At 40.4% G+C, this 60,948-nt stretch overlaps 3 long non-coding RNA genes across 3 annotated transcripts; 1 reads left to right on the forward strand and 2 right to left on the reverse strand.

Moving 5' to 3' along the window:
• Nucleotides 1-8,217: 8,217 nt before the first annotated feature.
• On the reverse strand, nucleotides 8,218-16,073 carry LOC135456376 (uncharacterized). Its single transcript, XR_010442529.1, has 3 exons — nucleotides 15,984-16,073; nucleotides 15,373-15,519; nucleotides 8,218-8,616 (listed from the first exon to the last, which is right to left on the reverse strand). It is a non-coding gene; the product is annotated as an uncharacterized LOC135456376 (long non-coding RNA).
• Nucleotides 16,074-16,139: 66 nt separating this feature from the next.
• On the forward strand, nucleotides 16,140-23,755 carry LOC135456424 (uncharacterized). Its single transcript, XR_010442547.1, has 4 exons — nucleotides 16,140-16,238; nucleotides 19,482-19,560; nucleotides 21,690-21,765; nucleotides 22,940-23,755. It is a non-coding gene; the product is annotated as an uncharacterized LOC135456424 (long non-coding RNA).
• A 17,291-nt stretch (nucleotides 23,756-41,046) lies between these two features.
• Nucleotides 41,047-60,688, reverse strand: LOC135456477 (uncharacterized). Its single transcript, XR_010442562.1, has 3 exons — nucleotides 60,568-60,688; nucleotides 57,257-57,369; nucleotides 41,047-41,328 (listed from the first exon to the last, which is right to left on the reverse strand). It is a non-coding gene; the product is annotated as an uncharacterized LOC135456477 (long non-coding RNA).
• Between the last annotated feature and the right edge of the window lie 260 nt (nucleotides 60,689-60,948).

A 60,948-nucleotide genomic window follows, 5' to 3' on the forward strand; every position in this document is an offset into this window, starting at 1 on the left:
AACAACAATAACAGCAAGGTGTGTGTAGAATCAATCATGGTGGCAAATACAGAAAATTAAGATAATGCTTGGCATTCAGAGCAACCTACAAGAACAGCAAAAGATTAAAAGATTATAGGTCTCTACACACATACAGTCCCAGGTTAATATGTACTGTATGGATAAAAGATAATAACAACAGAACTACCAGCATGAAAAGTGGTAAAAACTACAATTAAAAAATTGCTTTTATTAAAATCAAGCTTTGAAAATGTGTACATGCTAAAAGGATGCCAGAAACCATTTAATTAATTTTGAAAGAAATACCCATAAGTTAGAAAGGTGAAATTCAAAGCTTACAAAACTGAGCTACTCTGCGTTGTGGGAGTATATGAATTAAAGATTTATGTAAATACATTAAAAAAGACAAACCAAAAGGAAAACATCAAGAGGGAATAGCCCTCACTCCCTGAACAAGGTACAAATAGTCCAGTGCTCACTGAACACGGCTACAGGCTGATTGCAAAGAGGATTGTGACCATCAGAGAATGGAAGTCTGAAGCAGTCACTGGGATGGAGAGCTTCGACCAGCATCCTGCTAGGGCTGTCCTGCCAGCAGCCGAGTGGAGGCACAACAACTTTGAGAATTTGCAAGAGCTAAGGAATCTCTGCACTTGACAAACTAACACAGTAGCCTTAAAAACTACTCCAAAACAGACCTAGGTCTTGACCAGTAAAGCCTGGGGATCAGCATATAAAGTTTGACACCTGGAAATGCCAATGCCAGCATTGTTGAATGCTGGATTCGTATAAAGGTATTAAGATACTGGACTGTAGAGAGAATTCCAGCCTATAAATGCGTTATCATCAGCCCTAGCTAACAAAAGGGACTTGATAAACATTTTCCTTTCCTGTGTCTCACAAACATAGAAACCAACTTTCAGCTTACAAATTTATGAAAGAAATAAAAATCTGAAAAATCTACTGATTGTAAACATGGTCCCTTAAGTTCTGGACACAAAGCTCTAGGTAGATTGTGTACCTCCACATGTGATTAAGGAAAACCTGTTTGCAAACAAAACAAGGATTGTGTTTTCCAGAACTACCACTGGGACCATGATAAATTATCAGACAATTTGTGTAGGGCAACCCATAAGGCACTTCCTATCCCATTATGATCTAAGCAAGGAGTTCTGAATATTAGACGTGATATTGTGTACAGGCCACAGGATATCAAATTCTCCAGTACAACAGAAAAGAGTGGTAAACCTTACCCTCACACACAATTATTCAAATATTAGAAAATAACTGATGCTTTATATTGGCCCAAATGAACAGTGACACAGGAAAACCATCGTGTTGCAAATGTCAAAAATATAGCAAAGTCAAAGAAAACAAGCTTAGTGGTTTGCTGGGTACCCTCAAAGCAAATTAAAATGTTAATAGTATGATTATCTACAGTATCTTGTCTTGAATCTAGAAATCAGGTAAAATTAGTTCCCAACACTAGCAAAAAATCCAGATGAATCCACACATCTATGTGGGTTTTTTCTTTGACTTTTTTTCTGCAAAATAAAAAATAGGCAGTGTATTATTCCAGATTATGAAAGTCTGCAGCTCAGTCAAATTAATAATTCTTCTCACAGATAAATAAAAACTCTACTTGTCATCACTCTTTTATTTCCCAGGATGGCTATCATAATGCACTCATATTGCACACTATATAGCATTCTTTATATTCTTTTATATTCTACAATTTTCCTGCTACCTGAAATCCGCTACAGGCTACTGAGAATTGCTCAGAATTGAATGTGAGAGCTGCTTTTTGCAGTCCTTATAGGCAGGAATACTAAGTTCAAACATGTAGCTGCACTAAGAATAGATAGACAGAATTCACACCACAGGTCAATCCAGCCTATTGCTCAGCTCCAGGAACTGATGTAAGGGGAAGAGTATGAAAACAAGGCATAGACTTGAAAATCCTTGGCTGGGAATGTGTCTGTCCCTTTAACAGCTCTTGATAAACCTTTTACTCCAATGCATGTGCTCAGTTGTGTTTGAACCCATGTAAACCTTTAACAGCCATGATATTTTACATCACTACATTCCACAGCTTAACTCTCTTTCTCATTGAAACCTTGTCCTTTTGTTTGCTCTGAAACTGCTCCTACTAGTTTTATTTAATGATTCCTTGTCCTTATATTGTAAAAGAAAGCAAACACTGGCTACTTACCTGTAGAATCTATCTGCTGATACTTTCAACATCGATCAGTAGCTTAGTATCCTCATTATTAAAAGATCCATAAGCAACTGAACAAAATATGTATCTCTGATTAATGCAGGCAAGCTCAATAAGAGAATATTTAGTATCAGGTCAGGACTAAAACAAAATTTGTTTTTACCTGAGGGAGAAGCAGTAACTCTTACCATATCCTTACAGGGCTCAGCTGCTGTTGAACTTGGTGTCTCCCAAGACTAAGCTCTGAGGTGAAAAGTGTCTTCCACTGACATCAAGTTCCTCCAGGCTCAACACCTACTAGGTACAGTTCTGCCTGACCATGGGCACTGGATCCTGGGCCATCAATCAGTAACAGTAAGGCGTTTCTGGTCTGCAGGGAAAAATGTTTTCCTGTACTTTTTGCTGTACTTTTGGTAGTCAGAGACTACAATAAAGTAATCTCTACAAGTGCTATAGTAGATACTTCTCTGTGTTAGCTGATTTGCAATGAAAATAAGCAAATTAAAAGGAAAAATTAAATTAAATGAAAAATACTTCTGTTATCTGAAAATAGTATTACACAAGTCTCTCTTTTTGGAAATTATCCATTCATTTTCTTCATAAACATTTACTAAGGAGAAAAGTATTTTATGAACATATGGCACTTGTCTCTGTTTTGGATGTAAAAACGTCTGGTATTTTGCTGACTTCATTTCATTGTGAGTCACTGTGTAGGTTTGTATAAACACCAGGGTATTTTCATCAATTAGAAATAACTGAGATTTTCAACATAACATTCCCATATTTACTTGCACTTGAATAGTTCTGCTAATACCCTAGACAATACACATATAGATGTATTTACTGCACACACAGGATCCCTGTTCTTAAAAAAGTCCAGTCAAAGCCTGAGGACCTATGACTCTACTCTAAAACCCCTCTGTATCCATTAGCAAAATCCCTTCAAATTTTCCCTGTAAGTGGGTGTTCTTCATCAGTTAGGATATTGTGCTCAGGAAAAATTAAGTTTTTGGAAATCAAATTCTAATGGAAAAAAATACTATCAAATGAACAGGCTGCTTCTTAAGATAATTACAGAACACAGAGAATCTCATCTGGTTGTTTCAGATAACCTTTTATTATAATATATTCCTGCATGTTGTTGGTAACTCCATACCAGACTGGGCAAATCAATTGCCCTATCAATACTCCAAGAAGTAGATTGATTCTGTCCCAGCTTTGGAGTACTGCAGGAGAGAGAGGATACTAGAATTCCTGTCTGCCTCAGAAAATTAGTAAAAAGACTCCCTTTAATCATAATCCAAATTACTAGCACATCCAAGACAGTAACCAAGACAGCAAATCCAAGCCACTGTAGTGGCATCCCTAGAATGGCAAGTGGGTGATTACATATGGCAGGACAAGAAATAGGTTAGAAGAAGAGAGTGCTTATGCCTCTATGGAGGGCACTTTCATGGGCAGTAGATGATGAGGGTTCAAATCCCTTTGGCAGAAAAGAGTCTCTATAGCTCAAGATTCCTGGATAACTGCTCTAGCCTCGAGCTAGCAGGTAAAATAGAGAAAAAAGCTGTGTGAAACTAGCCTGTCCCATGGCTGAAATCACACTTGCTAGTCAACTTGATTCTGAAGGCAGAAGAAGAGCATCTTCCCTGATCTCGACGCAATGAGAACAGGCAGAACCTTTGCTGTTTGTCCTCCCACAAGGTGACACTAGATGGCAGCAATTGAAGTGGCAGCAGGAGCTGCAGGTCTTGCTGGCCCAGAAGGCACTCCAGCAACCAGATGGTCAAAAATACGGGGAACACCTGATAGTCACCTCTTCTCTCCCTACCTACAGCCACCGAGGTTCTCACAGTACTCAGGCAAGTCATGAGATACAGACATGAAGATGAAGTCTGTGCTTTGACTGTCCTACTTATCATACCCGATCTAGTTGAAGGTGTCCCTGCTCATTGCAAGGGAGTTGGACTAGTTGAGTTTCAAAGGTCCCTTCCAACCCAAATTATTCTCTGATTCTGTGTTCTGTGATTCTGTTTCTTTTCTCAACACTGACTTGCCCATATTTGGTTGACTCATTTTGTGTCTGAGGCATCTTAGCCTGCATTTAAATGGCAATTTTTCACAGAGTAATGTGATAGAAGGTGTTAACCAGTCTAATGTTATGTTTGCTTCTTTGGAGTCAAATGGGTTAGGTGTTGCATGGCATTATGGAAAAACTCATAGAAATGGCCTTGCTAGTAAGGAAAACAGAGTCAAGAAGCACAGTAACAGAGGGATAATGTCACAACTGCTGTTCTGACAATTAACTTCTGAAAGAAACCAATGGAAGGAAAAGCTGAGACTCCCCAACACATGAACAGTGCCAATATAGCATATGTTCCTCTTGCTTTATTAAGACTAGACTTCACTGCCAGCAAAATCACAGCTATTCAAAGTTTAACAAAGATGTATCAAAAGACAGTGACCAGCAAGAGCATTAGTATTGCCTTTGAAATATTCATGTGCTTCCTGTCCTCCACATGACAGTTTTGTTCGATATCTTTGCCACAGTTAAAGCTGTCTCCACTGCTTCATTACACCTGCCAAGTTCTGAAAATATGTTTGGGGCTTAAATCTGGATATCAAGCTATCAGCAGGGGAAAAGAACACAGCACTTTACACAGTAATTGAGATTCTGACTTTGAGCTAATGAAAACAAAATCCAGTGCTTAGTCACTGATGGGAGCTGCAGGCATTTTAATCGAGATCTCGAAACTCAATTGCTGGCTGCAACTTCTGCTGCTGCAGTGTGGCGTAGTCACCTAAAGATAAGTGCCTCATACGACAGCCAAACCATTTACCTCTTTGAGCAATTCTGGCAGTGGCCTTGCTGTCTGCCTGCCAAACAGCAGGGAAGGAGAAGGGAGGGGTGGAGATGTGAATTGTCACTGTGCATAAGCGTACATGAGATAGAAGCGGGGGCAGGTGACTCAAGATTACAGAGACACTGTCTGCATGTGCAGGAACAGGGTTTTGGGAGCCAAAGAAAATGAGATGTTGAACTTCAGGAGAGACATAAATGGTGACTGAAAGGGCTTATACAGGTGTATGAGCAGCTAAAGGAAAACTAGGAAAAATGTTGTCCTGCTGCTGAAGGGGGCAGGAGACCTGGCGACAATGGAGCTGGATGTTCTCAATGATTTCTCCACCTTGGTCTTTACCAATTAGAGCAGCCTTCAGCAATTCCAGGCCATGAGACCAGAAGGACAATCTTGAGCAAGGAAGACTTATCCACAGTAGAGAAGAATCAGATTAGCAAATATAAGCAAGAACATGAGACTTGATAGGAAAAACACACACGTGCAGTGACACCTGGCCAATGTCACTAGAAGGTTAATCTCAATTGTCCTTGAAACATCATGACAAGCAGCAAAAGATCCTGACAGCTGAAGAGAGCTCACATCACTCCTACCTTCAAGAAGGGCAAGGAGGTCTGATTCCCTAGCCCATCCAGCCTCACCTTGGTCCCTGGGAAGGTGAGGGATCAAATCCTTCTGGAAGCCATTTACAAACATGAAGGACAAAATGGTGATTAGAAGTAGTCAGCATGGATTTACAAGGGAGAAAACATGTCTGACCAACCTTGTATGATGAAATGTCTGGCTTGGTGGGTCAGGGGAAAGCAGTAAAGATTTTTAATCTTGATTTTACCAAGTGTTTCAACAATGTCTTATATAACATCTTCATTGACAAAGTGGAATACTGGCTAGATGAGTGGAAAGTGAGGTGGGTGGAAAACTGGCTGAACTGCCATGCTCAAACATTCGTCATCGGTGGCATGAAGTTCAGATGGAGGCCAGTCACTAATGCGGCACCTCAGGGGTTGCTACTGATGCCCATAGGGTTTAGTGTCATTTATGACCTGGATCATGGGACACAATGGACTTTATGTTTTCAGACAATACTAAACTGAGAGGAGTGGCTGATGCACCAGATGAGCATGACATGCTGCCATTTAGAAGGATCTTGCAGGGTGGAAAAATGCACCAACAGGAGTCTCATGAAGTTCAACAAAGAGAAATCCCAAGTCCTGGCCCTAGTACAAGTGGGGTCTGACCATCTGGAAAGCAGCTTTGTAGAAAAAGATCTAGGCACCCTGGTGGCACCAAGTTGAACATGAGCCAGCAGTGTGTCCTTGAAGACAGCATCTTGCTTTGCATTAGGAAAATGTTGTCAGCAGTCTGAGGGAGGTCACCCTTTCCCTTCTCTCAGCATGGGTGAGACTCAGCAGGAATGTTGGATCCAAGCCTGGGTTCCCAGCACAAAAGAGTCCCTTAGATACTGGAATGACTCCAGGGAAGGACCACAGAGATGATTAAGGCACAGGAGCATCTGTTATCCAAGGAGAGGATGGTAGAGCTGGGGCTATTTAGTCTAGGAAAGATAAAGCTTGGTGGAGCTCATCAGTGGGAGGGGAGGTGAAGAAGATGGAGCCAGGCCCTTCTCAGCAGCATCCAGTGTCCTTGTTTCTCAGAAAGGCTATAGAGACTCCATCCTTGGAAATATTCAAAACCCAAGTGGACACAGTCCTGGACAGCCTCCTGTGACCCCTCTCTGAGGAATCAGACTAGGTGATCTCCAGAGACCCCACCCAACATCAACCGTTCTGTAAATGTGTGAATCTGTGATTCTGTGTCAAACAAATTAGTCTTCAGATGGCCATCACTGCCTTCTGCACTGCAGAGTCCATCCAAACCCTGCAAGACAAGCTAATTGACAGGCTAATGCCATTTCTGCAATGATGCAAAGAGTAATCACACACCATTGTCTTCCCCTTACTGTTCATGTTGGTTTGTTCATGTTGTGATCATTGCACCAAACAGAGAAGGCCCAACAAGCCTGTGCATAATTTTTTTAAACAGGAGCAAGAGATAAAAAATCATCTTCACAGTTCAGGGACAAAGCATCTTTTTGGCAACTCCCTGGGGAGATGGTTTTGGCTCACTGTCTCATTTCCTCAGCAGTGCAAGGCACTGTAGGATCAAGAAAATTACAGGAAAAGATTAGCAGGCACCTTCTGTCCTCCTGTCTTAGGATACCTTGTGTTCTCTTGGAGGCCTACATATACTACTTTTTAAAGAAATAATTGTGGTTCTCAGAAAACAATTACTCCAAACTTGCTAAAAATAATAGAAAATTGTGATTCATCTGAATTTGGAGCTCTCTGCCAATAAAATATGGTTCAGTGTGAATAGACATTTGCTAAACTAACAGAACCTATGGATAAAACTAATTGTCACCTGCACTGTGGTATTAATGACAGAGAGCACCTTGGTGACGACACTGTGCTGCTTGAGGCTCACAAGGCCCAGTTGTGCCAATGGACACACTTTCATCAGAAGCTACTGCCACTCCTAAAATACCAGGAATGCTGTGAGTGTGTGAAAACCTCACTGAAAGTATCCAAACCTTGCAACTACTGGGAGAAATTTAAAAACTATTCTGAAAGTTTAACAATCTAAGTGGCAACAGTAGTCCATGTTACAGACGATTTCAGAGAGCCTAATTCATATCATTTGAACATGAGTCCAGCAGTTCCTTTTAGTTCCTCCTCCCAGGCATAGAAGAGAAATCATCCATCTTTGCCATTGTAGGTCTCAATCATCTGAGCAGCGCCTCTGTCTCTTTTTCTTTCTTTTTTTGACAGTTAGACAAGGGCTGTTCTTTACCAGCAGAGAGGTGGAATTTTATACATGAAACAAGGAGGCCAAGATCTTGAGAAACCTCTTCTTACCATAGCTCAAACTGATTTTCTCTTTAAATCAGTATCTATTGTCACACACTGTCTAGATTTATAAAGTTATTATCATTTTCACTAATAAATACCCTGTAAGATTTAGTAGCAATGTCAGTGTTGTTACTAATAAAAAGATTTTCAGCTTTTTGTAAACTCTTAACTCATGATACCTTGTTCAGCTTCTTAAGCTTTTAATAAATATCAGGCTGTGCTAAAAATACTATTTGTCAGATGACAGTTTAAGAAATGTTTTGGATAGAGCTCTCAAATCCTATTGAAATGTTTTGAGAATATTTTTGACTGCCGATGCACTATGAACAGCAGGAGACCTTGCTGACCCCACCAGAGATTAATGGGCTGGAATTTGTGTCTTTCTGAGGAATGGAAGACGTCAACGCTAAAAGTTCCTTTACCCCACAGATAGCTGGTCCCCAGTCCTGTTGTTTTTTCCAGTCTTCAGAAAAATCCTTGGCAAGAACTACCATTTTTCCAGTCATCAAATTTCCAAGAATCTTCTCTTCACATCTCTCTCTTTTTCTTTGATGGACTCTCTCACCGTAGTAAGTGCAGACCTCTTGCAGGAATGTGGGCCAGACATGTGTGTAAGCCAAATGGCTTATGCCTGGAACAACAGCAAATGAACAATGAAATCCAGCAATGAGATGAAATTTAAAAGGATATTTTTTAAATTATAGAATCCTTTCTCACTTCTTAATTGATTTGATTGAACTGCGCAATTAATTTTGGCTCGTTGAATGGCTGTCTGATCATGTAGGGGCACCACGTCCAGTGCCACCTCATACACATTTGAAATTAAGCTCTCAAAACTGGCAGCACTGAAAAAAATGTTCACAATTTAACCTAAGACAGAAGAGGCAGGTGAACTTTTTTCACCCTGTTTTTCTCAATCCAGATACACCAAAAAGCTTGTTTCCTTGAACAGATCACCTAACTTCCAGTGAATGAATGAGTATTTTTTTGCCCTTTGCTGCTTGGCTTATACATACCAACATTGACCTATTACTAGGTTCTTTCAATAGTATTGTTGCTGTTCAAATGGTAGAGTTTGGAGCTCTGGGCTTTCTCACTGGTGAGAGATTCTGGTTTATAAAATTAGACACACATTTTTAGTTTAAAGCCCATCAAAATGACTTCAAGATCTTTAATTTCAAATGAGCTGCACTGTACAAACTCTTATACTTGAAAACACATTTAACTGTTTTAATAGACACCTCACTTGGGATATACAGAATTACAACTGTATTCTGATTTTCATATATTCTTCGTAATTTTGACCTATATTATTATTTTCAAATTTTTCCACTGCTATGATGTTATCCTGTCTCTGGTAAATAAAGAAATGGAAAGCTATCTGTCTTCTATGTGTAATTGTATCTTGCCAAACACCTAAAAATTAGAAACACTGGTTTTTTAGGGGATGTGGATAACTCTAAGGAATAGTTAATTGATTCCTTAGGTTCTAGGCCTCATATTTACATCTTAGTCCAGACTACTAAAAGCAATAATTCCCAAACATGAAGAATATTACAGACAGTCAAAAATAACCTCAAAAATCAAGGAGATGGAGTAATACAGAATAGTCAGAATTACCTTGGTTCTGGTAATTCTGGTACAGAGAAATCCTCACAGGAGTCATTTTTAGGAAGGAGGGGAAGCTGACTGGGAAAAACCGGCATAAATTTACCAATGACAAACTGCCTGGCCAACTCAGCCACCCTCCACAATAGGAGGACTGGTTTTGTGGAGAAACAAAGCAGTTCATGTCATTTGCCTCAACATCAGCGGGGCTGTTGACATATCCCTCATGGCACCACCCCCTGGGCAGACACGGATCCTGGGCAGGTTCCAAGATGGGTGAAAGACTTTCCAGGCTGGCAGGCTGAGAGAGCAACAGTCAACACTTTGAAAGAATGACGTTGAAGAGCAATGTTCCTCAGAGATATGTGCCAGAGCTGACACTGACCTGATGCAGGAGAACAGACTGAGGACTGCAGCTCTGCAAGGAAGTGTGGGCTGGTCTTGGACAACAAGCTAAATATGAACAATCAGTGCATCTTTCAAATACTAACCATGCATTGGCTGCATTAGCAAGCTAGTCACAAGAAGACAAAAGGAAGAAGTTGCTGACTCTGTTGGGTACTTTTGTGTCTCTGTCTGGAGTACTGAGCCCAATTAACTGAGTAATTTAACTGAGCCCATTTATGAGACAGATTTAGTCCAGCTAGGAATATCTCCAGCAGAGGTGTGGGGGCTGGAGCAACTGGTATTTGATAAGATGAGTCTTTCAATGTGGAGAAGACTAAGGAGGGGTGTAATTGAGGTCTTGAACTACATAGTGAGAGGTTGTAGAGGAGACTTAAAAAGGAAACACGGGAAGGGACAAGAAGCAGCAGTAAAAGGCTGTAACAAGGGAAAATCTGACCAGGTCTGACGAGGGTAGTGCAGAACTGGAACAGGGGCTTGGAGATGCTGGTGGCATCTCCGTCCTTTGAGGTATTTAAAACACACCTAGCAGCATCTAGCTGTAAGTTAGAATCATTGAATCAGAGAATACCTCAAGTGGGAAGGGACCCATAAGGATCAGTCCAGACCCCTCTTTCTCTCAGAACTACCTAAAAGTATATACCTAAAAGTAAACCTTCTGGATAAGAGAACTGTCCAGACACTCTTTGTACTGTGATAGTCTTGGTACTGTGACTGCTTCCCCCGGGAGCCTGTCCCAGTGCCTGACCACCCTCTGTGGGAAGAACCTTTTCCTAATATTCAAACTGTGAACTTCCCTTGACACAGCTTCATTCCATTTCCTCATATCTTTGTTAGCCCTGACTTGAGCAGAAGTTTTGCCTGGATGACCTCCAAGGTCCCTTTCAACTGCAGTAATCCTGTGTCCATGTCTCTAAGAATAATTTAGGTTCTGCTTCTCACAGTGAACTAAGGAACAACAGTTGTCACAGCCACTGCCCCGAAGACTATTAAGACACAGGATATAACATCTTCCTATCTATAGAAATGCTTCTCTAGTCATATTTGAAAATACATCTCCTTTACTAGTCTTGGAAAACACCCAAAATCCAGTTTTAACAACCTAACTGGGAAGGACTAGAAGAAGGAATTCATCAGGGTAGAAGGAAGGAGCCTGGGATGCCACAAAGCCACTAAAATGAACTTTTTCTCTTTCCTGGTCTCTCACAAAAGGGATTATAAGTGTGGTGGAGTGTGGTAAGCATGGGCTGCCCCTGGACCCAGGGCCTAGCACACCAACCAGGCCACAAGCAGCCCCCTTCTGCGTAGCCACCCGGAGTCACCCCACCCACAGCCGCCAGCAGGCCATTTAGGTCAAGCCAGCCCCTTTCCACCATCACTATGCTTGCTCCCAACGCAATAAATAGAAAGGCTATTTTGTCAAGCCCAGCTGTTTTTATTCAAGAACTTCTCAGAGGAAGCCTGAGTGCGTAAACAGGAAAGCAGGGGCTGTTTTTACTTCACCCATCTATAGCCAGTACACGCGGGTTGACATCAGGCGAGGGCCAGCTGCACTGAATGCACCCAACAATTTGCTCCCTAGGCAGCAGTACCAGCACCAGGACAGGCATGGCTGCAGCGAGGTACAGACAAACACAACAGCCCAATACCCCTGTGCCCACCCTGGATGCCCCCCAGGTCCCCATCCTCACTGGGGGCAGCAGAAAGGCAAAGGGGTGCCTGGAGGATCATCCTTGCTCCAGAAATTCACAAACAAGAATTTTTTTTCCTGCAAGAGTGGCAGCCTCTTAGTGCAGCTTTCTGATAATGGGGGGCCTCACCACAGTCACCCAGGACCCTCATGCTTGTGTGATGTGAAGTGCTGCAACCAGCAAGCACTGGGCGGCTAAAAATAGGTGCCCTTGTGGACTGGAATTGCAGGCTGCACTGCAGATCTCCCTGCAGAAACACTGGTGGGAAGGAAAAGCAGCACCACACTGTAATTTTGTCTCTAGTGATGGGGTTTTCTTTCTAAATCCCGAGTATCAGTTTCATTCACTACTCCAGGCTACAAGAAATATGCTTCACCTACAGCTATAACGTCTTCTCTCCTGCCTATATGTCACCATATAATAAAACGTGCAGCAGTTTTATGGTCACTGTAGAGTTATTACAAGACATATGTGTAGAGAGCACACTGGCTTATGTGACCACCCAAGCGATTAATAAAACTGGTTGCCTGCTAGAAGTGATCTTTAACTAAAGGTTGAACAAAATTGGTCTGGAAACCTTGAGAATAATTTAGAGTGGTTGCTCAAATCACAGAGACCCAAAGTCTGCAGGAGGTGGATCTTCATGTAGCTCTCATCATTAATGTGTTTTCTCTCCATGGTCTCAACACTTTTAAATAGAACAACCTACCAAATAATATTTATGTTAATTTGTTTGTTTGCTGCCATAGAAAAAAAACAACAGCAACAAAAGTGCTAAGGGAGCAAGTGTGAATAGTAGTGAAGAAGTGCCTTGGTTATGAGTAATTTCTGTCTCTATTTTAAACATACTGAGCAAATTCTGCTCAGTTGCACCAGCCTAAATTGGAAAAAAATTAATTCTGTGAGAACTGAAGACAAAATTTAGCCTACAAGTTCAAATCACTACTTCATAAAATAACAAAATCCAGTTATTAATTTTATAAATTACTCTCATCATATTTTATGCATTACTTGTAAAATTTTCCTTGCATATAACTTAGTTATATGCATAAACTGAGCACAAGTTAATTTTCTTATGTGTTTTGTTACTAACTTGAAAGCCTCAACAGTGGTGATCTTAACTTATATCAGAAAGTAAAATGACCATTAGATCTGCAACAGAAAAGATAGGACATGCAGACACAGCAAGTCTGCTCTGCCAGGACAGTACCACCTTATGTTTGGTTTTTATTGCACAAATTAGGTTGCAGTGTAGAGTACAGCAAGAGCCCTCAGAAAAACAGATTTACTCCATGGTTTTCTAGGTCCTCAGCTCGCTATAAATAGAAGTACATGAAGACTGTTTGGGAGACATTATTTGTTCTGCATATATCCTATCATTAAGGGGGCTTACTCATTTTCTACTCTGTCTTTAATCTGGAAAAGATAAAAAAATAAGTAAACAGTAAGTTTAGGCTAGAAACTCCTCTGCTGTTGACCAGCTGAGTCCATGTCATACTGCCTCCCAGTTAATGCCCAGCTGCCTTTTTTAAACTCTCCTTCTGCTTCAATTCCATAGAGTCCATCTGCCAGGCAGAAGTCATGTACAATGCCCAGAGAGTCACTAGATAGACTTCAGCATTTGCTAACTTTAGTTAAACTCACCAGGGACCACTATAAAGATTTGTGCAGAACTAACATAAGTCTTGGGTATTTGATCCGGGGTTTAATGTTACAGTTTCCAGCTAATACAAAGGTTTTGGGGGTTTCTGTTCCAGTAAAAAGGCAAAAATTTCTGACAATGCAAATTGAATAGCTGACGATAGACATTGATTGTTCCTGGTGAGTTTGAATTTCTTGAATTTATATTATAAAAATAAGCAACCTCACACACTTCTTCTTAGGTCTTCAGGTGGTGTAAATCAAATATAAACGGCACAAACTCAGTGGAGTTACTTGGATTCAAATGAGATTAGAACCTGACTCTGCATCTCTTGCAAGCAGTGCCCAGTGATCTTCAACATCCCACCAGTATGTAAAGGAGACAGCAGTGGCCTTTCACAGTCACATCCAGAGTGTCTCTGACAGATGCCTTTAAGGGCAACTGCTGCTGCATGGTTACCTCAAGTTGTGATAGAGTCATTTAACAGATTTTCTCTTTAACCTTGTGCAGGTGTCAGAGTGCAGGTAAAGAAAGAGAACAAGTCCGTGCAGGCCATCAAGTCCATCCTTTCTAGCCTCCCTCTGCATCAGCAACTCAGAAGTGCAATTATGGAGCCTCTTCTCATTCCAGCTCAGGAAGACTTACTGCAGTGGCCAAATTCTCACTGTGCTTTCATTCAAAATAACATGATACAACAAGATCTCAAGAGGGACTGCCCTTCTCTAACCCCAGCCTCCAAAAGCTTGATGCAATATATCCATGCCTTTTTGGTTTAAGCATGAAAGGGGGGAAGAAAGTATCATTTTACAGTGAAAAGTCAATATTTCATTTTAAATAGAAAGGCAGTGGGGCCAATCAATAGGTCTTGCCTGATACACATTTGTGGAAGAAATTAGTTAGTTCAGAAGTTGGGAGGTTGAGGAGTGAAACCACAGACTAAGAAAAGGGACTCCAGGACAGAGCCTCTTGTTCCTTCAGCCTGTAAATTTTAAGATTTCTTAAAATCATGTCCATCCAGCAAAATCAGTTCATACACAGGTAAATAAGAACACAGCAATACATGAAAGGTGACAGAATCAGCTCCTGCTATTCATGCAGGCTAAAATTTGGAACAGTTTAGTTGGAACAGTTCATGCATTAGGGAACGAGAGTCATATGGCTTTTCTGGGTCTGGGAATAAGAGAGTCACCAGTGTGAAAACAAAGGAAGACATAGTAAAAAGCTAGAAGCTACTCAGAGAGTCCTGAGGTACCTGTTTTCAGAAAACAATCAATTCTGGGATGCAAGGAAAGAATTAAAAAGCTCCCTGGAGCTTCACTGCAGTGTTCAGTACTGTTCCTCCTGTTACCCAGTAAAATAAAATGTGAACTCAATAGGCCTATATAAGGCATATTCAAACTCCCTTTTCCCTTTCCTTTTAGCTTTCTCTTTCATGTCTTTCTTCTTTGATTTCTGAATGAAATTTCTGCCTTTCCTTTGTGGTCAACCATGCCAGCCATCTAATGATCTCTTGAGAAAAAGACTCTTTTCAAGAGTTAGTAATCATGTGCAAAGAATTTTGGTCATAAATACTTCAGGGATATTGTCAAGAATAAAATCCAACAAAAATAGGCAAGTTTAAAAAAAATATGTAGGAGTAGTTCAACAGAGCCAGCTGCACTTCCTCCTGTCACACAGTCCTTCATGTATTCTTCAGAACAGGACAATTCAGAGGACCCCAGTAATTTCTTCTGTGGGGATAAGGTGCTGTTCATATCCTCAAGCAATACAAGTCTTTCTATGTTAATGGACATGATAAAATTGACACTTTAAAGACATATATAATTCATCTTTCATGAAATATCATCAGTACCACAATCAACAAAGAGATTTAAGGGACAATTCCAGCTAGCAAACATCCCTGACTTGCAGTTTCTGAAACTAATATATGCCTTCTCTATCTGTAATGAAAAAGCATCTCCATCTTCACTGTAAAGGAGACCACAGCTTTGAAGATCACAGCAACAGTGTGCCCAATAACAAAATCAAATGCTCAGCTCACCTTTGCTAGTAGTCTGGTGTCCTGTGCCTAATCCACCAGTATGAACCGTGACAGCATCCTTAAACCATCCCTTCCTCTCAACCATATAGGTGTGGAATTCATTTTCATGGATAGCATCCTACAGCCACTTCCACAACAGGTGTGCCCCTGCTTGTGGAAAACACAGTAGGGTCAGGCAGAAGCAAGTGCTTTGTGAGAATTCATTAAGTTGATTGCAGTAACTTCAAGAGGCCAAAAACAGAGGTGTTACATGTTGCTTAACACTTGATACCAATGAAAGGCAATTTTTAGCAGCAGAGGTTCCTAAGGAAGAGACAGCCCCTAAGACCCTCTAAGAAATATTCAGCATTCTTTTATACAGTGCAGGTGTCCTTTTCTAAACAAATATTATTTCATTTCTAAAATCTGTTCAATTTCTTCTCTATATCTGTTTATAGTGATTCCCAAAGTATCCCTAAGTAATTTTGAAGTGGTGAATTTATAGGAAGTTCTCTCTATAGCTGTGGTTCTTTCTGCCACTAACAGATGAAGCAAAGAGATTTTTCCCTCAGTTCTTTCACCGCACACAAAGTTCTGGCTAAAATATGTGCCTAAATAAAGCAGCCCTGTACCTTTGTTTTTCTCCCTTGTCTGTTGTTATGGTGGAGCAGGAGTTCATTATTGCTGTCAAAGCTCCAGTGGTACATCAGGACTGAAGTCAGATGGGAGAGAGAGGACATGTTTACTACATCTGCATGTTACAGGCAACACCTGTGCTCAGCAGTGGGGTTTGCACTAGGCTTTGGCTGTGGCAAAGCAGGCAGTCACTGCATGAGAACTGATGGCTGGAGGGCAAGGAGTTCCTTTCCAACAACCAGGAGCACCAGGTGAACTGAATTTCTCTTAAATATCTAAAGAAATAGGCATATATTTAATGATCATAATATCCTTGCAAGCAGTCTGGGAGACCAAAGGAAATCAAAATCCAAAAGAAAAGTTTACAACATCCAATTAATTTCCAGACAGTGAATCTGGTTCGTACATCAAAATCTGAAGGCAGAGAAAAGCACTCAGCAACGACTGCAGTGCTCAAACTAACAAATTACTTTTCTCAAGGTTTGGACAAGTAAATAGATGCTCTTATTACATGTTTATATGAATCATTTGATATGATTTATTGGTTTGTTTTCTCATTAAAAACTACAGGCTCTGAGCATCTCTCAACTTCTGTTATATGTGTTAAATTTTATCAGCCACATGCATTTTAATTTGTCTCTATTAATGGCTCCAGCTTCTTGAGTTTGAATAGACCATAGGGAATAATGCAAGGATCTATTTTTAGTCTACAGCCATTTTCTATTTTGGCAAAGAAATAAGTGACAGTAAATAAATATCATGCCATATTTTAGATTCATGTGAATGATTCTGGATGACCTTACAGAGCTCAACAAAATAGGAAGAAAAAGAAATCAACAGCCAACATTAAGAATGTACAAAGATGAGCATAATACCATTGAACTGCTAGTAAATGGAAGTGTGGCTGCATTAAGCTAACTTGAACAGCTATTTTGTCATTTCTTCCTTTTCATACTTGAGACAAAAATAAGTTCCTGCTGGATTAACACAAGATCCAAGGTCATCTTCTTGAAACTAATCATGATATTTTATGCACAATACAGAAATTAGGCTATTTCTGCATTTTTTTTAACATATTTTAGTTACTAACATTTGAAGCATTTTTCCTATTAGACCAGTCCATGGTCATGACATGGTCAGAGATGAATGAGATAAAGTGCTGCTTTGGTCTTTGAAAACATTGTTGTGAAGTGGGACTTTATTTTCCTTCTGCCCATCCAGCTCCCACTCCAAGGTTATTTCCACAGAGGTCTCACAGTAACCCTTAAAACATAGGAGAGTATGAAACTCTGAATAGAGATCTTGTTCATAATGTCAAGATCACTAAATCAAATTTGGTGCTTCATCTCTTCAAAATTTGCCTCACCTGCTGGTAAAGTAAAAGTTATTACAAAATAGATATCTTACCTCTTTCCAGGGCACTTTAACGGCCCACCGGTAGAGAAATAAATGGTTTAAAGATATATTCTTTTAAGGGTGGATGTATGAAGCAGCACATTAGATGGGTGGTGGCAGGATGAATTTACTCTTTTTGTGCAGTTGTCATTTTACCCATTTCCCATTTTGTCCATATCATCATCAAGACTGTGTAGGTCTTTCCTCTGCTGGGAAGAACTGGTTTTATTTTAGCTGGTAGTGCTTCAATTAATGTTATTTTTATCTCTAAAATTGCTAGAATTTATTAGAAATCCGGTGGGATGATATTAGCTTATTTGACCTATACTTTTAAAATATTTTTTTGTTTTTCTTGGGCAAAAATATGCAGGCCACTCCACTGTCTGTTGCATTGGAGCTGAGCTCACTGCCTTTGATCCAAAAGACATCAGAACCAACATGGGCTACCCACAGGACAAAACATCTCCTCCTGAGTGGTGACCTGCCCAGCACAGCCATTGCTGCTGTCACTGATGGTGTCACACAGCTCATTTCCCACAACAGCATGAGCTGTAGAGATGCCTGAGCGAGCAAAGTTCAGCTCTCAGTTACAAGAGGTTGACCAATGATAAATGCCAAGTTCATTTAGAGCTTTATTCTTGTGTTCAGTTCTCCCCGGTTCTTTGTTCTTGTTCTCAGCTTAGAGGTATTTTACAGCATCCATTGCTAAGTAACACTATAGAGAAAATCAGTGTTTAGTTGTGTTCCTAAGAGCTGAAGCTCTTGAATACAAATCAAGAGTTAAACCTGCAGTAGGTACAAATTGATATATCTCCATTAATTCCTTTGGACCTATGCCATTAGTCTGGTTTTCATCAGAATATCTAGTGGGAAAAATTTCAGATGGGTTGTTTTTTAATACTAAGACATAGCAAAATAGTTCAGCCATAGATCACTTCCATGGAACAGTCTTCATTTTGAAACACAGATTGTCAGCTTACTTTTAAAAAAAGTAGTATAACAGCCTTTAAGTTCACTCACAGGTTACTTGTTTTGGGGTTTTTTTTGCCTCTGAGGTTTTGGGTCATTGGGATGTTTTTTTTATTCTTGGGGCTTTTTTAGAAATCTCATAATTCATATGTATCCACACCTTTCAAAAATCATTCTGTTCTTCTAAAGGAACTTGCTTTCAAAATAAAGAACTCATCCACATGTCCTGTCCTTGTGCTGGAATTGCTGGAGTGGAAATCAGAGCTGGAGCCAGTATACTTTAAAGCTTTTTTCACTTAACAGACCACTTAGTTTACACAAATTGCATACTTGCTGGTTTCACCTGTCCAAATTGCAAAAACAAACATCTACAAAAGAGCCAAAGTAAAATCAGAGCATGCATTCAGAAGATGAATGGCACCAAAAAGTAGCTGTTTGTGGATAGAGAGCATTTACACTTGTATTCAGTGCAGAGTTATCAATGTGACAGCTTCCTTTTGTTACTGCTCTGTATTGGCTTTGATTACAAACCACCGCAGAGCTGAAGGCTAAGAAAAACTTCCACATTTCCCAAATTATTTCTGGAATACGTGGGGGTCAAAAGGTCGGATTCTGCTCCACAGCACACCCACCAGCTGACACCAGTGAAGCAGCTCCCTTGCGGGAGAGCAGGCTGGCCAGAGCCCAATACACTGAGATTTTAAAGAAAACTTTTTCACAGGTTACACCAGCTCGCCTAAGATGCTACAAGGAAAAGGGGTGAAAATTAATATTTATACTGGGAAAAATCACCCAGTTGAGTAGTCATGGGTCTGAGTGCTACAAGAAATCCTTTTAATAAAAAGTGTGGGTTTTGCCAATAACTATATTTGTATATCTCTGCTCCCATGAAGCTGCATCTCCTCCCCAGTGTCAAAAGACCACGAGTTCCTCCTCTTCTGCCTCCATCACCTCCTTTCAGATATTCCTCTCCTGCTGTAAATGTGGCTATCAAAGCAATTCCACAGTAGGCGTGCAATCAGCATCCGGGGGAACGTTTCAGTTCCAGAACCCCTTCCTACATGTGCAGTTTTCTCAACCCCACTGAATTTACTTTTTTTTTAATTTTTATTCTCCCTGCCTTTCCCCAGGTTCTCTCCCTTCATATTTATTGCAGAACAGCAGACTTTCTACAATAAAGAAGGAAGAAAACTGCGTCCATCACTGAATGTGAGCCCTGGCTTTATTCCTTCTGCCATTGGACCCCATATGTGTTTTGCTTTTCATGCTCTCCTGTAAGGGAGGGTTCAGGTGTTTCTGATGCTGCTGCCAGGCTCTAAAAGCAGAGTGATACAAATGTGAGTGAAAAGGATCCTTCGATCCCTAACTGCAATTGCAGATAAAGCTGGGAGTTCTCCAGCGCACACCAAGCAGCTGCTGCTGTGAACTGGCTCCAGGGATGTACTTTGGTGCATTCTTGGCCTGACTTAGTGCCTCACTCTAACTCAGTTTTCAACCACAGTCATCCTTGTGCTGGCTCATTATTACAGCACAATAAAAATAAAATATTTGGACAGAACTGAAACTTCCTCCTAGCTGTCTCTCTCATTTGCATAGCAGGCTGTTATCCTGTATAAAGTCTGGCAGTTGTTTCCATCCTATGGCTTCTCTGATTTTCCTGTCAGATTATGTTTCCCTCTAATGCCCTTTGTGTACCTCTAGTACAATTAACAGTGTGGTTACTTGATCTCTGAATAGCAAAAGTCATATTCAACTCAGCAGGAGTCAAGCAAAAGAAGCATAAGATCTGGCCTTGATCTGGTTAATTGACTTGCTAAATCAGATAACACTGAATTATCATGTGTTCCTAAGTATTTTTCTTGCATTTTTTATTGTAACCATTAGGAAAATACATGTTTAATGTGATTAAAAAATGTGTGGGTATTTATGCAGTTAAAGGGAATGAATTAGACATGTGTTTTAATTTTTATTATGAGGCTTTTCAGCATTTAATGAAGTGAGTTGCATCTGCTCTTCACACAGATTTTTTTTCTTTGAATTTCTGAATAAAATGGATGGGAAAGGAAACAACTGCAAGCAAGACATTACAATCCTCAAAACTATAAAACTCTCTAGCTTGTGAAAATGTGGATTCTTCATTTCAGATCTTGCTCAGCAACATACTTCCAAAATACAATTATTCTTAAATGTTAAAGCCACTGATTCTAGCCACTCAAGTGAAAGTTCTCTGACCAAAATGTTAACGAAAACCCATTCCTTCATCTTTATTGGTGTTTACATTACAGCTCTGGCCCTTGAAGGCATTTTGAGGAAACTGATACCTTCCAAAATCATCTTTAAGAAAAAAACAGACAAAGAGCTTCTGCAAACAGAAACTAAAATAAAAGGTTAGATGAGAGCCTGTGCAGGAGCTGTGAAAGACTTTTGTAATACACTATCTTCTAGGAATATACAATCTTTTAGGAACAGTTCTCAATGTTTCCCAAGCTGTACAAGCCACCCTGCCAAAGGACACCTGGGTGCAGGTGTTGGGAGACACCGACACCACCTTACTCTGACCAGAACTGGACAAATGAGATCCAGGCCTTAGGTCAGCCTATCCATTCTTGATTAGGATTTCTGTCAATGCCCTCAATAACATCATGATATTAATCCCCCAAAGATGCTGCGGTACTGTAATATTTTAATTTTGCTATCCTTGTATGTCCAGAACAAGAGACAGCTTACATATTATTCTTATTGTCTTGGCCAGTGCATATCTAGAAATAAATACAGCTATTAAAGTATTTAGAAATCCCTTATTAAAGAAATTCAGAGTTAGTTGGTTTTCACAGTGATCAGACTGTAAATGAATTAACTGCATTTAAAAAGAGAACTATTGGTGAGAGTTCAAGTGAGATATAGTCTGACATTTTTGGCCTGGACTGCTTTTGTTTTCAAATAATTGTGTTTGCTTCCCAGAGCAGGTGAGGAATAGGAATGTGGAGAAGAGTGATCAAATTTCATCCAAAAAAATACTGAGGAATAAAAGCAGCTATTACATTAATCCTCATCTTCAGAAAAATTCCACTTCATGTCAGCAGTTGGTAAAAGGAGTAGGCAAAAGGTGACAATGGGGTAATCTGCCCTTTCCACATCCCTAAACCTCATGAAAAACCCACTATCCTTGTCTCTGCCAAGATTTAAGCTTTTAACCCTTCAGGTAATGTACAGAAGTTACAATCTGCTCAAAGGAGAAAACCATGCTCTCCCCAGCTGGAATTTGTCTTGGCACCCTGTTGCCATCCTGGTGACCACTTGTGTCAGTGATTACACTCACTCACATTTTTTACTTGCAGGTAAAACCTCCAAGTGTTTGGCCCAGAATCAGTTCCCTTTTGCCTTGTTGGGAAGACTTCTGTCAGACATCTAAAGGTTAGGCACCTCATCCAAATATGTGGCCCAGGCACGTGTGACAAGGTCCCTCCCCAGCCTAAACGACTAAGCTGGCTCAACTCCAGAGGGACCCCATCTTTGCACTGCTTATAGAGCAGGCTAGACCACTGGCTTAAACCAGACTTGCAGCTTTTTGATACCTTATAAGTATAAAGGTATCAAATAGCTTTTTGATACCTTATAAAGCTAAAGTAAATGGATGCCACCTCCTTGACTAGTGTAGTCTGCAGAGAGCCTCCAGCTGCTCCAGTTCCATTTCTTCTGGGGTGTCCTGACCACTGTATACCGGCCAGAGCAGGTTGTACCTACATTACTGAGAAGATGTCATGGTGTTACGGACCAGCGTGGCAGCAGAAGCTATTGAACCATGCTTGAAGTGATCTTGAGGCAATTTATAAATCCATGTTCCCTTTTTAGGCTACTTCTATGCAAAATGTACATTGGAGTAACTTTAACACCATTATTATTATCTGAGGTGTTGAGTTTACTCCTGACCTTTAGTAAAAGGAGCATACAGAAAACAAATTTTTGAAAGAGAAGGTCAGCTGAGCCTGTTTTCATGCAAGTCATATCTAGAAAATCTCTACTAAAACAGAATACTCACTGACTTGAAAGCCAAGTGATTCTTAAACAATTTCCAATCCAAACAAACTGATCTTTAAATTGGACCTTACAACTACTTTTGCAAAATCAGCCCTGCCACTGAGGTACATCTGGTGAGCATGAAGTCAGATGATTTTTTTCTGTGTACGAGCATTCCGGTAAGTTTGCAGATGAACTCTAAGCTCTGGTGCAATTTAAAAGCTGTAGACTGAATACGCTCTTTTCAATCCCTGCCAAGCACCAGCTCGCTGCAGGATTAACATATACATAATCTTCAAACCATAGCATGTGTCTGAAGAGACAGTTCACCATAGTCCTTGGACCACAGCAGTGCCATAACAGACCTTCCAGTCACCCCTGGACTTGCCCACAATGAAGCACAAGTGGAAAAAGACTGAGGACAGAGTGAGCTAGGGACCTACTCACTAGACCCTCCCCAGTGACAGTAGAGGGAAATGAGCTCTGCTCTGGGGTAACAAATCTTGGATGGGGTAGGATGGAATGGGACTAACCACCTTCTGGAAGTGTCCATTCACTGTTCTTTGTGCAGAGATTGAAGACAACTATTTCAGGAGAGACCTCTGACTTTTAGACGGCATCTGTCAAGATGAAACCCATCCATCCCTGGACAGGAGAAGCTCACATTCCTGTTTTTTCAGCCAGCTTGTTTGTCTTTGCCCTGAAATGAACTCCCATTAATCTCAGAGTAAGTTGTGGCTGAGAAGTAGTTTGTGAATCTGTTTTTTATCTTTGCCACCTTTCAGCTCTCGTTTACAAGCTTCCAGCTCAGCCTGGGTGCCTGGCCATGGCCATGTGTGTAAGCATCCCACCAGGCATGCCAGGACTCTTCTCAAGAGCCACCGAGCCGTGTAGACATAGCCTTTGGCATCTCACTAGAGAAAGGGCAAGAGAGACTTTATATTCCTGGAATTGCCTTGCTTCCTTACAAGAATATCTCAAGTTGTACTTATTTTCTTGAGGTTTTTTTCTTCCTGGAAGGTTGTTCTCTCTGTTTTTATTCCCTCCTGAGAAAGGGAGAAGAAACAAAAGCCCAAAGGCTAGGACAAGAAGGAGCGCGTGTAATTTGGCAAAGACTGTCTGAGTGCTGAACCCAAGTACTGCTGGAATCCAAATATTTACTAAATTTCATATTAAGGGCAATACCCCAAGCTCTATTTTTGCTGTATTTCACCTTTCCTGGCTATTAATACCCTATATGACACCCATATGATCAAATAAATCTGGCCACTGTGGAGAACCCCATGGAAGTGGCTGGGTTGTGCTGTGTGTGGGCTGAGTTTATGAGCAGGTTTCGAGGAAGCTGTTCAGGGGTTTCACCACCCTCCAGGGAGTGTCTTGCACTGCAGTTTTGAGAGCAGGAGGGAGAGAAGGGAACTGAGACCCCCTCTGTGGTGGCAATACCTCTGGCTGCTGCCAGCCCGGGGCCAGAGTGAGCTCAGAACCTTTGCTGACAGGCCCCAGTGATAAAATACCAGGCCATGGGGAGCAATCTCTACCTGAGTGAGAATTTTTTTTTTTTTTGCAATTTTATTTCATTCTATTTTGAAGCACTGAAAGAGTAAGACAAGCTGGTAAATAAAATCTCAAGTTCCTTATTCAGTTTTTACTTCTTTTCATTTTGTCTCCTAGAAACTAAGGGCGAGTTAGTCAGTTAAGACTAGGGCTTGGATAATAAGGCTTTTACAATTATTTCCTTTTCTTAGCAACAGAGTACATGGCAAAGTATCAATAATATTCCTTGCTAAGGTTCAAAAAATATTCTTTTCCTGCAGTTGAGCAAGGCGCTCTTTTAAAAATCATTTTACCTATGAAATTGTTAATGAGATTAAAAAATGTTCTGTGCTTTGCCTTCCCCCAGGAGACCTTGGCTAAGTACTACTTCAGATAATAGCAAAACATACAAGTAAGTTGCTAAAGGGACTACCCCAGCACTGAATTTACTGCAAAACAAACAAAAGTGACATAAGCAAATAGGTGAACTCTTGAAAAGGGCCCCAGCAGGGCAAAGATTTGAGGGTTTTTCATTGGTTTCTCTGGTTCAGAAAGCTTAATTTCTCAGGAAAAAACTAGCCGTGCACGGCCAGGCAGTAGCAACTAGGCATGCTAACAAAATAAGCAATTTTAAACCATTCAATCAAGCTAGCCAAGGGGAGTGGATGAAAAAGGCATTTTTTAAAGCTGTTCTGTGCACTTGAAGTGTCTTTTTTCATTCCTCTGGTCTCCAGATTCCATCCAGGACACGTCTTTGCATGTCAGCAAAATCCAGATGAAATCACAAAGACTGAAATTCTCTGCTGGGGGTTGAGTGGTCATAAACCCTGAATGGGCTGCTGCACAGGAGGAATTTCATTCACAGAGTTCCTTTGCCATATTATTAAGTATCTTTTATTTACATTTTGTAACTATATCTTCTGTCTGTACCATGAAAACTCTTAGCAACTTTTAAACAATGGATCTTCTGTATAATGTGCTTGTTAAAGTTTCCTGAAATGAACTCTTCACACTGTATATATTAGATAACTAATATTGTACTACAACTCTTTTGACTGCATGTTTTTCAAAGAGCCACAGGAGTTCATTCTTCCTATGCATCTCATTGGAACATATCTCAGAATGATCCATCATGTGCAGATCAGCAAGGTTGTCATGAATGAAGAAATAAGAGTTTTAAATTGCAGTCCTACCACCTGAGAAATACACTGGCTTTAAGACTTAGCAGGGTGTTTGCATTCCTGTCATGAAACCTTGAACATCCATTTAAGCATAGGGCCCTGCCTGAAATACGGCATTTTGTGGGATTACTTGTATGGATCTCAGCATGGCTGATGCACAGATGAAAAGGTATTTGCTTTGTACCTTTTATGTTAGATCTGACTCTGAAATTTTACCACCTGAAGAGTTTTTTATTGACAGTTCAGATGTGTTCATGTCCTGTGAACAGCAAGTTGAATTGTCAATACACAAAGGCAAGTGGGTGTGCTATGATGATGCTCTGTGCCCATGGGCTTGGCTGGACTGGCTGCATTTCCCCAGGACATTCAGGCTATACTCACTAGGTATGCAAATGTAAAAAAATAAATATAATTTCTTAATGTCATCTAAAGGCAGCCATTTCTGTGGTATGAAACTGATCTATCAAATATATCCTGTGTATGACTTAGTTAAAAATTTCCACATTTAGAAGTGGTTTATATGGGAAATATATCAAGGTGTCATGTATAGGTATTTCAGATGAAATTAACAAAGGTAAAACAGGGGCTTGTTGAAATCTCCAAGAAATGGGTTTTCTTCTCTGTAATATTTTTTTGTTATACTCTGGAGTGTGTTTCTAAAGGCTGCCACAACCAGCAGGCTCAGTAACAGCCATACTTAAGCTCCTAGGGTAGAGGATTATGCCATGTTCAGATAGGTTTGTGTACATTCTGCTCAGCTCTGTTCTGGGCATTTGGTGTCTGGAGAGACATTGGTGCTGGTCCTTTTCAAGGTTTCCTCATCATTCTTCAGTCCCACACTTTTAATGTCCTTGTCATTGCCTGCCTTTTCCAGATGCAAGACAAAGCATGTCCTGAATTAGGCAGAATAGAATCCAATAGTTGGTTTTTCTTTAGAGTGTTTTGTCTAGCTCCAGCATGGAGCAGGCAATATAAAACCCCTTTCTGTTTCAGACTGAGTCTCTCTTTTCTTTCTCATAAGTATGTACTTATTCCTGCCATCACACAAGGCCCAGTATGAAAGTAGATGCCACTAAAAATCAACACCTCTAAACACGGCTTCATTACAGCAGCAGACAGACAAGTTGTACCAGCAGAAAGGCTCAGATATGCTGATTAGTGTTATAATTGATGATGAATATTTATAAAAACAATCCTAAACTCGGGATATATCTGTAATTTATTTTTTCAATTATTTTTCTTTCCTTTATATGTAATCTCCCACTGTCTAAAATACTTTCACTCAGTCCTCATGGATTTTAGGATCCTGTTCTAACCTGCTTCCTTTGCACTTTTTGAAGAGGGTTAAATTTCATCCACTTCATGTAGTATGCTTTGACACTTCAGTTGCTACAATAGAAGATGGAAAGTAGGCAATGCATATTTACAGTTCCTGAAACAAAAGAAAGCAGTAAAAGACATTGGAATTGCAAAACGTGGCAAGAAAAAACACATTTTCCCCCCAAGGGATAGGAAGTACTATTTTTATCTTTGTGTGGAAGAAGGTGATGCTGCAGTCACCTAACACATTAGTAAGATTAAATGTTGATGATATTACTCTCTGTCAGCCTTAAGAAGGTGAAAAAGGCACCTGACAGTCACATGAGGAATGCAGAATGGTGGCAATAAAAACATCTACATAGTTGCCACCCCTAGTTTGGAAGCCTGCTGGAAAAATCCAGAAGTCTTCAGCTGTAGGCTGAAGCTGTACTCTGCTCTGTTATAACTTCATAAATCTTGTTGCTGAGATACCTGAACTATTTGCACTCCTGTAAGTCAAACTGGAACTCACAAATGTGCATTCACAGTGTTACCTGAACAAGAACTGGTGAAACCAGCCAAAATTATGAAGAAGCCAAGAGCCATTGTTCAAACATTTGTGGGGTAACCAGACTCTGGAAATATTATTAAAATTTTGTTCTGATTTTTATCTTATGCCACACAGAAAATAAGAAATTTTAAAGATATATTAAATAAAAGTAATTGCATTGCAAAATGAGAATAAACTAAAACATGTCTGCAAAATACTTTTTTTATTATGCTACATTTTTAATATCTAAAAATAAACAGTTGTTTATTCAGATTTGATGATAACATTGACTCACCTACCACGCAGCAAACCAAAGATTTCTCTAATGTGTTTGTTTTGAAGAACTAACTCGCAAAACAAGAAGTCCTTTTAGTGACAATAACATTTTATAATCGCAGAAGGGCTGTCATTTCTCAGGCTGGGAACACAAAATAGCACTTTGTGTTTACCATGTTCATAGTCATCAATCTAAGTACCCTGGAGTGGAAGACTTGAAAGGCTTTACATATAAGCTGCCTCATATGGCGTCGCAGTGTTTCCTCGTTTGATATAAATAGCTTCTGGTTGTTCTTTTCTCCACTTGGCTTCACCTCTTCTGAGGTCAGGTATTGTGCTGATCTCGTGCATGATGAGGGAGGTCAGCCATGGCCATTTGGAGATGCACAGGCTGACTCAGGGTATGAATCACACTGTAAAGAAGACAGTCTGTCCCTCAGCTTTTATGAAAAATTCTCACTCATTTCAGTGAAGCTGCTTGTTAGCAGCAGGCACTTTAGAAAAATGCAGCTGGAGTAGGTTTGTTGCATTTATTGAGAGTACGTCTCCTTAAGGCAGAAAAGATATCTCTCCTTAAGATATGTCACCTCAGGGACACATTTCCTTCAGTTATGCCACTGAGGCGCCGGGTGTTATGATTTAGCTGTATAGCCCTGCACCTCCAAACATTTTGTTTCTTCTCTGTGAGAACAAGCGCAGAAGCAAATAAACTGAGGTAATAAAAAGAGGATCACTAGACTCCTTTAACCCCTCCCCTTCAAATGGCTAAAATGGCCAGCCATAAACAACAGCTATGGGACTGTATCTCTACAGCATTTGTCCCATGATGTGGGATGATGCATGGGAAATACCAAATACACTGAAGGGAGAGGAAAGATTTGGAGATACAACCAGCTGAGATCAAGAGAGATAGATTCAGATCCTGAATTTGCCACAGGCATCTTCTGTGACACTAGATAAATCACACAATTTCCCTGTGCTCCAGTTTCTAGACATGACATCAAGATAACCCAGGAGGTTCACAGAGAAGGGGTGAGCATAAGGTGGTCTGTGGTCTTCCATTAGCATCTGGGTGCCCTGCAGCTCACACACACACTGCAAGAACCACCGCACTTGAGTTAAGCTCTGCTTTTTTCTCTTCTGCCCTCTGCTTGTTTTGTTCAGCAGCAGATCCATCTGTGCAGTGGCCAGCCCTTCCTACCTGCAGTGCCAAGGCAAGATCTTGCAGGCACCATCATGCTGTGAGCAAGAAAGAGGATGTGCCAAAGGGCCTGTCTAAAGGCTACACCGTGATGTGGGCACACACAAGGGCCATGTGGGAGTTTAGTGGTGTGCCAAATTGCTGGGCAGCTGCTTGTGCTGAGGGTGGCCTTAACAGTGTTGACAACACAGAGTAGCACACTGAAATAGGTCCTTCAGGTTTGGCTGATATCCTTCCACAAGCACTGCTGCACCAGGGCCATCAGTTGTTAGCACCAGACAGGCAGATCCCTTCTCCCAGCTCAGTGTTACAGTAGGGAAATGGGTGTGGGGGTGTGAAATGGGCGCTTCAGTCATAAAGTGAGAGCAGCTACTCCAAACCTGCAGGTTTGAGGAGGCATTGGCCAAAATGCTTTCCTCAGGAAAACTGCAGCCCTGAGTGCTCGGAAGAGGAGAGTGCACACACACAAACACACACAGACACACAGACACACAGACACACACACACATATGCACACACACACACACACAGACACACGCACACAGACGCACACAGACACACACACACATACATATGCACACACAGACACACAGAGACACGCACACAGACACACACACACACACACACACACACACACACACACACACACATATGCACACACAAACACACACAGACACACGCACACAGACACACACACACTCCCCCAGCTCAGGGGCCTGGGCTTGCCTTGCAGCCTACTCAGTGCCAGCAAATATGTGGGAGTGAAATTCAATTGTTCAACACCACAATCATCTCATTCAGTCAGAAAACCAGCCTTCAGACTAATCCTCCTCAGAGACAAGTTACAAGGAAAGTTCCAGCTTGTAATGTTGTCACTTTGGTAACACACAGGAAGACAAGAAAAGGAATCGCTTGATTTGAAGTGTTCAGCACCTGCAGCTCCTGTTGACTGGTATTTCTGACTACTTGACAATTCTGAAAACAAGACCAATCCTTTCACAGCAGAAAAAGGCTCTTTTTTCCTTCCTTGTAAGCAGAATTCACATATAAATCACATAGAAACTAAGATTAAAAAAAATTTTAAAAAACGTTTAAGGCTGAAATCAGGCAGAAAATTTTCAGCCCAAAAGTGCAGTTATCAGCACACAGAGATGTAGATACAAGTCTCCACTTACACTGCAATACGGTGTTCCACCATAGTACAAGAAAAAGAAATTATAAAAGTATGATTATTACTATAAGAAGCTAATGCAGCTGTAGTAAGTGATTACACCAGTTAGAAACTGTTAAAGATTCATTTTAACTTCATCTCCTCACTAGTCTCCCTGGGATTTTTTGCTTTGTTATTCTTTCAAGTATGTGTAAACTGGGGGTTTTGCCTTTTACAGACCAAATGTTCAACTCCATTTTTGTATCTCTAAAAAACAGCAACTTCTGATTGAAATGGCTCTGAGCAGGCATTCATAATTGAATTCCACTACAATTTTTGAATAAAACCACAGATAGGCTGTTTGTTTTTTCAAGCTAAAATTAGTTGTAGCCACCAATACAAATGGTCTGCATTCATGCAGGTTTGTGTAGTGTGCTGCCCACAGCACCAGCATGGTGCCAGATACAAACTTAAACTAGTAATTTGGAAGGATTTCAACATCAGCCTTCCCGATTTCCCTGTCTAGGGGCCTTTTCAGTAATTAAAGATTACCCAGCTCTTGCTGGAGGCCACCAATGCATTAGCTAGAGTCAACACCAAGCTTTGGAAAAGTGTGGCTACCTGTGTTTAGTCCCAGCATTCCATAAGTTGTGAAAGAGTGACAGAGCTGTGGCAGGGAAGAAGCAGTTGCCCCTTGCAGGTGCCACTGGTCAGGTTTTGCAGCTGCTTCAGAGGAGGATGACAAACAAACCAGAAAAATGCCAGAGTGACCTATCAGAAAATGTTGCAAACTTTATTGGAAATTCTTCCCTCTGAAAGTAGTTTTCTGTGCTGCTTTACCAAAGTCAAAAGGCATCCTAAAGCAAGGTCTGGTACTCTTTGATATTACCATGAGAGATGTGGGCAACTCAGTACCATGTGTTTGCAGATGGTCTCCAGCTGACAGAGACTGCATGCCTGTTAAAGGGCAAGCATTCAAAAATAATAGGATAAAAGAATCTTAAAAGAACTGAATGCAAGGTTCCAGAAGGTACAGAGTTATAAAGGACCAATAGCAAATCCCTCAAGTGTGAGAGCCCAATGAGCAAAGGCAGTTCAGGCAACTCAGAAGAATATCTGGAGCCTACAGTAGATCACAAGGTGACATTAGCATGTTGATGCAAAAGGAAAACTAAAAAATCTACTGAAACACATAGTAAAATTATATGTAAAAACTTAATTAATCTTCTGTTGTCCTCAGGGGAAAAAAATGTTCTTGTGAGAGTACAGCTCAATTCCCACAGAGGTGTTGTCAGGTTTTCTCCGCTGTTTGAGGGGCCTAGAAAGCTCCTACCTGTTTGGACTTCTGCAGTGAAGAAGGACACACTGACATGACACAAGATGCACCTTCTGTCCAGGGTAGGGGAATACACCTATTCCTACTTCAGTTCACTGGCAGCTCCCAGCACAGCAGCAGGAGCTTGTCTTGTCTGGCTGCAGAAGAGAATCAGTTGATATGGATAATCAATGTTCAGCTGCCCAGTGCTGGAAACATCAGTGCCAGGAACAAATAATGTCTAAATAGTCTGTTAATACAAGACATTAATAACTAATTGGAAAAGAGAATCAGCCCATAAATTATTCTTAAGTAAAAATTATTTTTATTTGAAGCTCCTACAATTTACAAGAGATAATGTGAGCTCTGTTGCCAACCATTTTTCCAGACTCTGGATTTCCACCATTCATAGCCCAGTGTCTTTTCTATTCAGTTTTTTGAAAGAACCACAAGAAAAAGGTGTTTATGTGAGATAAGGCATCAAAAGTCTAAAATCTAAGTGGTTGTCTGCCTGCACTAAGTGTAGACTAATTTTCAAAGGCTATAAACAAAATATTGCATATTGTATGAACTGCTCAGCAAAACCAAATTTATGCAAAAAAAAATAAAATGCTGCTGCTAACCAGTTTTTTTACAGAGTCCTGAGTTGCTCTCTCTTCCCCTTTCAAATACAATGCATGTAGTCCCTGAAAGCTAAGACATCAAAAGGCATTGCTTTTTGGTAAATCCCAAAGTGTCATGTGGTACAGTATGTAAATCTGGATATACAAGATACCTGAGAGCAAATTGTGAACCCCAACTCAGGGAAAGCCTACAGTATATTAATTTCACATGATGGGATAGTAGAGAAATTTAATGAGCTTCTACTGGAAGCATAGGAACCCCTTTTAATCCTGGGTTGAGCAAATGTACCTAACCCAGCAGCCTCAGCCTGGAGAGAGGCAGCAGCAAACACAGCACAGGCAGGTACAATTAATCTTGCTTTAAGTAGCTATGAAGCAAAATGCCAAAGAGAACATTCCTTCCTAGCCCTAAACATATTTGTATAACTTTTAAGACTTTAAAACACCTGAAATCCAGAAACTGTAGTAATAGGGAAACATTCCTGGTATGATAGTTTTTAAGCGTTTATATTATGCAAAGATGACAACATTCTAGAATTATTTTTACAAGTATGTAGAGGTGATTACCACTTACTTAAGTCTACAGGATTTTTCCACAATGGGATCTTTGGCTGAGAAAATCAATTCCAAAGTCCAAAGTTTGTGACAAACGATTAAACAAAACTGTGCAATGTGAGACTGGTGACTGGTGTTGGCATTAGGATCATCAATGATAAATCCATCTTTATCATGTTTAAAAACTGTTTAAAGAAAGCAAATCAATTATTATTTTTCAGCTCTTTGTGTGAAAATTAATATTTCTACAGAGAAAATTTATTCATTGATTTATAATTTATTTCAACTGGCAAAATCCCTTAGGTACAAAAATGTAAATATTTACCTAGCCAAAAGTGCTTTTACTAAGTCTCTCTTCAGGAAAAAAAAAAAAAAAAAGAAGGAAAAAAAAAACCAGCTATTGTTTGTTACATAAAAATAGGAAGCACAGTGGAATATTCAACAAACTGGTTTCAGACACCCCAGTCCAGCCCAGCAGGTTTAGCATAAAAACTTTAGTTAGGAGCTGCCAGGAGATATTTCATTGCATTTGTGTGACATTCTTTAACTGGTTTTCATACATTCCAGTTTCATGTAAATATATCCATGTAGAGCTAATGCTGTGGTAAAAGTAAATGTTTGAGACTCTGCAAAGATTAAAGGGATACCGTTAACCTCACTCTTGCCTTTAGCTGGAATATTTCCTGATTTTTTTTTTTTTTAATCTTTAATGTATATTTTTTCTATAATTTAAAAGCAAAAATAATATAAATGGCTCTTTTTCTGGCAATTCATTGGCATTTGAATGCTAGAAGCCACAAACATATTATTGGAACTGAGTAGCCGTGACATTGTGATACTGAGAGTCTTAAAATAAAGGAGAAAAGAATAAAATTACCCCTTGAACCTCATTTCAATTCAAAAGAGAAAAAAAAAAATCCCAGGCTTGTTAACATAAATAGTATGTGCAAATATGCATAAGACAACAGCCCCTTGGTAACATTTTTCCCACAGGAGGGAATTCCTGCAAAATTGTAGGCTATGTGCAGATACTTTTTATTTTCTAAACAAAAATTGCATTATGCCAAAAGACATATACATTTCAACCACTATTAGGGTGTAATTAAATTATGTTAGTTATCTTTGTTTGTAATACAAGGAACAAGATTTCTGTTGAAAGCACAAGGCGCTCCTAGGTTAATATCCTTTCATCTCACTAAGTGTCACACTGTAGGTGGTCTGCAGTGCTTTCTTTATACAGAACTTTTCACAGGATTTGCTTAATTCAATGCTACTTTTTAGCTTTTGGGTCAAGTGAAAAAAATAGCAGGAAAGCCACAAGAGGACAAATTCCCCTTTCACTTAGCCCGTGTAAATCCTGTTGAATGGGGAAAGCAGGACAAAGGCTGAATACTGTGCCTTTGACATAAGGAGAAATACAAATATTTCATGAACAGGGCAACAAATGTCTTTGAAAGTTGCAACAAAGTAACAATTTCTGTAAAACTGCAGAGCCCATTATTTCCTATTCATTGAAAACATATGTTGATGCTGTTGCATATCAGAAACAATCAGAAGTCATTTGATTTCTTGTTTCTAAGACTAAAACAGTAGCTTACTTTTTAATACGTAACCAATTGTTACAAAACATCTGGTGAGCTGTACCTTTCATAGTTTATAGACAAATTCTTGCTTTAAAGGCAAATTGGAAAATCTTATGCTTTCTTTTCCCTATAAATGCAGTATTTCCTCAGCCCCAGTAGAACTCCTTTGCCTCGCTTGCTCACTATTTCCATGCTGCTGGTGGACATGGATATTGTACATAAGTCTTTAAAAAGAAAAAAAATAGATTTTCTAGGACAAACTCTTCTTCTCCCACTCTTCACTTCCCACCTCCCTGTTTCTCTTGCACCTCTTTGTGTAACATTTTGCTGCCTCAGTTCGTTGCCCAGGATGCCACACAGCAGAGTTGACAGCTTGCACTGCACAACTAGTAGCACAAAGTCCTCCATGCATTAAGAAGAAAACCAATGCCATGCCAAATGCAGTGTAAAATGTGAAACTGCTTTTATTTAAGGAGTGGTCACTAAGTTTTATATACTCAGAGGACATAAATGCTAAGAAATGTTATCCAGGTCTCTCTTACTGTATTAGAAGTTGGAAAGCTTTTTACGCTATTGGATTTAGTTCATAAATCTCATTCTAGAGCCAAGGATTCTCATATCAGATGACATTAATGTGATTTCAAAACTCACCTGCTGACTCTCTGACATACAGAATTTGAATTTCCCAGAAGTTTATATAACGAACTGAGATGTGCTGAAGTGGCAACCTCCAATCATACAGGGCAACATTTTTAATTGCTAATAGTGTTACTAAACTAGGTTATCAAGAAAGAACCCAAGACACCTAGATGAGTCTTTGTAAAGACCGAGGCCAAAAGTGCCAGGAGGTTTGAAATGTCAGGTGTCTCTCAGTGAGAGGAGCTGCCATTCCTGGTCTCTGCAGCAATTTCCTCATCAGAAAGCAGCACACAGACAGCAAGGGAGAGAGCACACACTGTGCTTCATCAGTCTGACAGATAACCCAGAAAAGAGATGGGGAAAGCAAATCCACAAAGAGAAAAGTCTGGGCTCATTGTTCATCCAGTAGCAGAAAGAAAAGAATTCTGAGGAAAGACGCTAAAAATTATTCCTAAGAAGGAAAGTGAAGTGGCACCAAATCCATGTTTAGCTGTAATGTGAGCAACAACCAGAGGATGTGGTTTTAGCCAAGACAGACGTTACATAGAAGGATGAGGCAACGATTGTCTAAATACAGCAAAAGGACTCACGGTTCCCGAAGGCCCACCATTCCCCAAGTTGCACCATAACCAAAGCTTCAGCAGCCACCTCAGATATGCCAGAAAGACAATTTCCCCTTGGAACCATCTGAAACAGGTATATATGAAGCAATAGTAATTACAGATGGGAATCCATGGACATACCACGTCTCATAAAATATCTGTAGATTTGTGGTTTGCAGAAATATGTGTTTGATGCATTTGAATGTGAAAACGAGGAAAATTTTGAAAACAACAGGATATTACGTTATAGGTACCTTCATGTGAGAGGAAGAACTTGGAAGAGATGGTTCATCAGAGAAGGAAAACATTCAACAGATGATGCCAAGGAGAGCCAAGTGTTTCATGCCTGGTTGATATTTGTTGTCATAAAATGGCAACTACAAAAAGGAAACTTTAAAAAAAAATTGAAATAAGGAATAAAAACTATTCAGGTAAATTGTAAATCAATGAGCCCTGTGAAACTCACCAAGGTATGCCTGGAAAATTGGTACATACAAATCCTGAAACATTATCAGTTATTTTTGGAAAGATGTATCGGACTGGTGACATATCAGACTAGAAAAGGACAAATGAGATGCTTATTCTTCAAACAGATGTAAAAAAGAACCTGGGAAATAACAGGCTGGTTCAACTTTTCAGTCCCCTTACAGTAATGGAACAAATAATTTCCTTAAAATACACCAAAGAAAGAAAAAATAGTTAAACAAAATAAGAGAACTTGGTTGCAGCAAGTGTATTTGGAAACTTCCAGCTCTGCACAACCAATCTAGCTCTCTGCAAGAAGTGGCAAACCTGTTTTATAGTTGAGGAAAGGACAATGGGGAAATACAAATAGTAATATCATATAGCTTAATACTAGTAAACATATAGTTTAACCTTAGTAAAATTTTACACTGCTTATTCCAACATTGTCATAAGTAAGCTCAGAACTTTTGTACATGCTGCAGTTCACAACCAGATGCAGAATCAGACACACAGCAATTTTTGGTGGTTCACTGGCAAAAAAAAAGATGTCCACTATTATCATATATCTTCCTGAATTTGTTGTGTGGTGGAGTAAACATACATTGCTATAACCATATACACAGACAACAAAGAGATACATTGACAGCAAGTTGTGAAAAGTCAGAACCTCAATTAGGGATGAATCTCTAGTCCAGAATGATTTTTTCCAGACACTTGATACAGATTGAAAATGTCACCATGAGATTAAATAAGCTTTATAGGTAGGTAAAAATAACCAATTACATAAGAACAAATAAAAAAGGACAGGAAAGGATGGTTATAGGAAATTAAAAGCAGCGCACGAGTCACCACACTGAATTTCTACCAAATCCCAAACCTCATACTGGCAGAAGGGGCCACTCTAAGGCATTTGAAGTCATTCTCCCACAGTTCTTGGCATTGGAAAGGCCAAGAGGAGCCTGAGTTTATGTCCAGCTTGGAGAATCACTTTTGAAGGAAATATGAGCTCTCAGTTAGATGGTGATTTGAGTTCTGTCCGCAAAAGTGGAAGACTTTGTGCTACTTTTTCTGAGGGAGAGCATGATGCATCATAAATTTCCACACAGGGCATTTTGAAAAAAGTCTTATGTTACAGATCATTAACAGCTACAATAGATGTCTTTGAAAGGTTGCATTATACTATCACTGGAATTACTCAACTTCTGGAAGAAGTATCTGCATGAAAAAGTTAAGTGAGCTAGTGCTGACTTTGAGCAAGGGAATGGACTAACTGATTTGCTGATGTATTCTACAACCTCACTGCCTGGGATTTTGTACCAGGGTTTGACATTAGCTATTTGCAAGGAATTTGTATCTTCTGCTTTATCTGTGAGTATTTGATCTCACCTGACTGTTAATTGCCCCATTTCTTGGCATTTTTTCCATTGGTACATCTGTATATGATGTAGACAATGTTATGGGGTCCCTTGTTCATGGAAGAGTAATGTCTTTCCTGACTTTTTCAACCCTTTCCAAAAGAAGTCTGAAAAACAAAGTATGGAATCCAAAGCATGCCCTGCAGGGCTTGGGAGCAGCTGTCTGGTGCTGAGGTTCCCAAAGGAAGGCAGTCTGATTGTCTGATGTGCCATGAGAGTGGATGGTGGCTCCACAGTCAGCACTTGCTGCTGCCCTGTTTCCCTCTTACCTTCTTGCTTGTGTTTGCCCACCAACTCCATGCCTGCCCAACATGCAATGAGTTCTCTGGGGTGAAGCTGCCTCTTCTTCTCTTTGTTCACACACTTGCTATCAGGCTTCTGAGAGAAATCCCCAGGCACTACAATTAACTCATTATTGCTGGTGATAGTGCTATTAAAATTTGCTGTTTACAATCACTCACATGTAGTAATTACTTGCATTCTTATTTTCCATTGGTTCAAACTATACATTGGGAGGGTGAGAGGCAATGTTTATTCTCTTCTAAATAACTGATTTGCAAGGTTATTTCAGATTTTCAGATACAAAATATTGTGTTCCTTCTGCATGAAGTACAACATTCATTTGGGAAAGGCAGAGATAAATGAGGGGATAAGGCTTATGTCATTTGTTGTCTTTCTCAAGTCTTCAGTGAACTCTTGTAGGGAAATATTACTCTACTTGTTATTCTTATAGCAGACAGATATTAATTCCTATCTTGCATCCACCTGCTTATCTACCACATTACAGAGGGGTCCTGCCCACATTTAATCTACTGATTAAATGCCAGTTTAATTCTTCTATGCTGTAGGCCACAAGAAATGTGTTCAAAGGACAGCCCCTCATATACACACCACAGTGTAAACATTTTAATGAAATAGAATTTTTTGTAGGAGGGGGGAAAAAAGTTCCTTTGCTTTGAAAATAATGAATAAGCTCTCACTGAAATGAACCTTTTATGTATACCTTTATGTTTCTGATCTGGCAGCTTTGAAGAGCTGATATCATCAGTTTTAGATCCTGGAGTCTGGCCACTATTCTCTGAAACATATTTTACAATGGAAAAGACCATTTGCAAGCAAGTAAAACAGTACAGAGGGAAAAAATCAGGTTCTTTTCAAAGTTTGCAGATTTTTTATTCCTTTGCAAATTTTCTGTCTGACAAATAAAACATTCTGTGTCTCTTGCTTATCATACCACTGCCCTGCTACTCTCATGCTTCATTAGGATACTAGAACTACTGATGGCAGAGGTTAACTGCAATTTTAATTTCCACTGGAAGGAGTTTGTGTATGTCCCACTGCATGGTGTTGTGCAGTTGTTCTTAACAGAGCTTGCACTGCACCTGCCCAAGAAAGTACATATTTCTTCAGTTCCTCTAGCACGTAAGCATAAAAGCACACTGGTGCTTTGACTGCATTAAAACCAAATGCATTAAAACCAAAGGAGAGCTCATGTGAGGGGTTCAGCAGAGATGGGAAACTTGCTCTAACATTACATTTCTTACAGCAGTTACCCCAGTTCATAAATTTAACTCTTTCTATGGACAGAGGAGCTGAAGCAGAGGCCATGAGGCTCAGCAACCTCTGAGTGCTCAGAGGTTGAGCACTGACCCCAGCAGAGCAAAGGCAGTGCTCTTGAATCATTTCCTCCCCTGGCCCATGCGGCTTCCTTACCCAAGGCTACGGTGAGAGCTGGAGTCAGGATTAAGGCACATCATGTTTCTGCACACGGGCTGTAAGCCATGACTTACTCCATGGACCTGGGGGGCAGCTTTCCAGATTTGGAGCCATGCCACCCTCCAGCCCACCACTTGCACTGATAGTCCCTGCTGGTCCCTGGCTGGTTGAAAAGAGTCAGCCTGACCCTCCACTTGCAGATCTCCAGTGCTTCTCCTCCTGTTAGAGCTCACAGACCCAAGGCATCTGTCATTCCAAAACTTCTCCAGGTGAAACTAGGATCTTTAAACATAAAAGCAGGTTTAAACCATCCAAAAATGCACCACAAACTGAACTGCCACACAGGTTCAAACCACCCAAGTGTTAATAGGCTATTTTCTTTAATGAAAAATTCAGAATCAATTTCCTTCTCTTTTTATAATCATTTCACAGGTTTCAAAAAGAGCAGAATCTGTATCAAACATGCTCCAAATAGTCTTGTAACAGAAACTCATTTTGAGGGTCCTAAGTTTTGGAAGGCACAGATCCTTTTCTGTGCATAATAATCAGACATGTCAGAAGACCGAAGCTTTCAAAAGTAGCATTAAACTCTTCTGTAGAGCAAACAGGAGACAAAAATTGGATCAGATGTCTGTAAGTAAAATCACAAAAGGATGAAGGAAGACTTCTGAGGTAATCCAAAGACACACTATCTACTCCAGCAAACCACTTTCTTCAGTGAGCCTCAAAGGCCATGGGACATGGACTGTCCACATCCGCTGACCAGCTGAAGAGTCCCGAAGGACTCCTCTGCTTTCCACTGGAGCTTGTGCAAGTGGAGGGTCAGGCAGTCTGTAGCACAGCTCTTCACACTCTGATTATCCCTCTCTCAGCCTTCCTCCCACTTACACCAAGGGGGAGGGAGCAGGAGGCAGAGGTGGCTTCATAAATTCCATAGATCAGAGTCACCATACATAATCTCTTGATTTGTCATTAAAAGCAGCATCTAGCTTAAGGCAGTAGAGTGTCCTTGATTTTCAGGCCTAGAAGAATTGTTTTGTCAGACCAAAATGTGAAGACAGTAACTAACACTCTATATGGAGTTCAGAGTTACACACTTTTACATTTGAAAAATATAAAAGCTAAAATCCTAAGCCATCAATGTAACTCCCTACAGCTTGCAACTACTTGGGGATTTTTCCTTCTACCTTCCATAGATAACTCATAGTAGGGACACTTTGGCTGTGCTCAGCTCCTGCACACAGCCTGCACTGCTTTTTGTGGGAGGATTATGGCCTTTGCTGGTTTGCTACCTGCAACTCTACTTAGGGTGGCTGACAGTATCCAAGCAAGAAATAAAATGGCCTGTGATGCATCAAAGTCTGCTGAGCAGCCACCAGTGCTTTGCTTCAGCCAGAACTCAGAGTTATTAGTTCATTTATTTGAAGATCCCATCTTCATCTTCATGTGAGACCAAATTATCCTCTCAATTGCAGTAATGTAGATCATCACATCAGTCATTACAGAACAAGATGATGTGGTTCCTGTTGTAATGGCAATCCTGTTGGCCATTCGTAGACCTCGGGCTGACTCCCTGTGTCTCTAGTCCCTGCAAAGAGGCAAGACAGAGCCCCCAAAAGGCAGCCCTTAAAAACAGGGCCTAGGTGGGCCCAGTCCTCTTCACATACATGGTCTAAGTAAACATGGTCAGTCTCTCAAGCAGAGAAGACATAGCTGAAAAACTGGAAGGATCTGCACAAAAACCCATGACAAGCTGAGCTGTCTTAAAACAGTTGCTGTGATTTTCCAAAAAGAGAAATTTAAAAAGTCCTTTACAATTCTGGTTATTGGGGTTTTGATTCCATTGTTCCATTGGCCTCACTCAAATACTTTCTTCTCCAAATCTCAACTAAAATTGCTTTTCATTTAATAATATTTTCTTCTTTTTTTTTTTTTTTCTGAGCATAAGTCTGCTCTTTTTATATTTCCTTTACAAGGCAAATTTGGCTTGCAGTTTGGTTGCATATCCTGATGTCAGCTTATTGAAGGCAGGTGCACTCTTTAATATATATGGGCACAGGGACCCCCTTCCAGACTATAAAATAATACTGGGCATGTCCTCATGTGTAATATCTCTAATTTTTTCTATTCATAAACCTAAAAATATAAGCTGTTCTTTTGCCTATACCCATTACAAGTGAGTGTGAAGAGGCAGGCACCATATTTTTACATTACACAAAGATGGTGTTAAAATTATTCCATTACCATTTTTTGTCTATCATATTGTCTTTATATGACAGTAATGTGAAAAGGAAATGATGCTGTGATGCTGAACTTTTATTTCTAACAAAATAATCATGATAGAAAATACTCCAAGGCAAAGCAACTTCAGCTAGCCCAACTGCCACCCTTTTGCTTAATCTGGAAAGAGGTGATCCAGCATGCTGTCAATCAAAAATATTTCCCTTTTTATTTAGCATTCTTATAGAACTAATAACACACAATGGGAAATGAAGAAAAATTATTCTGTCTGTAATGAAACAAACATGGTCCACATGATGCCATTTTCAGAGATCTATTGTTTGGTATAGTTTTTTATTTGATAAATCTTCATGCAAAATGAGATGACCTGTGAATGGTAGAAGAACACATTTTTTACTTTTTAAAAGTCAAAAAATATAACAGATATTAAATGGTTTATATAATTTAATTCCCTTTTTCTTGTGTTCATTCAAACATTTCTAAAGGCCAAATCTATGCAGGCAGCAATCCCATTTAGCTGACATTGTGGCTGTGTCCTGTGCCAGTCCAACTCCTGGTTATCTGGACCTGCTGGAGCATGGAGATTTTTGTCTCTGAGGCACTCATGTTCTTCTCTCTGTGAAAAAACAATATTTAAGGATAATGGAAAGAAGTTCCATGTAGGGCTCATCTCAGCAGGAGATCAGGTTGCAACTGGAAATAAGTGCCTCAAGATCAGTTTTGTCTGAAGATATTCAGCAACATATTTTTCGCTGATTCTCATAGCATCTGAATACTTTTGTGAGCCTGTAAGGACCTCATCACCAGCAACTGAAAAAGGCCAGGGGCACATCCTTGGGCACCACAACTCAAGTTTTCCAAACTACTAGTAAGGTCTCTGATATGCATCCAGCCTGTGCCACCCAGCTGTCCCAAAAAAATACCCTGCATTTGGGAGGGAATGCAAGTCAGGAGCCATACCTAGGAGGAAGCAGGAAAGCAGCTTTCATGGCATTGAGGAGAAGAAGAAAGCAGAGCAACATCTGTGCCTGTCCTTTGGTGACAGGTATTCTCCGGCCAAGAGGGCAGCCTGAGGAATTCAGCAGGGTGTGTTCAAAAGTGGATTCAGTACACAGTATTTGTGGGGGTTTGATTTTTTTTTTTTTTTTTTAACTGAGGGTATGTTTGAGAGCTAGTGGATGTGACTGACCAATAAACCCTACAGTGGAATAAATCTCAGCGGATTGCAATGCACCCTTGAAGCTCAGAGAAGACAAAGCAGCTGACTTTATCTCAACACAAAGGGAATCAGAGGGGATCTTTATCTTCAACAAGTAGCTATCAGCAGCTTAGTGGATCAGTCAATGGTGTAAATGTCTCCCTGAGTTATCCAGACCATTGTGAGGGGAGTCAGCCCAATGCAGAGTATAAAAACTAAACTAACAAAAGAATTTTGAAAACAGTGGGCTTGAAGCAGCTTCAACATACTCATCCCTTCCTAAGAAACTGGGGAAGTCCAGAGTCATGACAGTGAGTCATAGTCACATAATCATAGAATATCTCAAGTTGTAAGGGATCCATAAAAATCATCAACCCCAATTCCCTGCTCCTCACAGAACTACCACAATATCATATGATTAAGAGTACTGTCCAGACACTCCTTAAACTCTTCCAGGGACTGTCCATCATCTCAATGGAGAACTTTTTTCCTTATGTTCAACTTTCCCCAAGACAGCGAGTACAGTGAGCCTATTATAGAGACCAGCGATGGGAATCACACTGGTAATTGTGACTGAGCAATTGCTATCACTTGCTAAGTGTGACTTACGTAAGTTTTGTGTTTTCAGAACATTTTGTATCATTCTACTAAAACGGAAGTCCTGTGTAATATATAAATAACTAAATTGCTATTAAGCATAATTCCCTCCATGTGTGGAATATTTAAAAGAAGCTGACCAGAGAGTATTGGACTCCACCAGGAAGATCACACTTTTTCTTTCAGTGAAGAATGCAGCACCATGGAGGACCCTCTGAATTTCAGGTTTACCTGTATCAGCTGCCAAGATGCAGGCATTCCTTAATGGTTAAGTCATACTAAAAAGTACCAGGACTTCTAAGTCCCCTATGCACAAATACAAGTCATACCTACAATCTTTGATTCAATAATCTCTCAATTCCAGTCAGTTTGCCTGTGATGATCCCAATGCTGTGATGTCTTCTGGTTCAGAGGGTAAATACTTTTTACTCATTTAGGAGGTTTATTTTCCCTTTCTCAAATCCAAACCTACAGGACAGTGTATTTCTCTTAACTCATGGGAAATGAGGACTGCCCATTACAAAGTCCTGTACTTTTTGAAAAACACAGGACTATACACAGCAGACCTGCCTTGGATCCCTGCAAGGATCAGCAGGCTCCTGATCTGGGCAAAAATTCACATTGCAGCACAGGCATGCAACCACTCAGCATGGGCAGGAGATGAACCTGGGCTTTAGTCAGAGCTCAGACCCAGACCAGCTCCTCAGTCAAACTTACCTATGACTACCATGCCATTACATTACATCAAACAAATTAAATTCTGCAAAGGAATTTCATCCCATTCTTCAAAGATTTGAAGGTCATCTGGAGACTGAAAACAGGCAAAACAGTATCCAAGAATCCCAGAATCATCAAGGTTGGAAGAGATCTTCAAGATTATCTAGTCCAGTGGTTAACCCAGCACCACCATAATCATCCCTGAAACTTAACCCCAGGTGCCACATACAGACATATCTTGAGTTCTTCCAGAGATGGTAAATTCACCACCTCCCTGAGCAACTCAATCCAAAGCCTAACGACTCCTTCAGTGATCTTTCAGTGACAATATGTTTCTAGTATTTTCTAATCCAAACTTTCCCTGGGACAGCATAACGTCATTTCCTCTTGCCTTTTCACTTGAGACACGTCAGAAGAGAGCAACTCCCACCTCACTGAAGCCTCCTTTCATGCATTTGTAGACTGCAATGAGATCCCCCTTGAACTTTCTCTTTTCCAGGCTGAGCACCCCCAGCTCCCTCAGCTGCCCCTCACAGCACTTGTGCTCCAGACCCTTCCCCAGCTCCATTGCCCTTCCCTGGACACGCTCCAGCCCCTCAATGTCTCTCTGGCACTGAGGGGCCCAGAACTGAGCACAGGATTGGAGCTGTGGCCTCAGCAGTGCTGGGTACAGGGGGACGGTCACTGCCCTGCTCCTGCTGGCCACACCTGGCTGATCCAGGCCAGGATGCCATCGGCCTTCTGGGCCACCTGGGCAACTACTGGCTCAGAACAACCTACTTATCAAGCAAGAAAATAGAAAGAAGTGCTACTGCACCATGGTAAAACCTGAGGAGTGCAGCCATGAGGCACCAGCTCACTTCCCTTCCACAACACTTCTGCTCCTACAACCGTACAGCAGGCTGTACAGCTCGTGTGAACTCTTCTGATAAACCCTTGATGATATCAGCTGTCAAACAAGCTTCTTAAAAGAACAATGCAGTTCAGCATTTGTTCTTCCATTTTGAGCTGCAGCTTTCCTGCTTGAGCATCTAATGCATGCAGGGAACACCACTAGATTCCATCTCCTGCTTCATTACTATCACATCACAAGAGTCTTAAGGGAATGTTCTACTCTAAATCTGTTATACCCATCTTTATTTTTTGCCTTCTTTTCCTTTTCCTTCATTTCCTTTTTTCCCTGGTAACAGAATAGGTAATATGTAAACAACTTGTTAGCTGCTCCAGTGGTAAAAGTGGTACTGTTCTTCCAGATTTATAAGTGTAACAAAAGGAATTGGAAAGACACAGAAATTAGAAATGCTTTTTTTTAACTAGCTATCTGAGGCTGACCAAATCAAGAATGGAAAACTTCTTTGTGTGTACATGTATAACTCGAGAGACAGAAGAAGTTGCATCCTTGATGTCTCACCACTGATGCAAAAGGCAGAAAATATTTTCTAGACAAGGCTCTGTGCTCCTTAGGCATGTTAGAAACCTGAGCTCTAAAATCCTGTGACTCTTTCTTTTTAAATTTTGTACTATGCAAGAAAATGCATTGAAGTACAATTCTACTCCAAGAAATTACTGTAGAATCAGCATCTTTTTCACACTTTTTATCGTTTCCATCCACAAATTCAGAGATCTCGCCTTCCAACAGTTATAATGGGAGATTTTTTCTATGTCTTACTCCTTTTATCACTGAAGTGATCATACTGGTTATATATCATTAACAGAATTACAAAGCCAAGCACAAGCTCCCACAGAGTAGGAAGATAAAAGAACTAGATTGAGACAATGGGTGACATAACCTAGGTATCTGAAAGGAGAGTTTTGCCTGAAAAGCATTTGTCCTGTAGCTGAGGAGGGTCAAGACAACAGGACTAGTTTAGCTTTCACTCCCCTTTTTGAGTTTACAGCATACAGAATATCAGAGACATCAGAGAGAGCTTGTCTCTATCCAGACTAGGTAGGTTTTAAATTAGAAATATGTGAGTTACAGTAATAAAAAATGCCAAGAAGTCCCTCTAATAATTTTTTCTGATCAAAGCTGAACACTCAAAAATTCATCCTGAGACTCTCTTTGTCATCAAAACTCTCTCTGATTCCAGAGACAATCCCATTTCTGAGCCCAGCAGAAGCTTCAGGCAACAATATCATGAGCAGCTGACCTGGTGCAACCTGGTGCATCTCATTTTCACTAAAAGAAAAGGCATTTCACTTCTCCTCTCTGGTCAAACTCCTCCCCCTCCCCATGTTTTAGTTGACTTACTTTCCACCAGGGTGCTTGGTTCACAGAAGGGCCTGATGAACCAGCATGAAGTAAACAGCTAGAAGAAGACCAGAAGTGATAGAGGAGGGTGGAGGAAGGAGGGACCTTACATTTTCAGCAAGAATAAGCTGAAATAACATTCACTGCCTCTCAGGGAACCACAGCCCAAATTAGATGTGAAGAACTGGGCAGTGCCTATCTATTTCCATTGTCTCTAAGCAGATCCTCTAGCATTGACTTGGCTCAGACCTCCAGCTTTTAGACAGCCACCCTCAGGTGAGATCTGTCCCCTTTAGCAATACTTGATCTGCCAAGGCAGGGTGGACTTGCTTTGATTTTATCACATTTCAGCCAGGGACACCCTTGAGTCCTTTTCAATCTGTACTCAGTAGTAGTGCAGTGATGAAGAAAAGAGAGAAATATAAGCAAATATTTACAGAGAAACTTGAGACTTTAGCCTAATTTTGGAGCACTCTGACAGCAATGCAGGCATCCCCAGGAAGATACATAGAGTTCTGTGAAGACACTGGAAGTTGAACCTATTTTCATTTATATTTTTACAGAAAACTCATTTCCATACATTCAGCAGAGTTGAACAAAATCAGAGAAACAAGTCCATTGTTTCAAAGGTGGAGAAGGCTAATGTCAGGAATGAAGGTGTGCAGAGTGTGTGGTAGGGTCAGATGTTCGACAGTATTTATGCACTGAAAGCAGGTCAGACAATCTGCAAGAGATGAAAAATTGTCCTTCTGACTTTCTCCCTTCAAAACCCTTGGTCTTTGTTCACTGATCTGATTCCAGTGAGATTTCTATGAAAGTACAGGTGGAAAATAAAGCAATGAAACACAGAACCTTTGTAATTCCACATTTGCATTACAGGCTTGGATTTTTAAAGAGGCAGGAAAAAAACAAGAACTGCATGTCAAACCTGCATCTCTTGAGGCTGTCTCAGCATAACTGCCTCTAACTTGCTGAGCATCTTGGGACTCATAAAAAGATGTTCAAGGCATTTTTTAGACTAACATTTCAGTGGATCAACTAAAAGACCAGCATGTCATGCATGGAATGAAAAATACCAAGAGTTCAAATATGAAAGCAGTGAGTTCAAGTGAGCAGAAGCAGAAAAGAATAGGTCTAGGAAACAGAATCCTGGAAAAAGCAGTCTTTTTTTCTTTATGATCTTAGTTAGACTGACATTTTGGTGGGATTGCCAGATACTACAGGGTTAGTGGATTGTCCTGGAAAGTGTTATGTGACATTTTTTTGTGACTTTCATGCAAAAGATATTTGCTGACCAGTGATTGAAAAATCTCCTGTACTGGAAGATAGTCCCAGGGTTCCACAATTCAGGTTGCAAAAATATTTGTGATTACCTGAATCAAAATGGACCATTCTTTATTGAGACTATTTCATTTGTTGCTAATAAACTATTGATATTGATGAACACTGCAAATATCTTTACCTTTTAAGCACAAGCTTTTAAAGGAACTGTTCACAGCACGCCTTGGTAAGAGAAATTTTTCTTGGGTTTTCTCCAACTATTCTAGCTAATGTGCTAAGTTCTTCCATCCACTACCTTAGGAATAGGCAACACACTTTAATCTAGAAGGTGGTTTCCTGTCCCTTCATTATCTGGTTTCTAGCAAATCTTTCTGTGTTAAACTTCATTTTTATTACTAACTGAATACATTAGGACTTAAAAATTTTGGACAGCCAAAGTAGGTGTGGTACTATTTATAAATCAAGGGCAAGTTATGTAGTTTTCATAAGGTGGTTTATATTGCATATTTGAAATCTGGAGGTGTTTCAGGAATGTATCATAAAACCACCTTCCATAAACTGTCTCTCAGGAAACAGTAATGATAACAGAGGCAGACAGATCTCACTTTAAACAAGTTACCTTGTACCCTTGATATACTAAATTTCTGGAATTTTTTTTACCAGATTGAAAATCTTTCCAACTTTTTGAAGTCTTATCAGCTAAGTTTTTAGAAGATTCACTTTACTGCTAAGATTTCCAAACACTCAGTAATGTTGAGGCTGTATAGCTGTATAAATCTTGCCTCATAAATTTCACAGATTTATGAAAATCCTAATTGTATACCATGCATAAAAGTAAAAACAATTCTGTATATAAAATAATAAATGTACACATACTAATTAAGCTTCCAAATCCCAAAATGGTGAACTTATAGATGCAAGAAAAAGATTTGACATCTGTGCAGTTTACTAAATAGGAACTCTAACTTTTCTGGATTTTACCTCACTTATTATTTTCACAGAAAAGATGTGTGCAAAGCTTCATGTCTGACAATGTGGGTGTCAGAAGCCTGAAAAGGGTGAAACAAATTGGAAAAGTAGAATGAAAATATATAAAAACCTGTAAAATTACTATGTTCCCTGACTGTAGGCAAGAGCTATATTTAGATCTGGTGACCATAATGGGATATTGGTTAGAAGATGAAGGACAAATTTCAATACATGTTCATTACTTTAAAGAAATTACACCTTAGAGTAAGTCTTTTATATTGAAAAATTATAGTAGTTTAAAAAAAAAAAAAAAGGAATGTCTTTAGTGCAGAAAGTAGTTTACCTAGCCTATATCCTTCTGTGTTCATTTTGCTGCTGTTGGATATAACTGTGTAAATAAGGAATGCCTTTCAGAGCCAAGGTTCTCCTTTTTTCTATCCTTCAGTGGAGTCAGTTCACAACATCATGACCGGTTCTTGTTGAAGAAGCCCTGGGAGAGTTCTATTTTATTTAACTATACTGAAATATTTTTCTTGCATGTTAAATACCCAAGGTCTAATAAAACCTATTTACCATCTGACATTTATCTCACTTGGGGGTTTTTTTTGGTGGGAGGCCTTGACAGCCCAGAGGAATAGCTAGGATACCACAGATAAAACACAGATATTGATTGTTCACAAGGAGCATTTCTTCCAACTGTTTCCTAAGTATTTGAGTTTTATGCATGTTAATGGAAACAGCACAAGTATAAAGTACGAACTCATTTTATTCCTTTACAAGATTCCTTCATTTTGCACTGATGTCATGATCATTCTGACTACACCAACATCTACTGAAAACCATGTGGATTTGCAATACTAAACACAAACAAACTTCCGTAAATCAGAAAATCTAAAGCAATAAAAATAAACTTTTCCAGATTCCTTTATAATGAACAGGAACTACTGCTTTGAGAGTGTAACTGTTCAGAGAAATTATATTACAGACCTTGGAACATAATCTACATATCAGTACAGCTTGAAGTTATCATGTTTTGAAAGACACCATGCCATTGATGCTTAAAAAACATTAGTAATGAGATAGAAAGATGAAACACAAAATAAAGCTTTACCGGGACTGAATCTGATTGAACGGGTTCAGTTTTCATCATGATGCCCTTAATGTGAAGCCAGAGTAGTAAAATGTCTGAAAGGAGGTTGTTTATCCCCACACTGCCTCTCCCCACTGTCGGCCCTGTCTCCCACAGTCCAGCCTGGAGTGTTGGTTCAGTGAACTGATATGGAGTCTGACAGGAGACAGAGACAGCACAAGGTGAAAGTCAAGAATGGATGGTGAAGAGCAAGGTGGATGTGAGAAATTGAATTCTTCCTTCTGGATAGGGTGGCCATCCTCCCCTGTGAAGCAGCACCCTCATCTCTCTGACACAGTAACACCTCTTATGTACTATTACACCAGACCCAGGGAGTCAGAGCTTAATCCCAAAGGAAAATCACAAAGACTTCTGGATGCACAGCATTTCTGTCTCAATATGCTTAACAAGGACTTCAGTAACTTTACACTTCCTTACAGATGGGGAAAATAAGACACAAAAAAAAGGTGTTGGGGTAGAGCAGGGACCAGAACTCATGTAATCTGAAAGCTAGTCCTTTTTTCTGTCTGCCACATCAGAGAGAGGCTTAGATTGGAGAGGAAGAACAACTTCTTCACTGAAAGTACTTTCAAGCACTGAAACAGGCTGCCCAAGGAAGGTGTAAGTCATTATCACTGCAGATGTTTAAAGGCACAAAGATGTGGCACTTAGGGGGAGGGCATAGTGGTGGACTTGGCAGTTCTGGGTTAATAGTTGAACACACAGGGACCAGGGTGTGACATAAGGCAGCTCTGCTGTTATTGTGAAGAGAAAGAATAGCAGAAGCCTGTTGTGAAGCTGAAGTCAGTGCGATGTGGGCTTTCAGGTGCAGACCAAAGAACAAGCATTCCCATCACTAGGAGGACTCCTCTTAAGTGAACAGTGAAAAGATTTCACCAGAGTCATTCCACCAGCCACAGCTGATCATTTTTTAGGCCTGTAGAAAAGCTTTTCATACAAATTAGCTTGGAGAGCAGCAATCATGAGGTAATTCTGGTTTTCATACAAAGGGAGCTTGAAAGCAGGTCAACAGCTCAAGTGTGATGGAGTAGGCGGGAAGAATGACAAACTCCACAACTCATGAGCCTATAAAGCTTTTAATAAATGTGCCAGCTGCTTTCAGGTTGTGTCTAAAGGATGCCCTCAGGGAAAGTTGGTGTGTGGATAGATAGCAGCACAGGCATAAGGCTGGCAGACTGACTTGAGATAGGTCCCAAGCCACAGACAGAGAGAAGGAATATAAAAAAGGAAAAAGAGCCTGAGACATGATGAGGCCCCTGCTTGGAGGAGGTGTCTCTGAGCAGGCAATGGCTGGGAAGGGATGATCAGCCCAACAAGAGCAAAGGGTTATATGGGCAGATGTGGCTGTTCAGGTATATTTTTGATAAGGAAGCAGGAGGAATGTTGGTGTTGGTCCTAAAGGACTAGTGAGGCCTTGAGCACACAACCCACCAGCCTTCACGTTTGGCTGGAACTGGAGGATGCATGGGACCCCAGTGAAAGAGGTGACAAATGGCAGAAATGCTAAATGCCAGCCAGGGTATCTACCCCCATGAGGGGGCACTTTGTCTGCTGGTGGAGACCATGAGCCATCACAAGGATTTTGAGGAACTGAGTTCCTCAAAACTAACTACACCAAAGAGGATGTGTGTGTGGTCATCACAGACACTTGGATTATTCATAAATAAAGCAGCAAAGGGGAGGGCTCTCCAGAAATCATATCCCAGCAAGAAAAATACGTTAGAAGGATACTGGGAGCAAGAGGAAAAGGAGGTACAGAAACACAAAAGTTCTCAGAGAAACAGGAGATTGTCAACGTACAAGTTGAGTTTGAGCTTTCAAAGAGAATGAAAGTGAATGGTCAAAAAATTTGTTTCTATAGCAAAGAAGAGAGAATTAAGTAGTTGGCTATACATTGACTGGAGAGATGCTAAATCTCTAAATAACCTATATATCTCCAAGATGTATGTGATTATTGTGTCTCCATTTCAGAGCAGATCTGCTTCATAATGAAACATGGACATGCATGTGGTCTTCCAACTGCTGACCTCTACAAAGGATGAGGATTTGTGCACTGAAAACACCCCTTGCTATTCACTTAGGAGCAGGGACATTAGAATCACAGAATCACAAAGCTGGAGGAGACCTTCAAGATCATCAAGTCCAACACAGCTCTAACACCTCAACTAAACCATGGCACTGGGTGCCACATCCAGTCTTTTTTGAAACACATTCAGGGATGGTGACTCCACCTCCTGTGGCAAACTATTCTAATATTTTATCACCCTTTCTGTAAAAACCTTTTTCCTAATATCCAACCTGTATTTCCCTTGGTCCAACTTAAGATTGTGTTAATGAATCTAAAATTTTGTTTTCTATTATTATTTTCATTTTACTGAGAAAACTGGAACATAAGAATGAACACACAGCGTAGGATTCTGGTAAATCCAGGCTTACAAACAGTCCAAGAGAATAGAAAGCCTAGTTCTTAATGTGAAGAGAAAAGAAATCTACACCTTTGGAACCTGATTGTTTGAATTCAAAGCCATATACAACTTGAAAACAAAATGCATTATATGAATAATTAATGAATAAAAGACACGGAGATAAATAGAAGATGGGATAAAAGGTTACCTATATTAGCATACCAGACTCAAAACAACTCTTGTTCTGAGAGATTAAATTTTTAAAAAATTATGTGCAAGATACAATCTTTCTTTGTAAAAATAATCTTTACAAAGATTATAAGTGGGGATTAATACAAGAATTGTAAGGTGCACCAGGAACCAACTAAAGACAACGAGCAAGTGGGGAAGTACCTTGCCACAAAAATGTTGGCTTGCTAAAGACATTTTCTGATAACAGAAATTTGGAAAGCATTCTTATAAGGGAGGAGAATCCAAGCAAACAGGAAGAACTAGATGACCTTAAGGAGTGAAGCAATTGAAATGGGATAATATTTAATGGTATCAAATGGCATGCTCTGTACCTAAGGATTTATAAGACAGATTTATGCAATAAACTAGGAGCACATCCATACAAAAGGTGAGGAGCACACCCTGAATGTGCTAACTACCCACAGGATCTGTTGCCAGCATAATGCAACTGTGACCAAGGTAAGTGCAAGCCTGAAACCTACCAAGGGCCATTTCTAATACAGTTAGGAAAGTATTGGTGCTGTTGCTAAAATCCTGGGAGATCATGATTGGGCTATTAGGTACTGTCACAAGGAAAGTTTCCTCCACCCTAGATTAGGCATCTAAAAATTAAGAATTTTAGTATGAACAAGTCATCCAAGACTCTTCTATCTATGCTGAAAAAAAATCTAGAAAGCCATTAATTTCAGCCTATAGTTATGTCCAATACAAATGTAAAGCTCTGGCTTCTGGAAGCTTTTCTCATCTCTTCTTCATCTTTTAGTGTAAGGGTGTGAACACCTCAGGTGTGCGAAAAATGAATGAGGTACATCCAGGTCAGGAACAAAAGCTAATGAACACAGTCTGATCCTTTTTGCCAGGAACAAAATATACAAATTGACTTGATAAAGTCTGAAAATAAAAAGATGTATTATCGTAGCCATAAGTGTTTACAGATGTAATGAAAAAGTTCTAAGTGGGCTTTAAGATGAAGACCAGTGCCAAAGGAAAGAAAGAATTACATTGAACGACTTTATTCAGTCCTGTGAACCTACATTTAAACCTTGCTAGATATCCACTCACTGTTTAATCACATCTATGCTTCACTGGCTCTTTAGAGATAGTCATTCCATATTATAGGCAACTTCATGACTTCATGGTACTTGCAGTATATTTATAGCATGCACCTTCCCAAAGTAAAACACTGTGTGTACAAAATTGTCCTAGACTGGCCTGTTCGTGTTTGTCAGTGGCTGGCAAACCACAGAGTTTGTCAGTTTGCTAAAGTTGTCTTTGTTTTGCCATTATCTTTCTTTGTCTCTCCTCTAGACACAACTTGGCTAAGATTCTGTCTGAATTTAAGTATCAGTACTAAATTGTTGTGAAAAATACTGCATAACACACTCTAAACAGACATACTGTAGATGACAATAAACATAAATCTTTGAAAATACCCTGCAGAGTAAATGACAGAACTTCAAATAAAACTGTCCTGCTTGATATAAGGTTATGCCATTATTATGAATTGTGCATCAGCACGTATGTTTCTCAAATACTCTATGTTTCTGCACATATGTTTCTCAAATACTCCATGTTTCTGCATTATTTTGCAACCCTGTGACCTAGTCTAGCATTAAATCATAAGAAGTTCAGCCTCTGAGTTTTATCGCAGCCTGTAGAACACACGTACCATTACTGTTTCATAAACAGGAATAAGACATTTACACTTCCATGCTATATATCTACACAGCCACTTACGTTTTGTCTCTTTCTTAAAAGATAATCAGATTCACATATCCTTTCAACATCTCATGATTTTCAGAAAGATTTAAAGGGGGAATTAGAAGATTTGTTTACAACCACACCCTTCCCAAGCTCTAACCACAGAACAATTCTTTGGCCAAAGCAGTGGGACAGAATCACTTATTTCCTGTACGTTTTTCTTGCTAATGCAAGATGAGATATATAAAACCAAGGACAAAGCCTTCTTTCTGGGTATATAGCAGAGCCCTTTTGAAGACCCCAGTAAGATGGAAAATTCCCAGAAAATAATGTATTTGCAGTGGTAGCTTCACTATTCTGTCTGAGGGTGCCCATGTGCCATCATGTCTCCCTAAAGTGGCTGACCCATAAAAAGTCTGCCAACCAGTTACAACTGGTGGACAGTGGATATATTGCTTGACTTCAACAGTAAAAAACTGCAAGGAATTTATTCTGGATTTTTTTTTTTTTTTTATAAAATCAAGCATATGTGATTGCAGTGTCAGTCCCCCCTGATAACCCCTGAAGCCACTGACAAACCTCAGCCAAACCTGGAAGAGTTTCAAAAACAAATTAAGTTCCTGTAAGTCTGTGGGGGGGTGGTGGTGAGATAGAGGAGGGAGATCCCCAAGTTTGTCCCTCTGGAAGGGGAAGGGCAGAACAGCACTGCAGGGAAGCAGAAGAATCTGGTACCATTTGGTGGGGAGCAGCAACCTCTAGGTGGGTATTCTGGCTTTCAAATTCCAGCACCATCTTTTGGAAGCAAAATTCAGGCTTGATTGAAAAAGCTGCACAAAACCAGTCAGCCACCAGCAGGGTCTGCTTAGCTGGAAATCCATGGGGAAAGCTGCACCCCAAGCACAGCAAGCACCAGCACCTCCGGTGCAAACCATTGCCCCTCCCTGTCAGCAGTGGAGGAAGAGCAGGCAGCAGCCTCCCTGTGTTAGCACTGTCCTTTGGTACACCCACCCAAGTGGATCACAGCAGGGTAAACACCCACCAGATAATATAAATATTGCTTTCCTTTTCTTTGAAAGAAACAAAATTCATATCCTGATGATGTGTCCCCTTAAGGGATAACTTTCACTACAATATGAAGATTGTAGTTTCTTCCAAAACTGACTTCAAATGCTACAACATACACCTGCGGCATCATTTCAATAATGGCAGTCATGGAAAACTTCTCTAACAAAAAATTGAGGTCTAAATTCCAGAATATATAAACAAATAAGTAAATAAAGAAGGCACATTTTCTGTACTTTGGTTTTTAATGAACTATCTCTCATCTTCTCTCTTTTATGAAAGGCTGTGAGGCAGCTGAAATAGAAAAGTTTAGCATCAGTTTTCAAAGAATGGGGTACAAGGTTTTTGCCCAAGTTAACCCTGTTTTACACTATCACCTGTGAATGAGGAGATTCCAAGGAATGTCTGAAAGAAGGGCCCTTAATTCCTTCTCCAGTTTAACATGAACAGCTCTTAGATGTTTATGGATGTGCCTAAATTAAGCACAGTTCTCCAGAACTGCAAAAAAAGGGAACAGTTCTGTGTCAGCAGGATTCCCATATGATCACAATCTCCATGGAAGGAGGGGAAGTTTTATTATTTTGTGCAAATATCTTTCTGTGGAAACTAAATATAAATGGTTTAGCAGACTGAAATTGCTGTGAAGGCTTCCAGTTCAGAGCAAACTCCTGAAATTTATTACAAATACCAAAGGCCAAAGGGGAATGAACTGTACTTCAGAGGTGGAATGAAAGAATCTCCCCCCAAAAAGCCACAATCAATGTGTCATCTAGGCAAATTAATATCCGTACTCCCAGACAGATATTTTGTTGAAAGGGAGGGAGAAGGGGTGCTATTTTGAGTTATAGGGATACTTCAGAATTCAGGGTTTAATTGCACTTTAGCCATAGAAGCTTGTTTTGGATATTGCTTCTTTCAAATATTTCAGACCTTCCTTCCTTGAAAGTTCACATCTTCATAGTGCCATCTAGTAATGCTTCATAAAGTATGTGAGAACCAGCTGAGGTAAAAGTCCAGATTGCAAACACAGAGATTAAGATCATTAACACACACACCAAAAAAACCCTAAAAAAAATAAAACAACAAGCATGTTCCGCACCCAAATAAAACAACACTGATCCTTCTTTCCTACTTCCTGATTTGCTAATCAGCGATAACTGGGGAAAACAACCAACAGTGTTTATGCCTGCACATTGGATGCTGCCCTCTGGGCAAAGGCCTGGCACCTTCCCTCAGGTGCCACTTTCCTGGACCCGTGTCAGACGCTTGAAGAAAACAAGGAAAGCCTTGGGGAGAGGCAGCCCAGGGCAAGGGCAGGGCTGGTGCTGACACGCTGGCTCTGCACCTGCCTCGCAGCCCGGCACCTCTCCCGCTCCCTGCCCTTTGCACACCCAGGCCTGACGGGCTGCTGCTTTTCTGAGCAGCTGGTATGGTTAGCTCTGGAGGCAGGGGGGTTTTCCTGCCCTGTGTTTGCACAGCACCTCGGAGGCTGGGTCTGTATTTCTGCAGGGCTGCTGGAATAAAAACCTGAAAATAGCAAGTAGCAAAGGAGCTGATGACAATCGTCCAGCACATTTACCCTCCAGGTCTGGCAATGTTGAAAGTTCAGTGTGTTACCAAGGAGTTCCTCGAGTGTGGCAGGTCCTTGCTCTGATAAATTAGTGTCTAATCCTAAGGGTGGCTCATTGGTTTTCAGTTTTAGACCCTTAATCTCCTTCCCTAGCTCAGGAATCTTCTCACCCTGCAACCAGAGAGATCATCAGTCATTCCTTTGCCTAGAGTTACCAAACAACATCCAATTTTTTAGTAAAGATGTCAAAGTGTCTGTCTAAACATCTTCTGGTTTTGGCCTGAAACTGATATGGCTTGAAAGTCTTCAGCTCTTCCCTAAATCTTGACAGCTGGCTAACAACAAATAAAAAACAGTCCAGTGATTTACTATGTGGATCCCACATTGTTGTGCTCTGTGTTTCTTTAAGAAAGGTGCGAGTATATGTGTAAGAGTCTTGAAATACAGTGGTTGCCATGGCAATTATCTGTGTTTAGAGAGTGGAGGGGAGTAAAGTTCCATGTAAGTGGTCAGAGTAGAGTGCAAGTTAAACATGCCTCTTTGCAGGTCTAAATTATGTACTTTTCTCTCCCCACCCCATCCCCCCTCCAAATATTTGTGAAAATATGCATAGATTGTCTGATGAGCTCCAAACTATTCTTGCAACAATGCCAGACTTTTTTCTCCCCCTCAATATTCCCACTTGCCTGTAAATCCTCTGAGAATAAAGCATAAGGCTGCAGAATTGCCCATCCACACTCCCATCCAGGAGTTTCCTTATCTGGTTCATTTCTCCTTAATGGGACTGAGTACATTACTCTTACAAAACTAACAGATCAAAAATATAGGTACACCTAAATAGCTGTAAATTGAATTGGAAGGGAATGTTATACAAGTATAAATCATCAGGACAAATATCTCTTAGCATTTATACTGTGCTTTACATTTTCTAATTACTCCATGGATTTGTTGCTTTAGAACAAATATGCATTGTGCCTGGAGCTGGAACATCTATTGTCCATAAATCTTCCTCCTCATGTTCTCTCTCATTTTCATTTATCAACCTAGATTTTTCCCCATTTCCTCACATACATGATAAGGATATGGTTCCCAGCTTCCACATGCATGCACACAGCTTGTGTAGTTATTTGCCAGGTGTTCCATGCTCAAGGTTCCATGCTCTAAGGCCCTTTGCAGGGCTCTTTAGCTTTCACATAGAAATATTCTAATGCTTCAGGACAGTGATCACAACAGAAACTGCACAGGTGATAGTTACCTGCTGCTCTGATTTCACAGGGATAGTGTTCACCTCAGACTCCACGAAATGAATGGCGATTTCCAAAGTATTCACAGGTGAGACCCCATTCTGGCCACCTCCTGAGTGCCACTTCTCCCAGAAATGTTTGAGACAGTAACAAAACCAGAATACAAACCTTGCAGGAGGCCTGTAAGGAGCGATGGTTACACTGGGAAAGAGCCACTCCTTAATGCTGATTTAGAATTCACATACAGCACCGATGTGCTCCGCTTGAATACAGAGTGAATTCTGCAAAGGAATTGACACCATGACAGTTTGACACAGCTGCTCTTTAAAGCGTGTTGCTAGGGGCTTCTTTAAATATTAATGGGTAGATTGCAAGATGGAAATACATTATTAGGTACTTTTGAAACACTGGATCCCGAGGCTCTGCTGGTTTCCAAGCAGCTGTTAGTAAAGGAGTCATGGGTTCCAGCAGTTGGGAGTTAAGGAAAGGAAACTCTATTCACTTTTAGATCCAGAAGGGCCATGTTGGCTAACACTGAAAGCACCTCATCCTTCACTTTCCATCCTTTACCAGTGTTTTGAAAGTTGTAATAATCTTCCTCTGCAAATGAATGGTGGGTAATTTTATGGTTTTTTTAAGAGGTGTCGGACCTAAGCTTTACAAAAGAATCAGAAATTATTTGGTCCTTGTCTCACAGTGTTTACATGAGGCAATTAGTGACATTGATAAACAATTCAGTTGATGAAGGAAGAAAACCAAAGATTACCAAAATATGATCACAGTTTAAGATGTGTGACCAGCACGATGCCTCCACAGCGAGCGGTTTTATAACCCCCTCTGGTAGGCAACATGGGAAGGGAGACATTTTTGGGGGATCTAGGCAAGGCAAAGGTGGTGAGCAGCTGGAGAACAGATGTGGGAAAGGTCTTTCATGATTATGAGTATACTACTATCAGAGAAGTAAATATGCTGTACTGGTACATGGTGTCCTTTGCCATCATGTTGTATTTCTAGAGCCTGAAGAATGGCAGATCACAGGCATCACGCCAACCACTCATTCACAAAGAAAGCACTGCACCAGTAAGAACTTCTCTCTGAGCTGAACTGATCACCAATACACCTTACCAATTAAAAAGCTCTCCCAAAACTACCACCTCGCAGAAATCCCATTTTACAACTAGGCAATGCACTCTCTTCCCTACTGTCTGATTTGCTGCCCATGTATTGCTCTTCAGATTACTCTCTTTATATATCTAGCTGATTCAGTGAGCATGGGAGCATGATGCAGACTCTCTGGACAGTGTGATGAAGCTGGGTGGCATTGCTTAGATTATCTCAGAGTGTGTTAGCTCTCCTCAGGGTCGATAAAGACCCTGCCCCATAGGTCCTGCTGCCTAATGGTTCTATAATTACAGTAACCTTTGGGAAGGCTTAGCAATAAATAACATTTTCCATGAGGTTAGTACTGTTTCAAAGCACAGTGACTTGCATATGCAGGGTAGGACTGCTTTCTCCATCAGCTGAAGCCACATCATCTCCTCCACCTTGTCCCTGTAACAGGAGGCAGCCATAAGCTAGTCTGTGGTTTAACCCCCTTTCTGAGGACACGGGTTAAATCTGTATTGTTCTGCTCATGTGGGTGCACGGGGTCTGAAAATACTCAAAGACAAAAGTGCAAGAGCATAAGATGAGTAGAAAAAGACAGTGGCAGATAATAAAATTGGAAAACTGTCCTGCTTACCAGGCAGTCTGGCCAGGCTTGGGGGTACCTCAGGCTTATCAGGTAGGTTTGAATGAGGCAGATTAGAAATGCAGAAGGTATCTGGGAGAGGGGAAAGCCATCTCCTCTCAAAAGTATTCTGCACATTGATGCAATTCAGCGAAAACAAGCTTGGCTAACTGTCCTCTTTGGCTCAGGAAGGAAGGTTTATGGAACTCCCAGTGACCATGTAAGCATCAGGACATGTGTGGTCTGGCCTCCTCCACCATGTGCCACCCAGGAAGCCCTGCCACACTTGCCAGGACTGTGGGTCAATTTTAAATTTAGTTTACTTTTGCACTGTCACAGTACACCCAGGCCAGGGATCAGCCCCACTGTGTGTTCCATGCTGGCATTTAAAGTTCTCCTGGATAGACCCAGCAGGGCCCTCACTCATGGGGAGCATTAGGAGCATGATTTACAGGCATTTCAGCCCTCCCTACTACACCAGACAAGAAACTATGCACAGCCCAAGTTTTGGGCCATTTACTGCTCTTTCATAGACCTCAGTGTGGTTTTAGCTTTATGGAAAGTATTAGCTATTACAAAATAACCTGTAGATAAGATCATGACATAAGGAATTTCATATTATTTCAGTAACTATCAGTTTTGTGAAGTCATGAGCATTTTGGCCCAATCTTGAAAAATACCTACAATGCGTTCTGCAAACATTTGCAGCCTTGCACAATAGCTTCTCCTTTTTTTTTTTCCAGGACTCTTTGCATGCTTCCAAAGTGGTTTGCTGGATTGGGCCCCAGACACTTGGGTACTCTGTAGCTCATTCACACACTATAATGAGGCAGTCTGTACTAGATTTTCAATTTAGTTGTAGAGCTTGGTCCATTTCAGCAAACTTTCTTCATGAAGTAGGAAATATAAAGCTGGAAGCATTACAATACCATAACCATGAAACACAGACTTTCTGCATGTCAGTCTACTTTAAAAAGAAATAGTGTCTCTCATTTGTAAATTTCAAAATAAATTCAGTGCATGGAGGAAGGTTTTGAAGAGAAAACACCTTAAAAACAAGTGAGGAAACTTAGTCTTTTTCATTCTGTGAAGTGTGACAGCATATGGTAGATAGTGGGTGGCTGTTCTAAACATAACATGTATGTGTCCAACTTAAAATGTTTTATTGGTTCCTACTTATGAAAGCAGCAGCTAAAAATGACTGATGACTGTTCTTTCTATATCAGCAGCATGTAAAGGCCCAAGGAAAAGAAAAATCAGTCTTTAAACTCATAAACATCTTTAAACAGCCATAAAACTCTGTTTAAAGTACCATTTTTACCAAGGTACCCCAAGTTTATTGTTTCCTCTTTTTGGAACCAGAAAACTACAATATTTTTAAATATCACTATTACTTTCAGATAATACTAAAATATGTCCAGAAAAGAAAAGCAGAATAATCTTCCCTTTTCCTCTCATCTCAATATCCTTTGAGAGCACAGGTATCTAGGACTACATACTCATGTTAGTTTAATACAAGAGAAAATACAAGCCACAACTACAAGCCTCCCAGATCCATAGGAGAAAACAGTTTTATCCCATCTTCATTTCAACTCAGTACATTATAAATGTGAAAATTGAGCCAGGAGCCAATTTCCCCATTGTCCCCTCCTTTTTTTCCCTCTGAGAGTTGTTGTTATCACAGAAGGAACTGAGGCTGAAACTGGGAAATGTTACAGTGTGCTCCAAGTAAGTCCAGTTTGTTACTAACCTGTCCTCCTGTGGCAGCGACTCCTGCATCTGAGGTCAGCTGCCAAGCGTGCTCCCTCTTCCTCCCACACAAGTTTCATCCTTGTGGTTAGCTGTTTCTTGGAAGCTGGGGAACATAATTGATATTGCAACTATCACACCGTGCACAGAGTGAGCTTACACAACTTTGTGAGCATGCTTTTCTTGCCCTCTCCACCCACCTTTCTCTAAAGCTATGTGTTTGTTGGTAAAAACAGGATTCAGGTGTCAGTTACATGGGTGGAGCTCAGGTGCTTCTGCAGATGTGTGTCCTAATCCTCCTGCAGGGATCAGACTGCACCCAGGTGACCATCCCTTTGAGTGACCTCAGTCCAGTGGCACAAGGGGCCCTGTCCTTGGCCCT

The sequence above is a fragment of the Zonotrichia leucophrys genome, chromosome 1 (genome assembly GCF_028769735.1).
Source record: "Zonotrichia leucophrys gambelii isolate GWCS_2022_RI chromosome 1, RI_Zleu_2.0, whole genome shotgun sequence".
In the NCBI taxonomy this organism is placed as follows: Eukaryota; Metazoa; Chordata; class Aves; order Passeriformes; family Passerellidae; genus Zonotrichia; species Zonotrichia leucophrys.